Raw genomic sequence first — 57713 nt, forward strand, 5'->3', positions numbered from 1 at the left:
AAAGTTTTTGTGACTTTATGGAAATAATTGGTGACGAAAAAATCATAACTTTTAAAAGTTTTACAAGCTAGTCCTGAACTTTAATACCTAAAAAGGAGAGATTCGCATTTTGGCGATCCAGCTTTTGTTCAAGCTCAGCATTCGTCTGAACTCGGCCGATTCCGTACCCTACCGAGATTGCCGAATGAGATAGTAGTACACGCTGATGTTATGGCAGCGTAACTTTCTTAGTTATTATAGCCAAATATAGAATTGTCCGAAAGAATGTCCAATTGTTAATTTGTTTAAGAAAAGATGTTTCTATTATGTCCAAAGTTATATAATAAGTGTTGATCTTTTTGAGAGGGTGGTAAAGGGGGGCCCTCAACACGGAAACACGTAAAATAAAAATGGCAAAAACGTTGCACGGAAAATAAAAATCGGGAAAAACGAAGCACGAGAAATAAAATAGTAACTATTAATGTAAAAAGTAAAAATAATTTATGAAACAGCCGTTCTTGGAGATCATCCAGCCATTATAAATAATGGACAAGATGACCCTGCAGTCACATTTTAGCGTCCGCTAGTTGCAACTGATTTGAAAGAAAAATATTATTCATAATAATTAATATTATAGGCGGCTGAATTTCAAGTAGTCTGCATGGGAACACATAATTTAAACTGACAATCTCCTGAATGACCGGGCGGGGCTTTGAATTTCATCCCGGCCTTACTTTTAATCATATGCAGGACAAGCACGAGAAATTAAGAGTACCGACACGAAACACGGAAAATGAATAAAGGAGAACACGAGGCACGCACGTCGAGCCAAACACGAGAAAACGAGAAATAAAACTTCAAAACACGAAAACACGTGAATTAAAAAGGCAGAAAACGTTGCACGAAATTAACCCTTTACCACCCTCTTTTGAAGTTGATTTGATTCATATCTCATCAAAGATTTGTTCTATTAAAAAAAATTTAATGATTCATTTGCATTAATCTTGTTATGATAAAGATATGTCTAAGCAGATTTTTTAAATTAGTATTGACAATACCCAACTATAATTTGTAGTATTGATATTGATTCCACTTAGGCAGCAACCATTTGATTTTCGGGGGGGGGGGGGGGGGGGGGGCTATGTTTTTTTTTCTGGACAAACAATTTTTCGTGACGAGTTGAAAACAATTTTTTTCTTTCAATTTTAGCATTACATATAGTGGCAGCTGAGTGTGAAACAAACAATTTTTTTTTCTCAGAATCAAAAACAAATTATTTTTTTCTCCAAAAACTGGAAACAAACTTAAAAAAACATAGCCCCCCCCCCCCCCGAAAATCAAATGGTTGCTGCCTTATAGTGAAATACTAGTTTCCGAACTAGTTTGTTATACAGTTTTATCAAATATTTCGTCACAATATAAATGCACATTTTTTCACAGAGTTTTGTTTGATTATGATATTTATTAAATTCATTGCTATTTTCCACTTCTATCACATGTTTTGGAAATAATTCCAGAACGAAATTTCAACGAGACTAAAACGTCAGAAGAATACATCCTTAGGGTAGATCATAGGTACAAGTTTCCCCGAGATAGGTTTTTTTTTATACTTTGCTAAAATGAAGATTTTACCATGCTCTTTTCAAAAAAAGAATATAACATGAATCTCCTTTAATGTGATATACTCTGAGTGGCGTCACCTCCCAATCTACCAAACGATGCAAAACGAAGAAGACAGTCATTTTATTTTTACATTTTTCTAGCAAACTATCCGGTTTTTTTTTAAAACGAACCAGCTCATGTTTATGATGTGGAGTTATCCACTTATGATATAGTAACCCAACTAAAACCTTTACCAAACAATCTGGAAAGGAGATATTCAACCACATACTGGACAAAATGTTAAAAGTTAAAAAAAAATCATAAACTATAAATAAATTGCTATGAAAACTATTTAAATTTATGAAAGATCACAATTTCGAATTAGAACTAGGTCGATATAATTATTATGTTTTGCCATATTGTAAAATGTAAATGTGTATAGTATCATTTTTACCTGTTTAAGATTTTTTTCTATTATGCAATAAATTTTTGATATTATCAGAAACAGCTCTTTTGGTCTAGTTTTAGCATCCCTTCGTAAATTTTACGGACGCCATGACGAGTTGGTTGACAGTTATGACATAACCGATTCACAAATGATATCGGATATGTTCCTTACATCGTCGAAACTACAATCCCCTTCCCTTTCATGAATGTGACCTACCGAATTAGACTATTTACCGGATTTGTTATAACATGAGCAACACGACGGGTGCCACATGTGGAGCAGGATCTGCTTACCTTTCAGGAGCGTCTGAGATCACCCCTAGTTTTTGGTGGGGTTCGCGTTGCTTATTCTTTAGTCTTTTTTATGTTGGTTCATGTGTACTATTGTTTGTCTGTTTGTCTTTTTTCATTTTTAGCCATGGCGTTGTCAGTTTATCTCTGGTATCTTTCGTCCCTCTTTTAGTATGATCAATTGTACATTATTAAATGTGATTGAAAAATAATTTAAGTTCCAAGATATATGCGTTATTTTGCTTAGGCGGATCCAGGGGGGCCCCCCCTTTCGTGGGAAAAATTTGGTTGATTATATAGGGAATCACTGAAGCATGACTGGAGCGGGCCCCCCTTAGGTCAATCAGCGGGCACCCCCTTAGGAAAAGTTCTGGATCCGCCACTGTTAAGACTAAGGTATATTTATACTGTGTACGAACGACCTTAATTTGACCCCACAAGACAAGAAACCATCGTTCTTAATACATGTACCATTGAATACGATTGACGAAGATGAATATTGGCAGCAGAATTATATTTAAAAAAAATGTTATATCTTGGAATTTATGATATTTCTATTAATTGTGTTTGGCTTGGAACTACGTTAGATACGAGTACTCACAGATCGGTTCTTCGTGTCTTTGTTGCTTATGTTACTTGGTTATTTTGCTTTGCATCAATCTAAAAAGTCAAATATTTTTCAACTGATTTGTATTATATATTATATGGTTTGTTCCTCTTTGTTGTGTTGTTACACCACTGCCAAGGTTAAGACAAGAAGAGGATTGGGATCCCGCAAACATGTTTACATGCCACATGCTGCATGTGCAAGTGTCTGTCCAATGATGTCCAGAGTCCGCGTCGCCAGGTAAACTAAATTTGCGACAGTAAAACTACCGATGGACGTCCTTAAAGCTTCAAATACAATACAGTTATCTCTTAAAAGACGTACGGCGTTTGCTCTGTTATTAACTGTAAAAGTTATCACTTTGGTTCTTTAAATGTGACAGTCGTAAGTGATTTTCACACAATGCATCTTCATGATGATGATGATCTTGTTAACGAAAATAGAATATCGCTATCTGCATAAGAAACTGTTTTCCCGATTCACACTTTCCATACAGTGATTTTATGACCCGACTTAATTTTGTTTATTATTATAGTCCATGTTTGTTTATTCTTCCGAGTCATCACCGAGTTTAATTATTCAAAAGTTAATTGTCTTTCACGCTATTTAAAAGTTACTTGTACATTATAATTTAGATTAAACCTAAATAATATCGTTTAAATGGATCAAAGATTAATATCCGTCTTAATAATGTTACGCAACAATTGACCGTACGATGACCTGTCATAGTTCACTTCTATGTCATTTGCTTTTTGGTGGATAGTTGTACGTCTCATTGGCAATCATACATGTACCACATCTTATTCCTATCGTTATATTAACGACCGAAAAGACTCTTGACCAATTTTAGAACATGTGAAAAACGAGACATTTCTAATACTAGGTTAAATTACATTTCTACACGGCACCTCCAGCTATCTTATTTATCTGAACGATGTCTAATTTTAAATCATATATTTAAATTCACATCCCGGTATCTTTGGAACCGCCTGGTATCCAATCGTTAGAACCGTCGGGTACCGCCTGTAACTATGTATATGCGGGGATGCGAGAAAGACAAGACAGAGTGAATTGATAGATTATAGTTAGTTGTAACATAAATTGGATTTTTTCCTTTCATGTTTTTATGAAATAATTTGCTTAAAAAGTGTGGTGAGGGAAAACCATGGTATATTATATGCAAATTTATGTTGTACCATACTTTGCTAATTAAATATGCAACTCGACTAGAATCCAAAGGAAAAAAGGCGGAGCTTCAGCCATGGTATAACATATTCATTTTGATGTTATTCCATGGCTGAAGCTCCACCTTTTTTTTTTAAATGCATCCGCCTCTAAAATATTTAGGAAACTGTAAAACGTACTAAAAGGTCAAGATCTTCATTTGTTTTCATTTTATAAGAAAAAGCAATAAATTATGTGTACCACATTTCAAGAAACCCTTTTCAAACTACATAGTATTGTTACGAATTCCCTTAATTTTGGAAACAATTACTGAATGTTTCTTTTTTCAGTTTTGAAAAAAATAAAATGTAACACTATCATTTCCTTTGCGAAAATTCAATTTCAATTCGATTTAAAAAGGGGGGTACCTATACAAAAAGGAATAAATATCGGCTACAAATATCTGTGAAAAAACATGATTAGGTGACGTACACTATCTACGCCCCTGGATCCGCCACTGTTAAAATATTATTTTATCATTTAAATTGTGTTTTAATAAATAATCTAATAAAATAACGGAAGAGAAGCATTTTTCATTTAGATAAAAATTCTGTAAAATATGATTAATTTGTATGATACATTGAAAAAAAATAAAAAAAATTCTTACCTTCATTAGAATAATTATTTAATCCTTGTCGCTGGAATCTAACATTTGTGTTTACCTCAGTCTGATGACATTATGAAATTACCTGCGCCTACAATCATACACGGGGCGCAAAACTAAAAACAAATCAGGGAAAATCCGACATTTTCTTTACTTTCTGCAAATTCAGGGGTTCTATTACATGAAGTACACAGACGATCATACACGCAGCGCAAAAGTGACTTGCGCGAGCTTCCATTTCATTGGATAAAACTGTAACGTGATCAATTTCCAATATTAGTTGAAGGTCTTGAAGCTGTCAATCATTTTATTTATATTACAAATTTTATATACCATGTGTCTTACTCATTAACATATTTAAACAAACTCATCCTTCGGATTCGTTTGTTTAAATATGTTAACTCGTAAAAACCATGGTATATATAGTACTTAGAAGAATTGAGAGGATAGTTAGAGAACGAACGGACAAGATAAGCAGAAAACAGCCAAAGGCCACCAATGTGTCTTCAGCACAGCTTGAAAATACCGCACCCGGAGGCGAGCTTCGACTGGTCCCTCAAAAAAATAAACAGCTGCGCCATGAGCGCATGATACGCACGACGTCTTGTGCAATAATTATAAATAGTTTCTGAGAAAGTTTTAAGCAATATAAACCGTTTATTGCTTTTGAGACACGGCGGGACATGTGAACCACCCCTGTTTATTTTTTACAAATATCACTAAAATAAAATTTTGAATCAAACCAAAAAGTATACAGATCTTTAGATTAATATAACAAAGAAGTGAGTACAGTTTCAAGCAATAATCATAAATGTGTTTTTGAGATACGGCGCGACATGTTAAAAAAAACCTCCCCTTTTTTTATAAAATACTCAATAACTCAAAAATAAAATTTTGAGTCATCACCAAAAAGTAAACAGATCTTTAGATAAATATAACAAAGAAGTGTGTAAAGTTTTAAGCAATAATCATAAATCATTTTTGAGATACGGCACGACATGTAAAAAACCCCTCCCCCTTTTTTACAAAATACTCAATAACTCAAAAATGAAATTTTGAATCATCACCAAAAAGTATATAGATCTTTAGATTAATATAACAGAAAAGTGTGTAAAGTTTTAAGCAATAATCATAAATCGTTTTTGAGATACGGAGCGACATGTAAAAAAACCCTCCCCCTTTTTAAAAAAATACTCAATAACTCAAAAATGAAATTTGAATCATCAGCAAAAAGTATACAGATATTAAGATTAATATAACTAAGAAGTGTTTGAAGTTTTAAGCCATAGTCAAGAATTGTTTTTGAGATATGATGCGACATGTGAAAAAAACACACCCCTGTTTTAGTTACAAAGTGCCGTAACTCAAAAAGTTTTAATCTTATTTTCACCAAAAACTATACAGATTATTTGACCATCATAAGATAAGACTATATTAAGTTTCATGAAATTTGGATAAGTCGTTCTCAAGTTGCGGTGCGACATGTTTACGCCGGACAGACAGCCGGACAGACGGACGGGCGTACAGACGGACGGACACCGGACATTTGTATACCATAATACGTCCCGTCAAAATTTTGACGCGTCCCGTCAAAATTTTGACGGGCGTATAAAAATGAGTTCTAGTACAATGAGAATGGACGTCTTACTAAACTCCGAAATATATAAATGAACTTATATTGAAAATCATACAAGACTAATAAAGACCAGAGGCTCCTTACTTGGGCAGACGCAAAAGTGCGGCGGGGTAAAACATGTTTTGTGAGATCTCAACCCTCCCCCTATACCTCTAGCCAATATAGAAAAACAAACACACAGCAATACGTACAGTAAAACTAAATTTAAAAAAAGTCCGAGTTCGGTAAATATTATTTATTGAAAAGGTGTACTTTATGGTCTGTATCTTAAAAAGAATCTTACTTCAAAACGTATATATAAGGATTTTTTGGATATATAAAGGCTTCTATGTTGATGTTTGTGATCTTTCTGTCTCCAATAAAATCTTATTTAAAAGTTTTCGTTATCTTTTTAGGCGGAAAATCATTTCTAGTCAAATATTAAATTGATTTTACATATAAAAAAAAACAAGAACAGGGGCCTTTAATTTCTTCAGGTTTTTAATTTTTGTTATTTACAAACTATTGATATATATGACAGTTTTTTTGTTTTTTTTAAAAAGTTTGTTATTTTGAAACAGATGAGCGAACGAACATCCGTAAGTTGTATTTAAATCGTAAGACGTTGCATGGGGATGATTTACCTATTGATACAATTGGGATATATATGTGTGAAATGGAAAATTGGGATTGGGTGGTATGATTTTTCCACCCAAATCGTATTGCTCTTCATCACGAAGATCGATGCTGTTAACATAGTCATAGCTCATAATCTTTCCAGTTTAGAACAAACACTTGTGCCCATTTAAGTGCATGGAATTGTTTGATGCGTGATGATAAAGATTCATTCCTGCATTGTAGAACAAACACTCGAGGAAAAAGTTAAATTAGAATTACAGACCGTCTCTGGCAAACAATCTACCAAAAAACTTTTAGTTTATGCTCGACAGATTCATTGTTTAGTTGCATTAAGAAATTTTGAAGGCAATAACTGAACGTTTAAACGTCAAATATACCATTCAAACGTTATTTTTTAATGTTTTTTTTTTTGAAAGTTTGTTATTTTGAAACAGATGAACGAACGAACATCCGTAAGTTGTATTTAAATCGTAAGACGTTGCATGTGGATGATTTACCTATTGATACAATTGGGGTATATATGTGTGAAATGAAAAATTGGGATTGGGTGGTAATATTGTATTGCTGCTCTTCATCACGATGCAAAAAAATGAACTTTTTTAATAAAATTTTAAAATAAAATTTTAAAAATCTGCAATATAAAATTTAATGATTATCTGCAATATAACTTTTTTGTGTAATTTTGACGAATCAAGTTAACCGAACACATTAACTACCGTTGGTCGTTGTGCTCCATTGAACGTTGATAATAAATGACTAAACGCAAGTAATGATCATATCATGTCTGCTAATTTTGACATATACATTGACAAAAAAAGCATTTTTTGCCAGAATTTACATAATAGTATTCATTAAGTATACATTTGTTTGCAAGATATTCAACATAATATACCATACACATAACAATCATGCATGACGGACTCTGACTGTACAATTAAATTTTATTTGCACGATTTAGTAAAAAGTGATAATACATATATATTTATATTTATCCATTTTATTTTACATCCTGTATAGATCTTTATCAATCGCATGAGTTACATGTTTAACTAAGCAGATGTCTCAACCCATACAAAAGTTTTAAAAAATATATAAAAAAATTAAGAAAATTGAAAAAAGGCAGCAAAAAAAACCCCAAAAACAAACAAATCTTACGGTAATCTGTATATCTTGTTTAAATTGATTTCACAATCATGACAATGTCGCTTCAATTTGTGAATATATAATCGTTTTAAAAAATGAACCAAACCATTCGAATAGGAATATTAAAAAAAGGTGATTACGTATGATTGCAGCGGAGAAAACTTCCCAACACTACCGGTAGAACGAACTATTGGTCACCATTTGGTCCTCAACAATGAGCAAAACCATATGAGTTAACACAATGAAACCTTGTTAATTTAGTTTTTAAAACATATTATAGTGGGGGAACTCCAGAATATTTTGTTACCACAATAATGCCAGCAAGCACGTATGACAATTAACAGCTTAACTTTTCAACAAAATTCGGCAAAATTTTCAGACATACTGTATGGGTAGATTTCCATGTTTGACCAGATAATTTTTAAACAAGTTGAAACTTGCATATAAATATATTCATGTACAATGTTTGAAATATCCCTAGCTGATATATATGTAAGACTCAGATCGACGTCCGTTCCCCAAATCGACGGCCAGATATGTCGTAACTATAAGTTATATGGTTCGCTATTGACCCCCTACGGATCCATAGAGGATGAATAAAATCCATAGGGGGTGAGGCCGGAGTAGTGGAACAGCACAACATGAAACCTCATGCTAATTTCTTGCGTATATGTTTCACTTAAGATCAGAAATTTATCGAAAAATATCTTACAAATTAGGCTGTTCTTCTTTAGTTTGTCTTTTGTTGAAGACTGAATAATGCTCCTAGATGTCGTATGGGTTTCTTAGTCGTTGGGTTGCTTCCTCGTTTACCTACACTTACATGCAGGTCGTTTAGTAATATGAATAGGAATGACACACTATTATGTAGATAGATTGGATTAACTTTTATCAAGATATATATTAATTTGCATGTCACCTATTTCGAGTGGAACAAATCTATATGGAAAGTATGTGTAAATGTTTGAAAGTTTAATTGTCAATAGAACCCTACAAAACATGTTCATGTATAAGTGTAAGTGCAGTTATTTATTATTTATTGATATTGGACATCGTTTGGGCAATACATGACATCACATTGAAAGTCCATTCGAGTGTTTCAAAATATTGGACGTCGATTTGAGATTGTGACGTCAGATTTGGACGTCGATTTGAGGAACTGACGTCGATCTAAGTCTTACATATATATAAGATTTTTTTCGACTCTTATACCCCTTCTTAAAATTTACTCCCGTCATGCTAGTGATTCCTATATAATCAACCAATTTCCACACCAAACTCATTTAAGGTTGCATTTCGGTAAACATTGAAAGGGCGGGTTCTTTCATCAAAGGAAAGGGCACGGCGGCAATCGGCAAAAAACTCATACAGAATATTAACAGAAATAGAACTCAAATCTTTAAAGATATCTTTGTCGTCTTGGTCCATTATAAAAGAACCGCAATTATCTTTATCATTATAGACCATACTCACTTAAGTTTCCGTTTTATTGAAATTATCTTCAATACAGTAGAGAACAACGAGAACAAATTCGTAATGATTTATTATTGCATTAGAATGCAAATTGTAATTAATTCTTTACCAAACTTTTCCCGAGATTTTGTCATTCAGGATAGAAAATAGAGGCGGATTTAAGGGGGGCAGGGGGCCCGGGCCGACCCCCCTTATTGGGAAAAAATTTGGTTGCTTATATAGGGAATCACTGAAGCGTGACTGGAGCGGGCCCCCTCTTAGGTCAGTCAGTGGGCCCCCACTTATGAAAATTTCTGGATCCGCCACTGGAAAACTCACTGTTTGGATTTAAGAAAGATGAAAAAAAAACTGGTTTCTTGAGAAAAATAAGATACGGCGTAAACTAACATTTATCATGCATCTAGCTTTGCGTTGATGTCCTAATATACAGTATATACATATAGTAGATCTTTAAATGAATACGGCAATGTAAAACAAAAGATGACACTGTTATAAAAACAAAATTGAAATAGGAAAACATTGTAATATATACACTGACATACAAGTAGAAAATATCTGACGATTTCGATGTTTACTTATGTATGAAGAAACAAATATAATTTGGCAAAAAAAAAAAACAACGGTGTAGGTCTTAATGTTGGTTTTGAATAATTAGACCCGCTCTCATAAAATCAGCGGGTCCATAATAGGATAGGGAAAAACAGCCATCGAAATACCATAATTCAAAATTAGGGAAAAGGGAGCGGAGGGTTAGCATCTGCAATTAAAAGCACATGATATATCTAGTACATGTATAAACATAGGAAGCAGTTTTAAAAGTATCTTGATCAAATACTGGAAAATTGAAGATGGATAAAAAGTCATTTAATAAAACAATTGTTGACTTTTGATTTAAGTTGATGCTATGATTTATCAACGCTAGAGATATGACATTCTCCCTCGGCCTTTGGCCTCGGCGAATAACATATTTCTGGGCTTGCTAAATCATTGTATCAACATCATCAAAAGTCAATAATTATATAATAGAAGAACGCTGATTTGTAAGAAATGAAAACACCAAAACACCAAAACACTCATAAACCTAACCAAATTCACGATCTGTGTTGACAGGGATCAACTTTAGTTGAATATGTTGTTGAAGGTAGAACATATTGTTTTTATTTCCAGTCCCAATTTATCTACTTAGAAGACCTTTATATGCTGACCTCTAGATATTTTTTGAATTCCTTGTGTCGTTACCTTGGTGTATTATTTATCTGTACCCACGTTTTCTTTCTATCGTGAAGTTTTCTAAAGATAAAGAGGGAAACTTATCAAATCTAAATAATAGTGTCATTGATTATTTTAGCGTTCAAATTCGTCGGTTTAATGTACATTGAACTTGTTGCAGACATTACCAAGATGGCTGACGTTGCTGCAGACATTACCATGATGGCTCACGTTGCTGCCGACATTACCAAGATGGCTCACGTTTCTACAGACTTTACCAAGATGGCTCACGTTGCTGCAGACATTACCAAAATGGCTCACGTTGCTGCAGACATTACCAAGATGGCTCACGTTGCTGCAGACATTACCAAGATAGCTCACGTTGCTGCAGACATTACCAAGATGGATCACGTTGCTGCAGAATCAACCGCGGTGGAGCACTATTTGATGTGTTATTAAAAGCGAATCTGATTATTTAATGTTGTAGGTTATTGCACTGTGTTTTAAGATTTCCAGTTGTTTTTTTTGGCATAAATTTATATCCAAGCTGTTCAAAGATTTCTATCATACAATGGTACTATTGATATAACTTTTAGTGACAAACAAGCATTTTACAATTTAACATACACACACAAACAAAGTTTACATATTTGGACTGCAACGAATTTGTTTTATAAAATATATGCCATTTAATTAACTCTTTGTCATACATAGCTATTTTTATATCTTTCCATGTTCTGTATAATTCGAAACAAAAGAACCATACACTGTTTTGCAACGCATAACTATTTACAGCATAATTTCAAACACGACTCCGGATCGTCTTCTAGTTCCTTTGTCACTATTGACCATTTGTTCACATGATAAAAATCCTGTTTGTTTATCAGCAGCCATGTTGTCTTCGATTGACGTCATACTATTCCCGTCAAACGAAGTTGACCTATTACTTTCGAAGGAGGTCTGCCGACTGTCGTTCCCAAATTTCATTTGTCGAAAGGACGATGCATAACTGCAATTGTCTAAAGATGCCTTTCTAGAATTCGAAACAATACTATTATTATCTGAACTTGTGATTCCGGACAATATGCTCGTGGTATCATATGACGTAGATCCGGTATCTGGTATCACATTATCATCACTTGATATTTGTCTTGCTGTAGAATCAAGATTGTTCGTTTCTGTTGATAAATCCTTAGGTGATAGCAGTTCTATGTTTGGGCTTAGAATATTTTGACCACTAGATTGACTTGCAGAATTAGTATTACTCTTCTTATTTAATTTTTGCAAATCATTAGAAAAGTTATTTTTAGTTTCACTGTACTCGCAGCTTGATAAGTTGTTAGTACTATTTGGCCCCGACAATGTATCGCTATCACTTGAAAGTGTTAGCTCTGATTCCGTATGACAGATGTTAAAAACAGGTGACGAACATGTATGAGCCAGTTCATCAGAGCAATAGGTAGTAGGCGGAACAATAGTAGAATGTGATCTCGGTTCTACATGTTCGTGTAATGGTGGGGGTATAGCCTCTCCTGTTGAATGAGAACGTTTTGTGTATTGTAATTTTGGCTTCCGGTCAATGATGTTTAAACTTTTCATAATCCGTCGAAGAGTTTTAAGTCCCGGATTTTTCTTGTCTTTCTTTCCCGTCGCGAGACTCGCATATTGTTCTCTTGGACATATTCCTGAGGCACCACTTGGAAGGTCGCAGCAAGCAGCACTCGCTACAGATTTCTCGGATGGAAAATCATAAGTTAGAACACACGACATTTTTTCCGTAGAATTTGAATGATCCATTTGTTGCTGGACAGCATTATTCCGTTCCGACTTTTCCATTGGTTGATCTGCATCACTCTGTTTGTGTGAACAAAATTGATCGGTTTTGTCGAAACTGTTCATGTTGTAATTGTTGTCATTGTTTACATTTTCTTCATCATTTATAACTTTTTTAAGACGTAACGACGAACTCAGTAAATTCCAAAATGCATGCCCAAACTTTAGCCGCCGGGCTTTAATTGAGCTGATTCCACGTAAGACACGGGGATACGATACATCTTCATCTAGGAGTACAGGAATAATCTTTCTGCGTTTAGCATCTGAAAAATACCAAACATATATGCATATCTGATGTCCAGTAGTTTGTTGATGTGGTTCATAAGTGTTTCTCATTTTTTTAATATAGAATAGACCGTTGGTTTCCCCGTTCGAATGGTATTACACTAGTAATGTGCTGTGGTCCTTTATAGGCTCCGTGTGTTGAAGCGTGTACTTTGAACTATAATGGTTTACTTTCATGAACTGTGACTTGGATGGAGAGTTGCCTCATTGGCACTCATACCACATCTTCCTATATCTAGATATCGTTATGTTAATGTACAATCAAATTAACTGGCACATGTTTATTATAACGCATAACAATGGTTATTTGATAAGAAAAATGTTAAATAATAATACAAAAAAACGAAATACCACTGAAAAATCTTCTACTCTACAATGCACACACTGTCCTTTAAACTGATATTTTTTTATTAAGTTAACCTTTTGATAAAAAAAACTAATTTAATTTAATGTCATGGCGCCCTATAATTAATGTCCATAACCCCAGCTTTTAATGATCAGATTTTAGTATATAAATGTAAAGATATGAATAAAAGAAGGATATTGGTTTGCCTCAAGGTTAAAAACTACGAATTGAAGGCAATTTAGGACCAAACATTTTGTAGATCTTTGTATGCATTTAAACTATGCGTTTCAAGGGAGATAAGTAGTATACGATAATATATCACGATATAGGTATTTCTGTTTTTTTTTGTGTGTGTGTGGTTTTTTTAAAAATCATTTGATATATTCGAATGCTTTAAAAGTAAATTTGCCAAAATACCCGAGCCCCAACGGAAAGTCCTTTATCAAATAGCAAAATCAAAGCTCAAACACATTAAATAAACAACTGTTATATTCCAAAATGCATTCAAATCCTGACAAACATTTACACGAAATCAAGCATTTATCTTACACGTAGCCCTTCCTTAGACACTTTGTATATCAGTTTAAACATACTAACTTGATCAATCAATGCTGATTGGGTTAGTATATATGTGATACTAATATAAAGTAAGGAAATATGGTATGATTGCCAATGAGACAATTATCCAACTGATGCAGCAACAGGTTACTTTACAGCTTTACTTTACCAATAAGCAAAACCCATATTTATATTTTAAGTTGGTAAGTTCAAATGTGCCCCAGAAACTGTACCAGTGCAAGTTGACATACAAAAGGTCAGATAGCTTCGTTTGTATATATACACATTGTGGTAAAGAGCGTATTTCTAACTGTCAGTGATCCAGAAATTAATGTCCGAACGGAAGACAGGCTATGGTTGATCTAAAAATCCTAAGGTTCTTGCCAATAATTATCATCAACTTTAGCATTTGTGATTAACTTCTACGTTCCTAAAACAAAACTAACGCAAATGTTTTAAAACTGAATCAATCGATTTAAAAAATGTTTTTGCATTAAATTTTTCTCTGGCAGAAAAGCAAATAAAAGAATACTCAAAAGTAAAAACAGACATTAATGATATTCAACTTGGTTGAACAACGTTTTTGTCCAAGGTAAATTAACCATTTTAAGTGCAAGAGTTATTCATTATGAAATGATTATCTTTAACTTATTGAGGGCATGGCACAGAAACGCATAATATTACATTTTACAAATAGTTCAATAGTCTTTACAATTGTAAATCGTCTGCTTTTAGACATTTACAACCGGAAATGAAACTAATTATACTACATGTACTTTTGTTAATACCATGAATGTTTTACATACATTAGATACATATTATTGAACATCTAATTAATGTAAATTTGTAATTTTAAATCTGCACTTCTTATCAAACCCGAAACAGGACCGGTATACAATCTTTTATGCAGTTTCGTGTTTTTGTTTCTTTTTAAACGTACATTCGCAATGTTTCTTTTCATTGCTGGTACCCTATGGGTAATGGTTGGTTTACAATTCCAGAGGGTACCAACAGATACGGCTCTGATGTTTGCATTGATGGAAATCTTACAACTTTACTGCAATGTTCAATGTATATGATATTGCAATGTTTTGCTCCGTTAAAATCGAAGTCTTCAAATTCATAAAAAAGGGTTATCGACATCAAATAAAATAAGTTTAAGCCAACATAATCATGGTGTTCCCAGTACACCAGATGTGTTATTCTGATCTTAAATGATAAACTAACATAATTTTGAAAGGAAAGAAAGAAGTTTAATGTTTTTGAAATTTTTAGGAGCTGGTGCTCTAATAACGCGACCTCCACCAACCATTTTCTTTGAAGAACAGCAATAAAAGCTATGTTTCTTTGCTTTTGTGGGTTTTTTTTGCTGTGTACAAAAAATGTATGCATTGATTTTGTGACACGGTTGGATGCCCTATATCCTTGCTAATCTTTTAAAAAGGTACACAAATTCAAAATAGTCAATAAAACCTACGGTAGGAACAATTGAAGATAACACAACACAAATCTAAACTAAAAAATAGTCCACAAAAGCTAACGTCGGAACAATTTTAGATTAAACAACACAAATGAACAAAAAGACCGTATGACTAAGATATATAATAATATATGATAAAAACTGTATTGCATGGTTTCTATAAAAATCTTAAATATCTCATTGCCTTCATTTTAGTAAGGCGTTATGTTTTTTTTTTCAACTCTCTAAATTGTAAAGGCTTACCTGGGTCGAGCGTCTTGACAAACTGTGTTGCAAACACACAAGCAGGACTGGTAAGGTAATGTTTAGACAGAATAACTATAAGTCTGCTGTCACACCTATTAAATATATTATGAATCACTTACAGAATAATTGACAATTAAATGCAAATTGTCACCTTGTGTGATGTAAAATTGAAAGGTTTATGTCCGAATATGATAAATCATTGACAAGCAAACAAGAGAAGGCTTTATAAAATATGGAATCTATCAATTTGATAGGAAAGAAATGAAATTAAATTCATAAATCTAGACATTTTACTTTCTATGTAAAATTATTTTGTAATGAAATTAAACAGAAAATATTATTCGGGAAACCCCAAACGAAATAAGGAAATATTTGGTTTGGAGGAAGAAGGAATCTATCGATCCCGTGATCATTATTTAAATGCAGGATAGTTGTTCTCCATTGTTCATACGATGAATTCATTTTAAAAATATGTAACAATTTTTTCCAATATCTAAACGTTAATAAATGAAATTAAAATATATTGTTTTCAAATATTTAAAAATATTACAAAAGTGCATGACTTTATCTCTCATACATGTATGGACATACCAAAAGAAAAAATTGCATTCTTCTCAAATATTAAGATATATATTACAAAAGTGCATGTCAGTCTTTATCTCTCTCAAAAAAAAATGGAAGTAATAAGTCGAAATAGCCAACTCAATACGTTGACAAAATAGATAATAAATACAGTATATATAAAATGAGTATTCAAATTATGATTAATTTCCAATATTTTGGTGCTTGTAACATCTGTTTTTCTACGTGCTAGAGGAGCTTGGGGAAAACATAAAACACATTTCACTGTTTTGGAATAAGTAGGTAGTTTACCTTGTTTCTATGACTTCCGCTAAGGTTTCAAATTCATATTTTCCACTCAGCAATGCTTCCTGAGGCAGAAAGAAATCCGCATTCTGGTCTTTATACTTCAGGATGATATCATTAGCCAGATTTATATTTTCATCAGCACAACAAATGCAAGCAGAATATTTCTTAAGAAAGCCTTCCCCTAAAAATAAAGATTAAATCATGGATCACTTAATTTAGAAGTTTTTTTTATTCACTTGGTGGGTGCTGCATGCAAAGCAGGAGATTTTATCCTGTCGCTGTACACGGTCTTGATCCTTTGGGAGTTCGTGCAATTCCCTATATAAGGTTTGCATTTTTACCTAGATCAGTTTCTTCTAAGGGAGCTACCACTTTATTTATTTTTTATTAAAAAAAAAAAGCAGATTGAGCAAATGATACATATTTATATATATTTTTCTTTATAAAAAAACAGTTCATTGGTTTTTTTTCAAACTTTTTATTTCTTATTTTCATTCAGTTTTCTTTTTCGTAGAGATTAGCTCTTTTCCTGTACCAATTTTTGTATATTTCTTTTTTTACAACTTTTATCCATCCTCAGTCTATTCGTAGTAAAAAAAAGGACGTGGTTAAACCATCTAAATAATTTTGTTATTCCTGTTATTTTTTAAAAAGTTGATGTTGTTGGCAGATCTTAGAAATTTTCTATTAAAATCAAACTACATTTTTTAAGAATAGGGTAGGGGGAGGGGATCATGTGATAATCTGGATGTCTTTGCGTTTTTATTTTTACGGTTGCTGTCTCATTGATGTATGTCTTTTGTCTATATATATGTCTAAGTAAATAAAGTCAGTGATATTGTTTTCCTCAAATTACAGCCGAAATTAGACTTTGTCCCTTAGAGAAAATACCCAATTACTTAAAAAAATGGCTTAAAACTCCTCCCAAACAGTTTTACATTTTCCACAAACAGTGATGACATTGGTAGCAATGTTTGTAAATATCGTATTCATGTTATTATTTTGTCATTGCTTCTGTTACTTCCCCTTCTACGAAAAGTACCTTTCAGGTTGAAAATGTCTGATAACCAAAATATACGTTACATATCAATGTATCTACTGATTATGATAACTATTGAAGTATTAACTGTTCATATAACCTATCAGAGTGTCAACTGTTCATGTTACATATCAAAGTGTCAACTGTTCATGTTACACATAAAAGTGTCAACTGTTCATTTTATATATTAAAGTGTCAACTGTTCATGATACATATCAAAGTGTCAATTGTTCATTTTACATATTAAAGTGTCACCTGTTATTGTTACATATCAAAGTGTCAACTGTTATTGTTACATATCAAAGTGTCAACTGTTATTGTTACATATCAAAGTGTTTGCAATTCATATAACACATCAAAATGTCAACTGTTCATTTTACATATCAGAGTGTCAACTGTTCATTTTATATATCAAAGTGTCAACTGTTACTTTTACATATCAGAGTGTCAACTGTTCATTTAACATATCAAAGTGTCAACTGTTCAGTTTACATATCAAAGTGTCTGCTATTCATGTTACATCTCAAATTGTCAGCTGTTCATTTTACATGTCAAAGTGTCAACTATTCATCTTACATATAAAAGTGTTAGCTGTTAGTTCATGTAACATTTTTAAGTTTTAACTGGTCATGTTACATATCAAAGTGTCAATTGTCCGTGTTATCTGTGAAAAAAATCACTAATGTGTCACCGTGGAGTTGACTGAACAAGTATATGCCTTATTTCATAAGATCTGTAAGGTAGAAACTGAAAATATTTAGCAAATTGTACCAACATATCTTATATTTATTTTAATTTATAGTTAAGCTCTGTCATCATAATGCAATTATGATTATTGATTAATGTTATCGCCCTTTAATGTCTTTTAGCTGTGTTTGTTGTTCGGTTGCTATCTATCTCATTTAGTCATATCATATATTATAAATTAGAAAAAAAACTTCATATTCTGATGAATAATTCGTTATTCTGATACATTTTACTACATAAAGCATTAGTTTAACAATGATAAATAATACAGACACAACGAAAAGCATTAGTTTTTTCCAATGATAAATGATACAGAAACCACAAAAAGAATTAATATAAATTAACAATGATAAATGATAAATTGTGAATATAAATGTAACTTACTATCGTCCGTAGTTAGGAATCCATCATCTTCATAAACTGGACTGACTGGCCGTGGTTGCAGATAACGAATCCCATCATCTGCGCATATGCTTCTCATTGTGTCTTCAACGTTATCTAACTTTTTGAGTTTGTTATTTTCATCTGTTTCGCATTTTCTTTTTTCAACTGCACATCGAACATTTATCTCTATATCTTCTGTATTGGTAATCTTTGCAAGTTTAGATGTCTCATTCCTGTTGTGATCTGTAATGTGTGATGTGTTCTCGCTACTAACTATACTTATTGTGTTCTCACTACTAACTCTACTTATTGTATTCTCGCTACTAACTCTACTTATTGTATTCTCAAAATTTGGTTGAAGATTCACTGCCTCGTTTTCGTTCCCATTTATTAAGGATTGAAGTTCTTCATCGTTCAAAGAGCACGTTCTATAACCTTCATCTTCTTGTATCGAACAGTTATCGGACAAGTTGTTTTCACCAAAAACATTTTTATCTGTGTTTAACGATGGCAAGCAGTTATCGGAGAAGTTGTTTTCACCAATAACTTTTTTTTCTGTGTTTAGCAATGGCAAACCATTATCTGACAAATTGTTTTCACCAACAATTTTGAGATCTGTGTTTAACGATGTTACAGTTTTACATCCAGTAATTGAATCAAGATTGTTTTCATTATCAATATTACCTACAAAAAAATTATAACTGGTCAACAAATTATCTTATTTTATCATGTTTGCAATAGTATATTGTTTTGTGGCATTATATTATATGAAGAAACCTACCGATTTACAACTGAACACATCGTGTAGACCCCTAGACACCAATCGATTTACCACTTAACGCATTGTGTAGACAACTATACACAAATCGATTTACAACTTTACACATTGTGTAGACCACTAGACACCAATCGATTTACAACTTAACACATTGTGTAGACACCTAAGGGTATCGATTTACAACTTCACTCATTGTGTAGACAGTCATCGATTTACAACTTAACACATTGTGTAAACCCCTAGACACCAATCGATTTAAAACTTCACACATTGTGTAGACCACTATTATACACAAATCGATTTACAACTTAACACATTGAAACTTCAGAGATTCAAATACGAAAAAATGTAAGAAATATTAAAGCATTAAAACTATGTTTGCCTAATTTAATACGAAAAATAACAGGTGAAGGTTATTCCAAAAACCACGTGTAAAAGACTATTACAATGTCTTACAAATATCATTAAATAAAAATTATGTTCTCACCAATATTAAGCACCGTCTCACTATTTTGTGTTGTCCTTTTGATGTGACTTTTTATATCTCTCACTGCAAAGCAATGGTACAAAATTAAAATACAAGTTTATATATAAGCATCAATATTGCCTGATTTAATTTGGTCGTTGAATAGAAACCAAATAATGTCCCGTTTGTTGTTTACCAAGATGATTAATTCTTTTAAAAAAATACCCAAAGCGACACAAAATAGCAAAATGATTACAATGCACAAACGAATATGTGATAGAAAAATTGAAGGTGAGATTTAAATCTTCAACATATCCAGATTGGAAGGTTATCACGTTTTAAAACTTTTATGAAAGTTTTTTTTGCCTACATATTGTAATGATTATCGATGCTTTGCTTTTGCGCCAATTGGCATTTCATTTGCGCCAGTTAATATATTTCGATATCTTTTTTAATACCATATCATATGATAATATAACATACGTAGTATGCCTAATTTGGTACTTACATACGGAATCTTTTATTTCAGAAAGACAGTCAAATCGTTCCATGATAACCAAATTCTTGAGAAGATTCCCGAGGGTTCCCGAATGCTGCAGTCCCCATTCCTCTAAACAAGCAAACGTTCTGCTATACTTAGTTTCAAAATATCGAATATGACAAAACTCAAATCCAGCTAGTTCTGCCAAACCAGACATGTCACCTAGAACACCATTTGAAGACGGTATTACTGCTGGTGGATCTAGATGAATTGACATCAAACGTCTAGTTGAAGGGCTAAGTATTCTTATTGGTAAGTCATGATATTCTTCTGGAAGGTGCACTCCTTCGCCCATGACGTAACAATATATATATTGCTTAAATAATATAAACTTTTTCCCCTCTCACTGAAATAGAAAGAACATAAGTTTTATGAGAATAACTATTAGAGTATTTCAAAGATTCAATATTTAAAATTCAGGATTTTATTAACCAATCTACTCCAAATATAACAATTTTACAAAGATTATCATAGCATTATCAGAGGTTCGTATTTGGCTTGCTGCAGACAAAATGTATTAGGCCTACATTCAACTATTATATCTAGTTGTAATATTTAAGACTTGATCCTTGTCCAGTCAACATAGACCTTGTATTCGTCCTTAATATTCATGAAATACTTGTCGCTGAACACAAACCAAATATCAATCATATGGTGTAATACAAAGATGCAAATTAAATAATATTTGTGAAACGTTTTCACAAAGAGTGGTCTTAGTCCATTAAGTTCTCATTCTAAACTTGACAGCATATAACTTTCTATGACCTCTATCAACTTTACAGTTCGTTTGTTGAACTCTATCAAATTAAGGTCGTATTGTGACATAGTCCTGAATATGCCTGAAATATTTGCCACTGGAAGTTAAGGAAACAGCAATTAATCACTTTTAGGACGTTTGCCTGAAATATTTGCCACTGGAAGTTAAGGAAACAGCAATTAATCACTTTTAGGACGTTTGCTCAAGTGACTGGATTCCTTTACATACTTTGTAAGTAATAAACTTTCCACGGGCTGTGAATAGAAATCATGTGACAGGTTTCAACTTAGTTTTTGAGTACCCCAACCCCAATCCCTGTCTCTCACGATGCCATCGAATACATTTCCATGGGATAAATCCCCATTTAGAGTAATCGACTCCAATCTTATTTCAAACTTATTTCGCATAGCTCCTGTTTTCTGATATGTCGCACAGAAGCTCCACGTGACATATCAGAAAACGGGAGAGATTCGAAAACGGTTTTAAATAGACTGCGACCTACCAGAAAAAGTTAACAATGAGAGATAGGGTTTAAATTACCCCCCCCCCCCTTTTCAGGCCTGTGCATATCCAGTAAGGGATTTGTATAGTAACGTACTAAGACTATTCAAATCCTTGCAGTAACTTAAGCTATGTTTGAAAGATAGAGAAATCGGGACTACATGTATTGAAATCTGTCACTGTAAACCGAAAAGATACATGACGACAATGTTGAAACTATATAAAAATGATAAAGTAACAAGTGAAATCTATTTTATTTATTTTATTTACTGATTTCATTGTTGCATATTTTTGCATTAATTTATTAGAACAAAAAAGTCCTTGAGAAGTAAATGTAAATCTCCGCTGTCCCATGTAATGGATTGGATGTATACAAATAACGTATATACAGCTAAGAGAATGTAACTTTATTATTAATGAAGAATGTTTGTATTTATATAAATGTCTTCCTGGTTCAATCTATCTTTAAAACTGACAAAATATTATCTGTCAAGATGTCAAATATTGTCAAAAATTATTGAAAACTCCAAGTCAATCAATGTTTTACACCTACGCAGGTGTCAATGGCAGTTTTAAATTAAAAGATTATATGTTCGTCAGAATTCATCATGTCCAAATTAAAACTAGAGGCCCTCAAGAGCATGTGTCGCTCACCTTCATTTACTGTTGTTTTTGAAATCATGTAAAATTACCAATTCAAGCGCACCAAACCAAAACAGGTTGTCTGAAACATTCAGGGCAACTAAATCTAAACCTGATGAAAATTTTGACACCATGTCCGATATTGTAAACCAATGATTGCAATTTACCCCATTATTCCATTTTTAGCCATGTCGGCCATGTTGGTTGACAGGCGGCTTCAACGGACACATTTTTGTCGAGCCTTCGACTTTAGTCGAAGAAGCGAGACTAAGCGATCCTACATTCCGTCGTCGTCGGCGTCGTCGGCGTCGTCCACAAATATTCACTCTGTGGTTAAAGTTTTTGAAATTTAAATAACTTTCTTAAACTATACTGAATTTCTACCAAACTTGGACAGAAGCTTGTTTATAATCATAAGAAAGTATCCAGAAGTAAATTTTTTAAAAATAAAATTCCATTTTTTCCGTATTTTACTTATAAATGGACTAAGTTTTTCTGCGAGGAAACATTACATTCACTCTGTGGTTAAAGTTTTTAAAATTTTAATTACTTTCATAAACTATCCTTGATTTGTACCAAACTTGGACAGAAGCTTGTTTATGATCATAAGATAGTATCAAGAAGAAAATTTTATAGAAATAAATTTCCACTTTTCCGTATTTTACTTATAAATGGACTTAGTTTTTCTGCGAGGAAACATTACATTCACTCTGTGGTTAAAGTTTTTAAAATTTTAATTACTTTCATAAACTATCCTTGATTTGTACCAAACTTGGACAGAAGCTTGTTTATGATCATATTAAGATAGTATCAAGAAGAAAATTTTGTAAAAATAAATTTCCACTTTTCCGTATTTTACTTATAAATGGACTTAGTTTTTTTGCCAGAAACAAAACATTCACTCTGTGGTTTAAGTTTTTAAATTTTTATAATTTTCTTAAACTATCCTGGATTTCTATCAAACTTAGACAAAAGCTTGTTTCTGATCATAAGATATTATTCAGAAGTAAATTTTGTAAAAAAAAAAATCACTTTTTTCCGTATTTTACTTATAAATGGACTTAGTTTTTCTTCCAGTTAACATTACATACAGTCTGCAGTTAAAGTTTATAAAACATTTATTAGATATATAAACTATCCTGGATTTTTTTACCAAACTTGGAAGCTTCTTTCAATCAAAAGACACTATCGAGAGGGAAATTTTTATTCATGTTTTTTCTCATTTTTGTTGAATCTGCGATTAACAGCAAAAGTAGGCGAGACACTGGGTTCCGCGGAACCCTTACAAATTTTTAATGAATATGGTCAAGTTTGGTTAAATTTGTCTAAGTAGTTTCAGAAAAGATTTTATGTAAAGATTACAAAAATTTATGAAAATTGATCAAATTGACTATAAAGGACAATTACTCCTTAAGAGGTCAGTTGACAATTTTGGTCATGTTGAGTTATTTGTAGATCTTTCTTTGCAGAACATTATTGCTGTTTTTAGTTTATTATTATCTTTAATAATATTCAAGATAAAATGATAACCAGAAACTGACAAAGTTTCGATCTTAAGATTACCATTTCAGGGTCAACAATCGAACAAAGGATCGTCTGATTCGTCTTAAAATTTCAGAGCGGATAGACCCCACCAGATAAACATTTTTACTCCAGGTCAGATTTGCTCTAAATGACTTAGTTTCAGAGACATCAGCCAAAAACTGCATTTTACCCCATTGTTATATTTTTAGCCATGTCGGCCATCTTGGTTGGCGAGAGGAAGCTTCGGACACGTTTCTAAACAAGATACTTTAATGATGAATATGGCAAAGTTTTGGTTAAAATTGGCCCAGTAGTTTCAAAGAAGATTTTTGTAAAAGTTGACAACGACAAACGACGGAAGCCAAGTGATGAGAAAAGCTCACTTGGCCCTTTCAGGTGAGCAAAGAATCATAATGATCTTTCCAGCCATTTCCGTAACTGATGTATTGTGGATTAAGGAGAACCACCCGCTACCCCAGAGTTTGATTCTATCTATACTTTTCTGTTATTCTTGAAAATCTGACAACAAATCTATGACATTGCAAATAATCAGATCTTGCGGAAGACTAGTTTGTGGGAGTTATATATCGTAGCAGTTTGTTTAAATTTTTAATTTAATACCTTGTTGTGAACGAATAGCATATCTCTGTAATATACATTTACAATTTTTTGGTCTTAATGATAAAAAAGCGGCTTTGTTTAAAACTCGATTAATTAGGCAATAACTGTCATCATTTTTTAACCGAGTTAAAACCTTAAAATACCACACAATACAAATATGTTTTTATACTTGACCTAGTATTTATAAATACAAATGATCGTTCTTCTTGTTCGATTTTTGAGACTTGAACAGCGATAAACTACTATACAACTGGTCCCAATCTAATTAAAAACCGATCTCTCATCGCTCCTGTTTCTGATATGTCGCGTGGGAGATCTAACGAAACCGGCTTTGAGGTCACATGTGAGTGAACTAAAAGTCATGAATTTATAAAGATATGCAAATGAGTTGACGACCTATTAATAAGCCAATCAAAAAAGTTTATGAATTATTTTGACTGACGATTTCGTCGTAAATAAAATGAGTTACATCCCTTTGCCTTACGTTAAACTTCCAAGATCATGGAAGACTCAATTTCATTGGTCGAAAAAGACACACCTACGAGGTCACTCACATATGACCTCAAAGCGGGTTTCGTTAGATCTCCCACGCGACATATCAGAAACGGGAGCGATGAGAGATCGGTTTTTATTTGGATTGAACTGGTCCATATCTAAAACATCTATTTGCATCCTCCGTTTCTTTTAGTAAAATTATCAGTCAGTATTTTCCTCTTTCGGTAATTCAGTATCATTTAGGGAACGCCTTTTAACTTTATAGAATTCAAACTAAAGTTATTTTGCAACACATATGTCTCTATATAGATGTCTAGTTTATATATAAGAGAACAAATGGGAAATACATTATCTTAGGTTTGAACGACATAATTATTAATCTTTTTCCTAGATTTGCTTTTAATTGCGTAAAAGTTGGCACAGCATATGCCTGTCAGGAACATTGGTTTCTGCCGAAAACTGTAATAAAATATTATCCTTTTATTTAACTTTGAAAACAAAGATATAGGTCATTTCGTAACAATCATTTCTTTATTTTACAGTTGTGATAATAGACAAAAACAACATTGATAGTATGACTTATCCATCTTTGCTTTGTCATTAAACTTATTATTACATGTATGACCTTTCATTCCATCTGTTGAAGTGAGGCCAGAGATTTGTCAAATCATTCTACAGGTTTTTATTGATGTATGCATGCTCTGCATGTACATAATCATATGTTAGAAATCTATGAATTAATTAAATGAAAAGTTGAGTAAAAAGTCCTAATTATTTTCCTCCTGTGGTTACTTTTCAAAAATAAGAATGGATGATTGGTGAATTGAGATAATAAAATAGACGTTTTGTTCCTGTACATAAGGAAATAACATAACGATTGTAACCTTTACAGAAAGTGCAAGGTAAACACGATAGTATGAAAGGAAATTGTTGTTAAATAGTGTACACCTGTACCAGGAGTATATAGTAGAAAAAAACTAGTTAAAATTCTGCTTCGTCAAGATCTAACCCGAGGCCGCTTGTGACTTCTGCAAAAAATCTACTTTTTGTCTAATAAAAATGAGCAGAAGTTTAAACAAGTCTACATACATATATATATATATCAGACTTGCTATATGTCCCTTCCTACTACTTGTATAATTTCTTTTTCTTCAAGTTTACCCTTCACCAATTTTACTGCTGAAAAAGGGATATTTTCATATCATTCTACTGATATCTGCAGAGGAAGGACAATCAGTATACTTGTTGCAGTTTTCAGTAGAAATATAAATTAGGAAGAAAGATCTAAACGAAAAGGAATTATAGCAAGTCTATATATTTATATATAAGATTATACTTCTGTGTCATGTATTAGAATAGAATAAAACAATTCTATGAATAAACAAGCATTTCTTTAAAACCTTCCGCGTTCCAAAAGCTGCATGCCATAAAGTATTATAACATACAGAACTGTATTTAAACAAAAACCTAGTTAACAAAGATGAACTAAGATTTTCCGATTAACAAAAAATTGATATGTTATAGTTATTGACCAAGCAAGTCGGTATATAGAATTTAATCTGCACAGCTCAGGTGACCCTTATTAACCCGAACGACGTAGGAGTTCTGGTTAAAGGGTCATCCTGAGCGCGTGCAGATTAAATTCTATATACCGATTTGATTGGCCAATAACTGTTTTAACACATGACGTCATTAATTTACGTGAACGTTTTACATGTGGACGATATTCCGCAATCCACGGATCCTAGGAAAGTTTATTGTAGGGTAAAGAAAGGGGAAAATACGACTTGCATTGGTAAGTTTTAAATTGATAACTTTTTTTTAGGTTTAGACTTATTGTAAAATTGCAATTTAATGGTAGATTTTTTTTTAATGTTTCAATTCAATCTATTACCATTTTTTTTAATAGAGAAAGATAAACCGAGGAAGAATTAGATGTTATATTTTAAATTTTAAATGTTTAATAAACAGAAAATACTTTTCTCTTTCCATCTTTTACTCCCCCTCCCCCAAATTCTTTGTATCTACTGACAAGTCCATCTAAATGATGTCTGATTGATCTCTAGCTAATCTTCTCTAGCTAATCTCCCTGTTTTAAAACAAACTTAAATATGACCCCCTTCAAATTCGATCCAAAAATATGGGGAATAGATATTCAAGAAGTCGTTATAAATTCCATTGAATCTTAAACTAGTCCAAATCAGATTTCTTTTATTCGGATATTCTTAGATACATTTCTTTTTTGGCGGAAGTTACCAAAAATTGTTTTAACTTTCTTTCTGACTTTAAAACACTAAGTTTTATGTTGTACGCAAAATATAATACTGAAACATTTTATGTTCAAGCTAAGATGAAAAAAAGGAATGAGAAACCTTTCTTTTTTCCTATTCTGAAACTACGATGTTTGTACAAAGTTCAGTTTTGTCGTAATTTCAAGGCAGATGGTGGATTCGGGGATGGGGACGAACATGTCGTTCACCCAAGGATTGGACAAATTATCGTGTTTTGCCTTAAAATCGTCAATATTGTTTTTAGTCTCGCTACGCTCGGTGATATATTTTTTTAATTTGATAGAATAACGCCCCTTTTAAAATCTAGGAACCGCACCTAAAGGTAAAAATAGATCTGAACTGTGCAGTATATCTGAGGTAGTTAATGCACACCTTTGCTGTGCATTATCCAGATTATAGCACAGTAAGAACAAAGAGATTTTACCCATACCATGTGTTAATATACAATCAAGGAAGTCTGATTTTATCTACACTATATAATATTTGTCAATAATCAATAATCCTGCATTCTTTAAAGGTGCATTATACATATGCATGTTATATCTGATTTATAAACACAAATTAAACAAAATTGAGAATGGAAACAGGGAATGTGTCAAATAGACAACCCAACCAAAGAGCAGATAACAGCCCATTGTTTGTTTTAAAACATTAAAAAAAACGAAACTTGCATTGAAATAACATTTCACTATACGCAGTTAGTTTGGTTTGTTAAGATACGCCCTAAAAAAATCTCTGTTATTATATGTTTTGGTCCGTTTGCATACAATCTTTAATTTGACTGTAAGTTGGTTGAGGGCTGTGCATGTGCTAAGCATGGTCAGTTATTAAAAAGGAAAGGATGTCAAAATTAAACAGTAAAACAAAGAAGCAACCGCAATCATTTTGCTGACCGATTTGGCCAACAAAATATCATTCTGATATATTTTAAATGTTGATTTGATTATTTATGAAACTTCGACACGAAATCAAGTATTTTTTTTCTATTGATTAATATTTCCATTTATGCATGGTCATCAATATTCTTCAAAGATCATTGCAGCGGTAATGCAGATTGCGTTCAGGCTTAAAATACGCTCAAAATGCAAACTCCTTAAACTATGCATAGCCATTAAAAGGTAGCCGGATAAAACTACCAGATTATTAAGGTTAACAAATACTTATACTTTGTTATACTGAACAGAGTTCTTGAAATCTTTTTTCTTTTGGTGGTCCATGAGGGAAATATGCTGGTTTTCAATATCATTTCTATTGCAAAATGCTGAAATTGTGCTGGTCCTTTGTAAATTTCGTTGGTTAAAACCTTAGGACCACTACTTTTCGAGAACTCGGTTCTAGCCGTACACTCTTTTGAATCTGGTAAATATTTTAGTATGTAATGAATTGTGTTGAATTTTTTTTCAGATATTTTATTACATATAGTTTAAAAATCTATGTTTGAAAAATTAAATTCTTGCTACTTTTTTTTAAAGAAAAAGGCGTCAATGTTAAATGAAATAAAAAAAACTGGGAAGAACCATTTCCCGCCAATTTTCTAATGCCCCCCCCCCCCCCCAATTCCCAGGGTGACTGGGGAGTAGAAATATGGTCACTTGGTCTGATTCCGACCGGCAGTAAAACGCTTGCTAAAGTGGGGTGTCCGTTTGGCTGTGCGGGATGTATCAAGTTTGCAACCACGTCCTGTCAGAATGGGGACGTTAAATCCGATGCATCGTGTAAAGAGAGTGCCACGCTTTTTGCACGTTCAGAACCCTTGCAACAACTCTTTGAGGGGTCTGTTGCAAGGCAAAATTCCTGTCCCTATCAAATATACCCTCATTTTCTAGTGGTAGTCCAAATTTCCCCCACCATCAACAAGGATGGCCTCTATTACAAGACCTACCTATTGTTTTTATTGTTAACTTGTTCTCGTCCTAAACATGCATGACATATTCGCCACTCGACGTTAAGAATTCAACAATCAATCTAATGGTTTTTATTTCGAAAACAAGCACATAGACCCTTATTTTTTCTGCTTTTTTATTGTTCCTTTAAATATATACCTTCGACCAATGACAGTCCTTTAAAGAGGTTGTTATTTTGAAACAGTCTTAAAATGACATCCAATGTGTAATTAGTTATGTTAATTTAAATTGAAAACAAATCAATTGGGATTATGATTTACAATATCGCCTACAGATGAAACATGTAGTTATAAGTCTGTTCGTCATTTTCGCATGTCAGTTAAACAAAAATTACTTCATCATTCTCAAATCACATTGAGTGGACATCCGTTGGGAATTTTCATGTGATGGTATGCATATTGTCATGTTTATTTTTTACAACCTGATATTACACAACATGTATATATATAAAAAAAGAAGATGTGGTATGATTATATGTATATATTGTAGCTGCATGTAGTAACGAAATATGCATTCTTTCAGCCTATACAAATGACCTTGTTCACTGATAAGTAAAAAGACAGTCCTATGAGTTGTTTGACATCAAATGACTATTTCTTTCTGTAACCCAAATGTGTGGAATCATATTTGAATAAATATTAAGATAAATATATACAAGGAGATGTAACAAGTTTTTACTTCATTTAAGATCTGCAGACACTTTCTTTACTTTTAGATTGTTTTTTTGCAGGTCACATCTATTATATTTCACAGAATGAATTCTGGTGTATATTCTTTTAATATCATCAAATATAAATTAATAATTGAGGTTATTTGTAAAGCGTGATAGAATGCCGTAATTTATAAGATAATAAGAAATATTTAGAGATAGAATAGTGAAAGATATTTGAAAAATGTAGATAAAAAGTGTTTAGTTCCAACAATAACCCAAACCTTGTTTTCAATAATGATGTCATATTGCTTTTACAATAAAATCGGCTAAAAATAGATTTAGAAAAATGATAAAAAGTTATTTAGCAATTTTTCCAGTCTCTCTAGAGCAACTCTGATTTCACAATATGACAGTTCTTGTCCATTCGTTTTTGATGAGTTTTGTTACTTGATTTTGCCATGTGATTATGGACTTGATTTTCCTCTAGTTTCAGTATTTTTGTGATTTTACTTTTCACAGGCACATATATATCTGTGACAAATTTCAGTGCCTGTGCCTGTTCTATGGCGTGACGTAACCCAAGACGCAAATATCCCCTCATCTTTGAATAATATGAACATGTTTACAACTTTGCTACAACAATTGGTTAATAATATTATTGTTACCTGTTACTGTACCATAAATAAAATGTATGACAATGTATGACTTGACGAAATTTTCCTGTCCATTTCAAGGTGTGTTAAAAAAAGACATTTACACCAAATTCCCAACAAAATAATCAAAAATATTTATATTTATATATCAAAGCACTCGAATACTCTCGAAATTTCATGTCTATTTATTTGAATTTCAAGTTTTCAGCGGAAGTTGGCTCATCATCAAGTTGTAATCACATGATGATAAAATGACGTCAAAACACGAAGAAATGATATTTTCAAATGTTTCAGTTAATATAAATGAATAAGTTAAATTTAAGACATATACTTACAGAAACTTTAAATCAGTTAAATCTTATAAATACATTATTCCTATTTCACTAGTATGGAAGAAGCCATTTTGTTTAGATTTGAAATGTATATTTCCAGTCACTGTACGGATTTAACGTTAAGTGAAATCAAGCATGAATGACGGATTAGGGACATCATTTTTATGTTGACATCTTACAACGTAACAACATGTTAGGTACGATGAGGGGATACTATTTTATTTGTAAATCATTTTATCTAGGCAATATACAATTATTTACTTGTAAATGCCTTTCGTCCACTCGAAACATGATTGTCAATTCTTTTTCGCTTGCAAATCTGTAATTTAATTTGAATACGAACAAACGATCGTTTATTTCTTTTTTTCCAAAAAAGATAAATATTTTAGGTCTAAGCCGTATTTGGAATACATTTTGGGATTTTTTTTGCTTTCAATGCGGTTTACGTTCTTATTTGAAAACTGGTTTGATTCGAGTCCTACCTGTGAGTCGGGTTGTGCAGACACACACAAATTTCGCTAGCCAAGGGTTACGATCCAGTCCGTGGAATAGAGGGCACTAGATCGTAACCCTTGACTAGCGGAGAAAGACAAAATTTGCGTCTGACGAAACAACTATAAGCCTAGTATCTGTGATATTTTAGCTTCTCCTAACATGCCTAACTCTGTCACATACAAATGTAACTATTTATTTTAACAAACTTTACTCTCTGTTTCAATACCTGGCTATTGTTAAATATTCAGGTCGCATCTATAAAGCATTTAACTGTGTTTTATGTATTTGATGTTCCATTTAAAAGAAAGTTTATTTGTTGTTGTCATAGGTAACCGTTTCTACTGTAAAGAAAATATATAAATAAGTATATATATATAATGGATTGACATGATTCGGACACGACCTTCTATTGTACGATCGTAAGATATCCGACACACATTTCAAAAACCCATTTAAACATAAATCCATAGAAAATTCACACAAGTCGAGTTTATAAACCAGTTAATGAGATATTTCAACATATGTTGGGCAGGCTTAATTTGTATTCGTAACATTTGGAAATGTGGCGGTCACCTTTTTTGCCCCTCAATTCAATGTTATGTAAGTCTATGAAATACCATCCTTTTAACATACGCACATTTGTAGTAAACATTTTCTACTACATGTATATGTAAATTGCATATTGAAGTCGATCACGCATCTATATATAGGCAGAGACATATGATTCAATTTTATTATATGTCTCTGATATACATGTAGGCCAGTCCATTGGTACATAGTGGAAACTTTTATCTGTTTTCCGTGAACTAGCTTCCATTAGCCAGACCTCGAGACCAAACGCGCGTTGGAGAACTCTTAACTCAGAAGTCTTTTAAAGAGGTTAACTGTTAATGTGTAAAAAGATCAAGAAAATTAAAAACATGTTGAACCCGATAGAGATATACAATGGTCTATACATCAATGATAAAACTAGCTATAATTTATGTATTTGTGTGTTGTTGTCTTTACATCAGACCAACCGACGGGCAACAATTCAAATCTGCAATATGTCTATATTAATACTTAGAAGCATAAACGTAAATGGTATCATAAGATTCCGATTAAAAAAATACGAAACGAATTTTTAGTTATATGAAAGCAAAACAATGCAGTTGTAAACAGTAAAAGATAGTTCTGTGTACATACGTCATTGACAAGATCAACTACCGGAAGTCTTCTCGACCAATTATATCAACGTATTCCTTAATATTCAAATCATATAAGAATTATTATAGGATTAAACGCCTTTTTAAAGGAATTCATTGGTGTATAAACTCGACCAATTCACTCACAAGCAAATAAAAGTCCGAAATAACAGACTTTAAAAAAACGACATTGTGTGCATGGCAAGAAAAGTTCGGCGATGCGCATCATTAATTTTGATGATATCGCAATATCAGAAACAGGACGGGATTTTGATCGTCAAATTTATTGCAATTAAATACCCATAAATGTGTACTAAATCTTCATATATTTAGTACATTTTAGTTGTGACCTTAATTTCAAAGCACATCGGTCCTGATTAAGATTCTGTTGTTGTTTATATATTTTCTACAAAAACCTAATGCTGATTATTTTTATCTTGAGGAAAAAGCAGATTTAAGTTTAAGATGGTAGTAATACTTTCTATTAGGCAAGTTCAAATTATTTACTTAAAAATCTTGCAATTGGTCCGGAACATATACATGATATTTTTGTAAATCTGGTACCAATGATTTTAAAGATAAACGACGAATGATAGTAGCAAGGCTCATTCAATTAATAGCAATAAGCCACAAGTAATGTGCAAAATTAGTAATCGTTGTTTTTTTTAATAATTGATGACAAGATCATAAAATTATCCAGTCTGTATAAATCGGGCTAAATCCATGTTCACCGATTTGACCAAAAATCTCATATTTGATGTATAACCATGTAAAATATTTATCCAGATTATGATAAAGTCTTTAATAAACCATTTACAGGACATGGGCTCGATATTATGTAGCTTCATTTACGTGTATTTCCATGTCTGTTTAATGATATATTTTAGGTGAAAATTATATGTTATTCATAGTTTTATCTGTATAAGAATGTTTTTTTGTTGATCGAATCAATCAATCAAATGATTTGCCTTTGTTTCACTTTCAATGTTGACATTCTTTTCCTTTAAATAACCGAACATTGCATGCGTTATCCATCTCTAGGTAAGAGTTTGAATTTCACATGCATACGGATTCAATGAGGTCGAAATATTCACTTGCAAGTGAATAATTCGTCATCGATGTTTCTTAGCTTATTTCGACAAACTTGAACCAAACTGCTGCTAGCGCTAATTATTATTTCATTATTTCCCTTTCATAAATAAAATAAATCAATGGTATATTCGTAGTTATTTTATTTTCAACCTGTTTTATTAAAACAAATTCTAGATCTGCAGATATAAACAACACAGATACGTCATTGCTATAAATAACCATGTTGTCTTATCCACAATCATTAAAGTACAAACCATAATCATGGTTTCTTAATCACACACACAATCATTAACGTACAAACTTATTCCATGATGTCTAAACCATACACACACAAGCATTAATGTTCACAAGAAGACCATACTTTTCAACAACATACAGCCAATAACGTAAACACTTAAATCATGGTTTCTTAAGCATACTCACAATCAGGTTTCTTAAGCATACTCACAATCAGTAATGTATAAGCTAAAATCATGATTTCTTAACCACATACCCAATAACTATGTATAAAGAAAGAACATACCTCTTAACGACAATCAATATAAATGTACAAACTGAAATCATGCACGCTTTCTTAACCACACATACAATCATTAATGTACACACTTATACATGTAACTCAGACAATCATTAATTAACCAACTTAAACCATGCTTGCTAAAATATTCAATCATTTATACAAATTAATTTCGGTCATATATCTAAGTAAGTATCCGTGTGGCATACATTATTGTCTCATTTGCTTTTACTGAGTGCGTTTTGTATACGACAAAGTAATTTCATCGCTTTTGACTTGTGCTCCGGTCGCTGTTGTATATTTTGAGAGTTAGGTAAAATTTTATCAAATGATTCATATGATGATGATATTTCGAATTTTCGTTTTGGTGATGACCCATCACTGCCCATACTGTTTTGATTGTCATTCAACTTGCAAACAGACATTTCGTCGGGTAGGGACTCAGCTGATATCATAGAAAATCTACTTGAGCTCGACGACTCGGTTGATGATCTTTTTGACGAAAGGAAAGTCCAAGAACTTGTTTTTTTCTCGATCCGTTCATGGGTACTCTTTTTCAACTCTGGTGAACTTTTACTTAGTGGAATTCTTGAATTATTCTTTCCTTGTCCCGATGATGTATTTAATTTCTCCATTGATGACGAATCTGATAATTCTTTACGTTCAGGAATTTTTCTAGGAACAAAACTCAATTCCTGTTCAGGATCTAAAGGAGCCCTGATTGAAGAGGCTAAGCGATCCCAAAACCATTCCATTAAATCAGGTTTAGTATAGTCACAAATAGTAACATGTCTTAAAATGTCGGGTATTTTAAGTCTATCTTCTAATAAAACAGGAATCAATCTTTTCTTTCGTGCACCTTAAAACGTACAAAAGAGGAAACAATGAATGTAAAATTCTGACGGACACATTAGTTTTCAGTTATTTACGCGGGTTATTCAGTGTGCGTCACATTTGTTAGGCTATCTCGTATAGACAGAAAAAATATCAGTTATTCCGCATCATTGAATTCTTAATTCAATTTTGAATAGTAAATATAAAAAAAATTGACGAGGTCATGGTCATATAAGAAAATTATGTGTATGAGCTGACAAACAAACAAAAATAACCAAACACTCGGACAATCAGAAAACGTTTTACACCATCAATAAAGTTATTATTAAAAAGTCATTGAACATGGAAATGAATGATATGAATTGTTTTCCTTAAAACCCAGGTCAAAGTCGTCACTATAACTTATACTGTAATTTGTTTTGAAGACTCATAAGTTATATGTTATTAAATCGGTATTCCAGTAGTATAACAATCTGATTAAAACATAGAACACTGATAAAGAAATCAGAGTTCTATATTTAAGTGAAATTGGTAGTATAAGTTTGTACTTATTCTTCTGTTTATCGTAAAACTTTCATTTTCTTTTTTTCAGTTTTCTGTGTAGAGGTGGGCTATTGTTGTTTGTCATTTTGTAGTTTTACTTTTAGTTAGTGGTGAAATTTAACTTTTATCCCTTACACTGCCTACCTTCATGGGTAATACATGTACGGAGCTCGGTCAAAGAGTTAATTAGTTTTCATCATTTTTTTAGGTAAAGCATATTTATTTTTGCTGATTATAGAATCATATTCAAAACAGTGTGGCTGTGACCATTGATTGACGACCTAAATTGTCCCATTGACTGGGACAGATTAAGTGAACATTTGTCTGTAACGATCACTGCTCACTACTTACTTATTATAGAATTTAAACTGTAGGGCCACCAAAGGTTCTTAACGCCTTTAATAATTAAAAAAATCGAAAAATTAATCAGGAATAACCTTTAGGTTTTGATTTATATTATTTATATAAATCAAAACATCGTGTTATTCCTAATTAATTTTTCGAATTACTTTATTTAAGTTTTGAGAACCTTTGGTGACCCCACAGTTTCAGTGTCTTTAACAAGTACATAGTGAGCAGTGATCTTACAGACAAACCTTCACCTAATTTGTCCCAATCAATGGGATGATTTAGGTCGTCAATCAATGGCCACAGCCACACTGTTTTGAATATGATGCTATATAATGTTATATTGCATATTTGAATAACATTACCTGGTGCTAATGATTGTGCAAATTTAACTTGGAAATCGCAATCTTGGCTGAGAAGAAATTCATGGCTTATTACTATGACCATTCGTCTACATCTGCGAAAAAGAAAGACAACATAATTACGATCACTTATGCAAAAACCTTCATCATGAAAATATCTGTAAGTATCAGCTTTTACAAATGTTCATTACATCTTGATCATGATATATATCACACAGTTATAAAAAATAATAAGAGAGTAGATCTGAAATTTAATTTCCATAATTTGTCAATAATTTTTAAATCAATATGTTCATGGAATTTATATGCATATAAGTGTTTTTGGAAATTAAAATGTAGTTAATTTCCTAATTATAGATCGTCTTTTATTTCCTTGTTCAAGATAAATGTAATGAAGATGCAGAATGTTTTCATTTACTGCTTTTACGACATGTGTTAAGATAGGCTAATGCTAAGGATTTCGCGCCCGTTCAACTGGTTCATCACCAAGCAATTTTGTGCCAGTACTAAATCAGACTATAGTGAACCATTTTATTCGTTATTTTCGTTTTTATTTTTGAAGGTATTGTCTTTTGTCCAATATTTATGGTACTATTTGTTATTCTTTTTTTTTATTATGTTACGTTTTAATACTGAAAATCCAAAATCCTTAGATGCATGATTTGGCTTTTTTAACGGTCTTTTCAGTTAAATAGCATTTCAGCTGTTTAGGTTCTTATACATCGCGTTCTTGGCTTCAAATATTCAGCTTTGAGGATTCCAGATGAAGGTAAATCCAGAAAAGAGCTTCGGAATCATGCAATTTATAACATGTTGTTTTCATTAATTGTAGGATGACAAAGTAGAAAGCTTGAATACCGCAGGTTGAATGTTAGTGGGGACATCTAATACAGCGATTAAGATTAATGTTCATGCATTGATGACTTTACTTTAAAAAATTGACACATAGGATAAACTTTATTAAACAAAAACATAAATTAGACCTACCACATTCAAACTGCCCTCTACCCGATCAAAAAGTGCATGTTTTGCTTGGAAAAATGGTTACATTGAATATATCATAAAAAGAAAAAAAATACTAATATTACCAATCTCATTGGGTATTGAAGCTATTGGAAACAAGTTACTAGTATTGAAATCTAGTGTGTCGGTTAAATGAAGTTACAACACGATTCATTAAAAACTAGGTAAATGGTTTAAAAATACAAAGGTCAAGCCACCAAACCCCTAAATGATAAATAACAACATTTAATTAGTGAGAGGTGTAATAGAAGATCAAAGTACATTTGAATATATGAAAAAGGTCAAAAAGTGAACGTTCATGCTTATTCTTAAATATCTACGCATACTATATATTGTACTTCAAATGCATTTAATTCCCTCACTCGAAATAAGTATTGTCAAATAAAGGCAACAGCAGTATACCACTGTTCAATAGTCATAAATCGATTTAAGTTAAACAAATCCGGATCACATACCAAAACTGAGGGAAACAAATCAACTATAAAAGGAAAAAAGAACACGGAACAAATAGAAAAACACTGACCTGCTTGTTAAATTTTATCACAAAACAACAAAGTATAAACCTCAATTACCTTGCTTTGATCAATTCAGCATCCATCATGTATTTTGCCCCTCCAGCAAGACAATCTCTAATAGGAATACAAAGTTTCAAACCATGTTTATGTTCAAGCTGTTTGATACATTGTTGTACAAAGTAACCGTCCTTGCCCTCTGCATCTGGGTTGTAGCAAACAAAAGCATCATATATAATCGGATTATCTGAAAAAAATATCCCTTTAGACATTTTAAACAATTCTTGCTTATTCATTTTATGTTCTGGCATATAAAGATTCTGACCGGCGTTACATATATATATACTAGTAATTATTGTTTTTCTTTCCATATATTCATTTATCATATGACGTATTGGTGCATGCATTTTCATCACTAAGAGTTTATTTTTTTTGTCAAGCTAAATTAACTTATGAATGGTTGCTGTTTCAAGGAGAAATTCAGTCTTTAGTTTTCTATGTAGTTTCTTGTGTACTATTATTTTTCTGTTTGTCTTTTTCATTTTTAGCCATGGCGTTGTCAGTTTATCAAGTCGATTAATGAACTGGAATGTTCCCCTGGTATCTTTCGCCCCTCTTTTAAAGGTTCCAACGAATAAGTTCATACGAGAACATAAGCTATTGTAATTGGACAGTTACACATGGAAACATCTAAATATCCAGACAAGGAGGAACTCTCCATTCTCGGGAAAGGTTTCGTTTCTTTCGCAACAGTTTTTTTTTATTTTAATCGTATAACTTGTGACGTATACAAACTTAAGCAGTACCTGGATTTTCAGAATCATGGATTGTCAGGTATCTGGTTTCATCGCATAAATGGTCTCTGTTAGCTGGAACGGTTGTTGAAGATACTAAAATATAAATTCATTTTACAGACAATTAATTAAAATAAGCTCCTAATACAATGTATCAGAAGAAAGTAAAATCATAAAATAAAATACTGAACTCTGAGGAAAATTCAAAACGGAAAGTATATTGTATACATGATAAATGTAAACACGTGTTTAGTATTTCTTTACCTGTATCTGAAGTTACCCGATTTTTTGCTCACAACGAACTTAATTTTTGTGGTACCTATGGTTGCATAATAAAACCCAAAAAAGTAACAAAAACATCTAATTATTTCTTAACATTGTCTTTAGCGAAACATAAAGATAAAAAATAGCTATTCCATGTGATGGCTGTTTTGTGTATTATCATTTGCAAGGAGAAATGTCTGATATACTTATATATTGCAATATGCACTGGTAAATCAACTTTGAAATTTTAAAATTGTTCCAGTTGATTTTGCACATAACTATTCTCATTTGAAGCATATCTATGCAGTAACTGTAGTAAATAGCTATATAACCAACCTCATTTTTGATAGTTTAGAATGGTACCAGAGTTTTCGTGTTCGGTTTTAATTGTTTTAATTGTATAAATTTCAAGATTATTATAGTTAAATCAGAATATATTGATATGATTAATTTACATGATAATCATACTGATTAAGGGTATTTGTTATTCGAAATTTTAATAGGTTTTTACTTTTTACATTTAATGTTTGCTTTTGTTCATATTGGTGTTGTTTTGTACACTTCTTTAGGCGTTAATATATATATAATTTATATAAATATATACTCAATATCACATTGTTATAATATCGTTGTGAAAACATTTCAGTAAAATGAAGCGACAATTGGTATAAGGGAGATAATAAAAACTTACTGGTTGGTTCTTGTAATGGACAATAATCGTTTTTTAGTCTTTCTTGTTGTTCGATAAAAGTTTGTGCATCTCGTTCTGCAAAATAAACATGCATACATTTTGTATTTAGTGTTATTAAATTTTCAACATAATAGTTTGGGAAGAATTGAATAATAAAACAAATTGAGGGAGGCATTTAAAATAAAATTATGTTGATAGATTTTTTTCTGAAATATAGAGTTGTGTTTTTATTGAATTTCGCAGATTAACAAATCACTTTATTGACAATGTGAGATTTATTTTTGATCATCACTTCTCCATGGCAAAATCAAAGAAAAATTAGATTTGTTAAAACGTATTTCTGAATTGTATACTCAAACATTATGAAAAGGTAAATTGAAAGTGCCAAAAGAAATTTTCCAGAATACTATAACGCGATAGAAATTACTAATTCGGCAAGCGGCATAAACATTTGTCTGATTCATATTAACCATCGCTTGTTATAAAAATGAAATACTTCAGGAAAACTCAACTGTTCAATAAGATGCAGTTAACTTCTAAATTTTTAATACTTGTATCGTTCTATCTATAAATCGTAAGGCATTCGGATGTATAGTACATAGTAGTTTTTATGCTTGTGTCTGTCATTGAGTGTTTATATATATATATATATATTTCAATCTCGTGCCATGTTTCAGAAGATAGAAAAAAGACACACTTAATATATGATGTTCGTCTCTTACCTACGTACGATTTGCTGTCAGATAAAACGTCTTTCCTATCTAATTGTTGTAAACAAGACCACAAATGTCCCAAAGTAGAATCAGAATTTGAATTTGTTTCCCATTCATACAGAAGTTCCTCAGTCGGTTTCCCTGTTCTTTCCATTTTTGATATTTCAAGATTGCTGAATCCCACTATTTCAGCTAGTCCTCTCCAATCACAAAGCATTCCATTATCTACATTAATAGTAGTCAACTCTTTATCCATGTGCATTGCTATTTGACGACGGGCACTTGGGCGTAAAGCCTGGAGAGAAATAGACCTGAATCTCGGCTCCAACATTGTGATTCTATCGTCTTCCTCCATGTCACAGTCTGTTATCGTTTGCATAATTGCAGTTAATTGTAATTGTCCTCAAGTGTGTCAAATAAGTGAATGGTGCTATAATTATTGTGCTATATAAATTATACACAGAATTTATAATAAATACTAAAATTTGTGTAAGTGCATTTTCCTGGTAGTCCTTTACTAGTTGGTAATCATATGCATTTTGAACAACCACGATTACACCTGCAACGGAAGATTTCAATTAATCTCAAAATTGTGAATCAAGTTTTAAAGTAGTTACGTAAATGACCTAAAATGTGCAAGGTCTTACAATAGATACTTGGCTAAATTTAAATACTTCCGCGAAAAGCCCCTTTTAAATACGTCCAAATATGGCAGTAAGGTAGAAATTTCCAATTCATGTAAACAGGAAGATAATATACTGTCATGTATACTTTTTCAATATTGTTTAACTTGGGAAAACCCCAAAGTTGTAAGGCATTTAATTTCTATTACCTATTTAAAAAAAAAATACTTTACATATAGACTAAATTGTAAGTTATATAAATAAAGTTATTGCGGGTTATAGAAAATGGCAGGCAAACGTCTCTCCTTTTTTAAAAGTACTAGTATGGTTGAATGAATTTTCTTAAAATCGGTGCATACTTGCACAGAACACTGCATATACAATTAATATAGAAGTCAATCAAAGAATTTCTTAAATCAATTGTTTGTTCATTACAAATCAATTTTGTAAGATCAACACATTTGGTATGTATACCATAAGATAATATATCGATTTTTAAGGTAGCACAATACAAAGATGTTTTTACTTCCAATCACTAACCTTTGAAATGCTGTAACTTTCTTATGAATGCATAGAAAATAATAAAAGAGGTATATATAGATAGATAAAAGATTTATCTTTTAAATGAATGCAATATTTTTATTATGCAATCATTATGTAATCAATTATTATGTAATTAGTGGCAAAATCTGGGTAAGTTCACTTGAAAGAATTTAGCTCTATCATCTCTTTAACTATATACAGAAAATTTTAACGAAATCTCAATCAACACATCATGTGCTTCAAAAGGGTGTCTCAGATTGTCTCTATTGTATTCCATTCTCTCATAAATCTCTAATTAATGTAAACATCCTAACCACATAAAAGAAGATAATGTTCAATTAGGTGTAAAATTTGTTCTATACATTCTATCTGAAATCTGAGACACACTTTTGTAGATAATGGCCATAGGAACAACATATAATAAAATCAACCCTCTAGGGATACCTATGCAGAAGCTAATTTCATTTGAAAGTGGAAATTTGGTGAAAAATATTTTAGAAACAGTTAACATTATAATTGCTTACATAATTGTTGCATAATACTAACATTGCATTTATTTGAAAGAGTAATCTGTTAGCTATCCAAAACTACCACTTTTATAAATTTTCAAGCATTATTAAGAAAGTTACAGCATTTTAAAACTTGGGAGTAGGAGTTATAAAATCTTTGTATTGTGCTACCTTAAGTCAGCAAACACGTGTTAATTTTTACCCCTTTTGGAATGGTGTCTTTAACAAAATTTCAAGTGCAATCAAATCAAAACAGTTACACAAAATGTAGATGTACGACTGTGTATATATACCTAAGTAATAACTTAGTCTTCACAGTTCCAATTTGATTGTGCGTTGCGTTTAATGAATAGCAAAAAGGATATAATTAAAAAACAGAGTTTAATTTCCCTTTATAATATACGACCAAAAATCGGTATACCTGTTGAAAAATGATTTTACTTTAATTTAAGGCTAGTCGTCAGAAAAGTCGTACGGTGCAGTGTTTTTTATTTTTTATTTGACGTTTTGTAAGCAAAACTGACATGACATATGTGGATTCTACGAGGCATGCAACTTTGCAAATCTTCGTGCTGAGTCACTTCAATTAACGATTAAGCGTTCCCTAAATTCAAAACTTCATGTTTGTGCTTATTTTTAATTTATATCTATATTACAAAAGACTCGTTTAGTTCAATTATCGATAAATGGATTAATTGCCTATATTCAAACACGAAACTACGCTGGGAAAGTCTGCAGATTTTCTATAAAATTTCATATGCTCATAATTGAATCAACAAAGGGGTTCACAATCCATGCCTTTTTATCCCGTTGTCTTTTTATTTCAGTTCTAGCTTTAATGAAAATATATCTGCATAAATAAGGTCTGTCTTATCTTAGCTAAACTAAGTTGAAAAGTCAGTGTGGGCTTTTACTCAATCAGATACGTGCTACGGAAATAACTCGAGATTCCATGCTCTTGTGATATGGTTGTTTTGGTTCTACTGACACAGCTTCATGTTTGGGAGGTATGCATTCGAACTTAAGCTACGTGGGTTCCAGGCTCTAAAGTAGTTGTGAAGCCAGTTTTGTTACATTTCGTAGTTTTAATTACACCATAAAAGAAAAGGCAAAGGCAAAGGCGCTCCGTCTGATTTTTTTCTTATCTGACTTAAACATTTGAATCAGTTCGACAATCGTGAAAACATGCTTGGGTTTCATGGCGTCTGTATTCGTTATGCAAGACGTTCAAGTCAGGAAGATGGCCATTGTTATATTTTACTTCGTTTACGTGTGTTTTACATTTTAGTGTTGTATTTCTTTTGTGTCGTTGTTCTCCTCTTATATTTGATGTGTTTCCCTCAGTTATAGTTTGTAACGCGGATTTTTTTTCTCTTTTTTTCAATCGATTTATGAATTTCGAACAGCGGTATACTACTGTTGCCTTTATTTCTTAACATATTGATAGTTTAAGATAGACACACGAAAGAGTCTTAATCAAATGTCATGAATCGTTGAGAAAATATGATAACAGAATTTACTAAAGATGGAGAGGACAAGCATCCTAGCCATCAGGATCATGTGATGTGGTATACAAATAACATGCATCAAACTTTAAATCAATCTGATTTTTAATTAGATTGACTTAGAACAAAATTGGTTTTATTGATGGACAGGTTCATGTTTGAAATTAACATTAAAAAACGTAATGGTGCTCAAAGTTAAGAATGAATACGCATGCCAGAGCCTCGAAAAATGAATACTCAACTTTTTTAACATCTAGAAAAATTCTCATGCTTATAAGTACTGTTTGCAAAAGTATGAATCATTCGAAATACTAAGGATTTTCTTATCCCAGACATATATATTATCTTATCCGTATTTAGCACAACTTTATTTTTGTTTGACTTTCTATATATTTGATCAGAGCGTCACTGATGATCTTATGTAGACGAAACGCGCGTCTGGCGTATCAAATTATAAGCCTGGGGTACCTTTGATAACTATTTGAATAAAAACTCCTTAAATCGAGTTTTGTTGTGACATTTTCATATTGAATGATTTAGAGTTCATTTGATAAATCTTATATTAGTTATTTTTTTAATAATACTAATGACACTAATAGTCAGTTTTTTTAATTGAACAAAATGGTATTTTCGAACAAATCATTCTTCGTTTGTGTTTAAGTAAGACTGTAAGATCAGTCAGGAAACTAGAATTGTCAAAATGTGGTTACAGAAGCTATTTATAGACATTTTTTTCTTGAAATAAAAAAGGAATATGAATTACATAAAAGGAGTGTTCTGGAGGATTTCCGATTACGTTATATGTTTTATCAAAGTTGTGATGTGTATACGTAATATATGATAAATATATTTATTACAAAGTCAAGCCTAGTATCTTGGATAAGGGTTTTCCCTAAGGATTAAGGATGTTGTCGGCTTAAACTCGATACTAGTTAGAAAAAAGTAAAATCACAAAAATACTGAACTCCGAGGAAAATTAAAAGCGAAAAGTTCCTAATAAAATGGAAAAATCAAATGATAAAATATATCAAACGAATGGAGAACAACTGTAATATTCCTGACTTGGGACAGGCATTTTCAAATGTAGAAAAGTGATAATTTCAAAATAAAAATCGTCTCGGTTCTGAGATGATTATGTATGTCAAATTCGAGGTATAAGTCTAATAAAGAGGCGGAGGAAGCCGTGTCTGTTGTTTCTTTAATTACTAGTTCTGGGAGATATATTTATGGAACCCAATCAGAAAATTTCGGATTTTTAATGGAAAGAACACAAACACAATATCTGAAAGTGAAATTAAATATTTTGGCTTCTTTGATCTTTTTACAAGTGTCTGAAGGGACTCCGATATCGACAGGAGAGGTACACAGTTCGTTCCCATAGGAATGCCGACAATTTGTTAAAAAGTTTACCTCAAAATTCAACAAATATGTTGTTGATAAGACTATCAGTACCTTGGTATGTCCCTAAGGATGTTATCCTGTGAGACTCGATACAAATCTAAGTGTTCTGTCGGTCGCTTTTGATGTAAAACGTTGAGACTCAATTTGAGGTCTACTGCAAGACCCTTTGTCTGTTCCTAATGATGTCTTAGTGGACTGTCGGCCACAAATGCAGTTATTAGCTGATACTCGACTTTAGGGGAACTGCAAGAACCGCGGTATATCACTCAGGATGTTATCCTCTGAGGCTCTATACAAATGTGGCTAGACTGTCGGTCACAAATGGTATTCGATTAAGAGTCAGCACCTCTGTCTGTCCCCACTGAGGCTCTATACACATGCATGTTAGTGGAGCGTCGGTCACCAATGGTATTCGATTGAGAGTCACTAGTCAGTCCCTCCATCCGTCCCAACTTATGCTCTATACACATGTTAGTGGAGTGTTGGTCACAAATTGTATTCGATTGAGAGTTGCTGCTTGGTAGACTGTCAGCCCCTCCGTCTGTCCCCATTGAGGCTCCATACAAACTTTAATGCAATTTCAATGTCGAAAATGTACTTCATGCATAGACGCTTAGCGTTGATAAAAAAAATATCAATCGGGTAGGTTCTGCAAATAGGTAGATATGGAATAAGGACGGGGAATTTGAACAGTGACTGAAAACGTGTTTATGTTGAATAACTTTCCATGGGCAAATGATTGCCTTGAAACAATCGACAGCTTAAAGAACTTTTGTGAAAGTTCTACATACATATATGTGGGTATTAATGTTACGTACAGTGTATTTTAATAATTCAAACATTTATTAATATGATGATCGTCATTATATGCATAGAAACGATTCCTATACTGGTTACGTGTCAGTCACTTTGATTAGATTTTTAACTTGTTAGACCTGGAAGGTATTTCATTTCAATTTTGTATTACTTTGTTGATGGATAAGTTTCAATATGTTTAATTATCAAACGTGCTTTACTTGTTTTTTGTGTCTTTTTAGAGGGAACGTGGGCGGAGGATCATTAGTTAATCTTATTCTATCAATTTATCAGTTAGTTCTTAGTCTTCTGTTTCACTAATACACTTTTTAAAATCATGTTTGGAAATTCTAGAATATTGATGCTTTATGTAATGACATTTCACAATAGTATTTCATTTTGAAATATTTCCTAATATTGTATTGATATGTTAGTGTTTCCGTTCACAAGTGCGTACTTTTATAATTGTATGGACGTGTACATAAATAGTCCTATATAAGTATTCGATCAACAATTATTTTCATGAAAAATAGAGTATAAATACATTTTCAAATTAGGGCAAAACGTGCACACTCTGTGACGTCAGTGGGTTAACGATGCATTAATAGTACATACTTAAATCTATTTTCATATATCATGGTTATCATATCATGTCTAGACGATGACATAATATATCTTTGGAGACGACTTTTTAAAAATGAGTGCTTTATGTAAATAGATGAAAACAACAAACCAGAATAAAGTCAACTAAATATGTCACAATAACAATATTTAATTCGAGATTAGAACAGAAGACGTAATACAATGGTTTTGGCAGAAAGGACTGGTTATAATCTGCCACTCGTTCACAAGACAATGGTTTGGACAAAAGGGACGGATAAGAATCCGTCACTCGTTCAGAAGACAAAGGCTTATACACAAAAGACGGGTTATGAATCCGCCACTTGTTCATAAGACAATGGTTTGTAAAAAAAGACATGTTATAATTTGCCACTTGTTCATCTTCATATGAAAGCTCAAAGTCCGAAGATCATTCTAATGTTATATTAAATAAATTACTTTGGTTTATTTAATAGAAATTGCGTGTGAAACCAAAAAGTCCCTAAATTTAAATACTGGAACTTTTATCATATTATTTTAAGACACTGTGATGAATATATTGTGTATGCAATCTGCATTGTTAAAACAATTACTTGATGTAAGAAATACACATGACCCATATCATGTCATAACTATATAAATCTGGGAGTCTTAAAATATATATGGCTATTCAAATTATATCACACGATATAATATAGAAATAATTTTATGGGTATAAAACATTAGATCGCTTCCTTGTTCCCAGATATGATTTTTTGTTAAATAATATAGAAACTATAGGGCAATTCTTAATTCATTTAATCTACATGAACATTTGTATATCAAGTAAGAAATTTACATAATTTTAGTGAAAACAGACGACCAATGTAACAGTTTTTATATATACCCGTAATACAATACAGTAATGCTTATAAACAAAACTATTTAATATATCAAATGCTATAAATGTCATTATATATTGATTCCTGTTGCACACAGTTCCCGAAAATTTATTTTCAGGACGATGAAATGTTGACAACATGTGAAAATACCATGTTTAATACAAAATCAACACATTTAAAATCGAATGTCCGTCACGGCGGGTTAGAAGGTTATAATCCAAAAAGAAGACACTGCAAAAATTGACCCCAAGCCGACCAGTTTATTTTATTTACATTTATTTCATAAATGTGTGTAAGATTTATAAAGATACAAAAACACCAATGTTAACGTCTGTGGTTTGAACTTGTTACCTCCGGTATCCGAAGAGAGTTCCTCAGTATGTCCATACGGATGTTATCCTCTGAAGCTCGATACAAATAACAGTTGACTGCCGGTCACTGCGGAAGTTAATCAATGAGATGCCAGTTCACCAATTTGGTCTTTATGATGATGTACTATCAGACTCGATCCACATGTTAGTGGACTGTCGGTCACTAATGATGGTATTTGCTTAGTCTCGATTAAACGAGAACTGTCATTCTCTCCGTCTGTCCCTAATGATGTTCAAGAAGCTCGATACAACTATAAGGGGACTGTCAGTCATTTATGATGTTGTCGCCTGATGCTTGATGCTAGATGGACTGTCAGTTCCTCCATTTTTACGGCTAGATACAAATGTTATTGGCGTGTCGGTAACTAATAATGTCATTCGCGTACTAAATAGGTTTTGTGGAAGTTGTCTTGTCAGTCCCTTGATTTGTCCCAACAGATATTATCCAGGCTCAATACAAATATAGGTGTACTGTCAGTCACTCATGATGTAATTCACTGAGACTTGAGGATATTTGGATTGTCTCTTAGAATTTCTTCATCTGAAGCAAGATGCTCGATTCAAATGATGGTGGACTTTCAGTTTCTCCAAAATTACAAGAAGTTGAGAAGTCGGGAGTTCTGCATTCGACATGCATTTTTTATTTAAAATTTTTATGAAAATGAATACAAAACAAAGTTTCAACTCCCTCTGACAGCTTTCCTAACGTTATCACAATGTTGGTCACTCTTAAAACGCATTTAATGTGTTTTGCCTCCAAGTTATGTCTGTAAAGGTCAATACAAATCTTTGTACGTATGTATAGGATGTTTCGTCCGATATAGTTTTTACGGCCATGTTTTGATGGCATTTCATCAATAATTTATGACATTATAGTCAGAAACGTATTTGCTATCATTTCTTATCACAATATAATAATAGAAACATTATGATTCGATACAAAATAACCGATATATGACTGATTTAGGTCGTATTGGAGTATAAATAAAATAGGATAAAACTTTGTTCATACTTTGTGCAAAAACGTAGTATATATTGTGATATGTACAAAAATATAATTAAAATGATAGGTCACCGAGAATTTTCTCCAGCTTCTCCAGGTTGTGAGAAAATGACACATTTTGTATGGATTATACAGGAAAAACCATCATTATGTGATTATAGAAGCTCAACTAAATGATAGAATAGTAAAAAAAAAAAAAAAAACGAGAAGTAAGCTTTTAGAGAATGCTTTGGGAATATCTAATAAAAGATAAGGTCCCCGTACGTTTTTCCCCGGCTAAAATATAAAATAGCAAAAATGTAATGTAGATTCCTTCAAAAAATGCACTGTTTTAGAGTTATTTCCCTTAAAATGAAAATTTAAAAAACATTAGAAATAAAGCAAAAATAATCTACGCTTGAAAAAAAATTAATATTAATAAAAAGTTAAAATTTTATAAATCTAATTGTTCTTTTAAATTCAAATTCTCATAGATATCTGTCCTAATCATCAACTTTTGCCAATTCGATTGAATTTCTGGATCTTATGTTCCCTGATATTTACAATACAAGATGGCAACAGATTCTAACTTAATATGGCATTACTCAACGTTCAGTCGCGATTATTACAAAAAGTATTCATGACGATAATAAAAAATTATCAATATATCAAACATTTTGGTTCTGCAAGTGAGTCAACATGAATATAGGGCAAGAAATTAAATCCGTCACCGGAAAGCGTAAGAGAGGTATGATGGCTTATCGTGTCAATCAACGAATTTCCCTTGATCTTTGAGCTTTTAGCAATGACTCTGTATATCAAATCATGTTTAGAAAACAAAGAAGTATTGGTATATTATATAATGACATTTCACAATAATCAATATTTTGAAATATTTCCTAATTTTGTGTAGATGATTAAGTGTTTCCGTGTACAAGTGTGTACTTTTATACTTGAATTTTATGTGTCAAGGACGTACATATATATTGTAAGGATATATATGGTATTCGATCAATAATCAGTTTATGGAAACAATGATAAGAATATTTAATTATGTTCAAACTAGGGTAAATATATAGTGAGCACTCTTACTTAAGTTCTTTCAAATCTATCATATCGAGACAATGACATCACATGTATATAGACAGTACTTACTTCAAGTTCTTTTTATTCATAATCAATATCATGTCTAGACATGCCATCCTATATATGTATGACTTACTTCTAGTTCTTTTTATCTATTATTAGTAACATGTCTTGACAATGACATCCTGTGTATAAAGTCAGAACTCACCTCGGGGATCTACTCTTTTTCTCTCTCAGCTTTGAATTATCTATACATTGGTTTTGTTCTAGACTTTTTATCTATACAAACTGGATTTTAAATAAAGCAGTAAATCTATCTGAAGCAATATCAACTCTGACTGTGATCTCCAGGAGACTTGCGAAGATACCAAAAGGTCATTCAATCTTATAAGTCGAAAATAAACTGACAACGTAATAGCTAAAAAGGAAAAGACAAACAGACATACAAGAGTCCACACAACACAACTACAAAACCAAAGACCAAATAACACAATCCCCATAAAAAGAACTGGTTAGTGCTTGAGAAGGTAGGTCTATCCTGCTCCACGTGTGGCACCCGTCGTTTTGCTCATGTAAATAAAGGCAACAGTAGTATACCGCTGTTTAAAACTCATAAATCCATGGACAAAAAACTAAATCGGGGTAACAAACTAAAAACCAAGGGAAACACATTAAATATAAGAGGAGAACAACGACACAACACTAAAATGTAACACACACAGAAACAGACCAAGCATCAGACAAAATCCCACGAGAATAACAAATGTAAGTTCAACCCCGGTAATAAGTCTAATTCGTAAGTCACCTTCGGAGACATGGTTAAAGTTACGACTATTTGGAAATATCCGTTGACATCTGTGAAAAAGATACTCGATAACAGTGGCGTCCGAAAAATATAACGACGGGATGATTTCAACTTCAGCACTTGACACTTTTATTTTAATAGCTTCCTTATGACAATATGACCCCTTTTCGCCATGCAATGTTGACATATCAAAATGATCTTATTGCATTAGATTTTTAATAACTTTTTTCATATATCGATATATATCGGTTTTTAAATACAGACAATACATCACATCGGTACAAAAAAAAAAAACCTGTTCAATAAATATAATGTAAACATATGATGCGAGAGGCACAATAAAATAAATAACATAAGATATAACAAAGCTTAGCAAGCAGGGTAACAAACGACTTTTTTAAACAAATTTTGATTCGACAAATACATTTGCAGAAGAGTCAAGTCTCCCAAGAAAATCTTATATTTTATTTTTTAATCTTGAATATAAATTGTAACATGTTGGTTGAGGAATTTTTCTTTTTAAAAATTCAGAAAGTAAGCATTGATTTATATATCAAGTACTGATAATTCATTTTGTTGATTAATTATGACTAGAGAGGGTGGTTACGTAACATCCAGGAACAAAGATTCATGGATTTCGGCACTACACAGTCTTAAGGTTAAAAGGAATATACACTTTTTCGAACTTAACCCGATAGAAAAATCATCTGAAAAAATATGTTACCTCACACACCCACAAGTATATACAGTATCAAGCCACTTGCTGTTGATTGTGTTGTTGACGTGTTATGATGGTCCTCATTAACATGATTAAGGAGTATAAATATGACCTTCAAAATGGACACGAGATGAAACAATAGAGCAAACTCTTCATGCTAATGACTTCAGGGAAGTGATTATGATATTTGAATTAAATAGTCCATGATTAACATGCTGTATGGATATATAGATAAATTAAAAATGAACGAAGAAGCAATTGGTTAAGCTAGTATTTATTCTTAGTTGTTTATATTCCCAAATTTACTTAAATGGTGATTCTTTGGTCAATTTGATAACATATTTAGTATGACACCAGACATTGTCTATGTAAACATATAGATTTTCACATACTATTGTTCAATTGAGATAAGAAGAAACTTTATTTGAAGGCCAAGCCTGTGCACAATATGCATCGTCAAACTATTTCAAGTTGTAAGAAATGCACGTTTATCACTTATTTGATGTCGTAAATATATAAATCTGAGCGTCTAAAAATAATATGGCAATTCAAATTATATCACAAGATTTAATTTACGATACAAAATTATTTTCGTAGCTATCTGACTTCAAAACCCTTCCTTGTTCCAGGTATGTTTTAAGTCGTCCCATTGTTAATACACATTATTGGCCATCTTTTGTTACATTTTTAGTTTTATTGAATTTGTATGATATAAGATAAGGAGTTGAATCAGTGTTACTAGAATAGAAGTTATATAATATTTGGTATTTCTTCCCCACATGAACAACTGTATTTAAAGAAAGAATTTTAAGTAATCTTAGTGCGAAAACGACCATTGATTTATCAAAGTAATACATACAATTTAAATTGTTGTATCTTTTGTATTTTCAAGAAAACTGCACCTTTTGTGTACGGTCTGAAGCACTACAACGAATGCGACAAAATCAATTTGAGTATCCTTATTAAAGAATATTCGAATAGCTAAAGAAAGGTATACAGCCAGCTGGAGACATTAAATATACGAAATTAAAAACCAGGCATTTGTTGTTGATATGGCGAATATTGAACAAAAATCATCTTCCTATACGGGAATTAATCTGGTTTAAATAAGTTAGTGGCAGTATACCTACACTCAACTGTTGTAGGGGTAGCCTGGGTCAAACAATACTGCGATACGTCGACATTTGCCATACACCAGTAGCGTGTGTTGTGTGGTGTCAAACAACAATTGTTATATCTTGACTATTGACGAGTAGTTTTTATCGATTTACAACTGTGTTGTCTCGGCTATTACATGAAGTGTTTCCAGAACAAAAATGTTGACTATTACCGGGTATTATTGGACATAACAACAGTTGTGATGTCGTGAAGTGTGGGCCTGGCAATCTTGAAACAGGTGATTTCTGAAAGAGAGGCGAAAGATACCAAAGTGATATTCAAACCGATAAGTCGATAACAAACTGACAATGCCAAGGCAAAAAACAAAAACGACGAAGGTACAAACAGTTTATAAATACACAACAAATACTGAACCGCTTCATAAAATATCGCATAACCATAAACATCATTGCCATTGTCAAGTTTTCAAAACCATTTCGTTCACCAAATGGGAACCCGTTTTCCTCGTTCAAGAATTTGATCTTTCAAATTGTATTGTAAATACCCCAATTCTTATTTGTATTTATAATTAAATAAAATGTACTTCCTTGCTAATCTATTTTTACCTGCACCTAACATATAAATTAAAAGACCATCATACAATTCATTTTCTTTCAAACGTAAAAGAATTTTCTGTTTCAATTCTTTTTGAATTATAAAATCGCTTCCTCGATACGTTGAACTAGTTTTTACATAGAAAAATTAGGGAAACTCTTAAGATTTTTAATCTTTCGGTTTAAACCATTAGGATTTTCTCTCACTTTACTGCCTTAGTTCGCCATTTTCTATTAGGTATACTCCCTCTTTTAAAGAAAAAGGGAGGTGTGGTATGATTTCAACGAGAGAACAATTTCGACGTATCTTTTAAGATAAACAAGATATATTTAAACATTTTTATAAGTTATAAGTAATACTATAAGAAGTCACCATCACACATCGGTCAGTGGCTCGAATCACACGGGAATTGTACGCGTAACTAGTCTATGATTAAGAGATGTACCAGAATGGTAATTTGATAAATAAATCTGTGGATTGACATGACGAGTGGTCTATGCACAGCAAGACACGTTAATCCTCTAAACACACCATACTTCGTCATTGGTGGAATTTGTGTGACTCACTTTCTTGTTGTTTTTTTTTTTGGGGGGGGGGGGGTTACACAAAATGTATATTCAAAAGGAACTTCGGTAAACTACTATTGGCTTTTATTGCGCACGTAGGGATTAGAAACAGAAAATTATCTTACAATGCAGGAATGGGTATACAATGTAATAGTGTATACCATTCTCCGTAATAAACACCATCTAGACAGCAACCTATATATACACTTCGGAATATCATAACGTTATTTTTTTACACTTTAATTGCCGAGTTAATATACAGGTTGAAAAGATATATAAATACCACACAAAATAACTGCAATCAAAATGAAACAATTTATTACATATGATATCTCATAATAAAACAAATGCGATGGTACCCCATAACTATAGGAACTAAAGAGTCTTTCTCGCTAACCTTTTCAACAAGTAACACCCTCAAACATTGTAGGCTATAATACAACTCTGCTAAATTTTCTTTTTCACTGAAATTGTACTGCTGATATTTTATTTCTGTATAGTTTCTTTATTGTGTCTAATTGTTTTAACATTGCCATAAAGGCGGTAGGTTTGGCTAGTCATAAATAACGGCAACAATAGTATACCTGTGTAAAAGTCATAAATCGGTTGAGAGAAAACAAATTCGGGTTACAAACTAAAAACATAAAATTAGGATCAGCCCACTAGTTTGTCTTAAAATGTCCTGTACCTGTATGGCAGTTATTATCAAACAAAGTATCTATCAATTTAAGTTTTCAAGATAATAGGTGTATCGCCAAATAAAAATGGAAACAATTGTAAATAAAGGCAACAGTAGTTTACCGCTGTTCAAAACTCATAAATCCATGGACAAAAAACAAAATTGGGGTAACAAACTAAAACCGAAGGTAACGCATTAAATATAAGAGGAGAACAACGACACAACACTAAAATGTAACACACACAGAAACTCGTCATTTTTGTCCAATAACTCCCTTTGGGAAGTTGTTTGACAAGTTTAGATGTAAAAGAACAGTAGGTTGATACTAAACATCTTGAACAATTTTACCTCAGTCAAATTCTACCTATAGGGGTTTTCAAGACAAATGACAAAACTTGCATTTTACCCATGTGTCTATAGTCCAGGTGAGCAAAAACACATTATGTGATGGCACCTTTTAATTGAAATGTATGAAATATTTCTTCTAAATAGACAAATCTGTAATGATGCTTCTTTATGAATCAATCAATGATGGTGCATCTTAGTTTTATAATGTGTGGGTTCTTATATTTATGGTGCCCTCAATAAACAAATAACTAAAAATATGATCCGACAATAAAAAAGAATAAAAAACAAAATATTGTGAATGTCTTTATTGCATTTAGTTTTAAAAAAATCAGCAATTCAAAATGACATAACTTAACAACCAAAACTAACAAATTATTTATTACAAATCTAAACAATTAAAGCATGGTTTTATTACTTGGTGACCTATTAAAAGTGTTACCAATTATTTCCTTCCTATGTACAATTTTTTTAAGTATACACGTGTGCCAACAATTAAAAATATCATCAAGTCAATTAGGTTCATTTAGAAAAGACATTGACATGTAAAATGCATGAAGCATTTATTTCCTTTTAACAAAGGGTAACATTATCACTGAATATCATGAAATATGCAGTGTTAAGTGGACAATTGTTATATTCTAAATCTCATCATGGTCTACTTCAGATAGTTTTTCCTTGTAGTTATAAATTTCAGCCATATAGACAATATTAACATATTCTGATAAACTATTACTAATACATATCTTTCAGAATGCATCAAACACCTTATACATAATCAGACCATTGATTCTGCTGCTCAGCTTGAGGCATGAAAGATTTTCATACATTTTTTTCTGTATTGGGTGCTTCAAACATAATAAAAAAAAATCACCACAAACTATTATTTTTGTATGAACACTTTTTATTCGATACTTAATACCTTCTCTGGATATTATTTTGTTAATCAATATATTTGAAGAATGAGGTGTAATCTGGATCTTCAAATTAAAACTGCGTCATGCTCAATTCTGCATTGAAAGTTTATAAATTATTATGAAGTTATGATTGTTCTCCTTAATAAAAATATGTGATATTGTTTAGGTTGATTATTTACAATTTGACATTTAAAATTTTAATTCTTTATATTATATTTCATTAAGAAAACTATCACAGAGGCTTATAAATAATTACTAACTTTTGCACTCCAGTAAAAAAAATAATTGTTTAAATGCATGTGTTGATATTCAAATGTACTGATGGATAATAAAAAATATATAGTCTTACAATTTCTAACTGTATATAAAAAAACATGATAGAACATTTCTTCTGTGTGTTATTTTTTGAGCATCCATGTATGTTTCTTGGGTGACCAATATTAGTTTTCAACACTTATAATCACAAGCAGAGTTCTTGAAAAGTTGTGGTATGAAAGTTTTGACCAGCAAAGGACTTATAAAATTTTTGTATTTAACAATAAAAAAAAAGCAAGGACAAAACAAAATTTCATGGATCAACAAGGAAAATGATTTTGAGAACTCTATCAAAAAGGTGACAATGAAAACTTGAAAAAATGTGCATATTTTATGTACAAGATATGCATATTTTATATACAAGATATCAATAGTTCAGTTATTTCAATCACTTTGGCCAGTCCAGGAGTTTATAAGACCCTATTGAATGATACACTCAGCAATTAGCTCTTGAAAACACTTGTTTTATAATGCCTTTTAAATACCTATATTCTAAATGAAAAATAAATATTAGTAGGTAATAATTCTTATAATTATGTACACCATGAACATCTCATTCAAAGACTCAGATACACTACTGACAAAATTAAGTGCAATAAAGGTTCCAAATACAGTGAAACCTGGCTAAACCGAATCATGCATAAACCGAAAACCTGTATAAACCAAACATGTTCTTAAGCACTATCATATCAAATTGTATGCGTTGTGAACCTGATATAACCGGACATTGGCCAAAACCGAACAAAATCTTAAGTCCCGAAGAGGTTCAGTTAAGCCAGATTTCACTGTATATGGAATGTGAGTATGAAGGGACTTAGGGCCAAGTCAAAGAAAGATGATAATAATGATGGATGGTTGTTTAACAACCAGCAGCAAATTAATGCATATTCAGAATGAGCAAATGTGAATATTAACCCTGTTTTAATTTGTACTTAACTGACACGCTGAGCTACATTTTTAATGTGCAAAGGAATGTAGAAAGATTTCAGTTTATCATAAAATTGAGAATGGAAATGGGGAATGTGCCAAAGAAACAACAACCCGACCATAGAAAAAAACAACAGCAGAAGGTCACCAACAGGTCTTCAATGTAGTGAGAAATTCCCGCACCCGGAGGCGTCCTTCAGCTGGCCCCTAAACAAATATATACTAGTTCAGTGATAATGAACGCCATACTAATTTCCAAATTGTACACAAGAAACTAAAATTAAAATAACACAAGACTAACAAAGGCCAGAGGCTCCTGACTTGGGACAGGCACAAAAATGCAGCGGGGTTAAACATGTTTGTGAGATCTCAACCCTCCCCCTATACCTTTAGCCAATGTAGAAAAGTAAACGCATAACAATACGCACATTAAAATTCAGTTCAAGAGAAGTCCAAGTCTGATGTCAGTTTATCATACCTGTTAACAATACATAAATGTTGATAATAAGAATTTTAGAGTCAGTCCGGTTTAAACTTGACTACCTTTTCAATAATGTATTATGTGGTTTGTTAAAAATGAAGGATGTTTTAAAAAGTGCTTCATTTTGTCAATTCAAAGGTTCCATTTAAAATACCCCTTTTCTTAATCTACAAGATGAAAATATAAACTGTGAATTAAAAATCCATTTAAAAACCCAACTTATAAAATTAAAATATGATGTTTACCAAATATGATCAGATGTTGACCATAATGTTAATATTCATGGACATGTGGCCTACTTCTAACAGTCACAAGATCTACTTGACCCAGTCCTGAGATTTATAGAAAATATAAATATATACATATACATGTTTTTATGAAGGAGGAAGTAATTATATAAACAAAACTTGATAGCTATGAATAATAAACCAAAATGACATAAACATTTGAAATATACATCATATGATAATTGATTTTTAAATATCTAATTTCTACAGATTTAATATAAAATAGTGACGCAGTGAGTTGAATTCTTTTCACAACCACTTACTAAACTGACATGTAAAATTAGATATGAAATTGTAATGTGTTTAAAAATTAAATTGTTAGGGTTTTATCAATATTTAGTTCAATAATGAAATCAATAAAGAAAGTACATTATTAAAACAACCAAATAACAAATGTTCTTTCTTTTATATAACCATTTAGACCACTAAACATTTTAAAATTCCATTTCTTTTTTGTTAGCCTACTTTTACATGTACATGCCATTGAAAACTGTCAGAGTGAAAATTAAGGAAG

At 32.0% G+C, this 57713-nt stretch overlaps 2 protein-coding genes across 3 annotated transcripts; both read right to left on the minus strand.

Annotated features, from left to right (window-relative positions):
- Positions 1-11408: 11408 nt before the first annotated feature.
- LOC139512009 (serine-rich adhesin for platelets-like) lies at positions 11409-30982 on the minus strand. Of its 2 annotated transcripts, none has more exons than XM_071299312.1 (7): positions 30782-30982; positions 20374-20752; positions 19887-19949; positions 18622-19305; positions 16455-16632; positions 15579-15673; positions 11409-12929 (listed from the first exon to the last, which is right to left on the minus strand). In XM_071299312.1, the coding sequence occupies exons 2-7, from the start codon at positions 20699-20701 to the stop codon at positions 11623-11625; spliced, it is 2655 nt and encodes an 884-aa protein (XP_071155413.1). In that variant the 5' UTR covers positions 20702-20752; positions 30782-30982; the 3' UTR covers positions 11409-11622. The 2 variants fall into 2 exon arrangements, with proteins under 2 accessions (XP_071155413.1, XP_071155414.1); XM_071299313.1 differs by lacking the exon at positions 30782-30982 and adding an exon at positions 30459-30625.
- Positions 30983-33672: 2690 nt separating this feature from the next.
- LOC139512011 (myeloid differentiation primary response protein MyD88-like) lies at positions 33673-40804 on the minus strand. Its single transcript, XM_071299314.1, has 6 exons — positions 40160-40804; positions 39438-39512; positions 38495-38578; positions 37749-37935; positions 36157-36248; positions 33673-34925 (listed from the first exon to the last, which is right to left on the minus strand). Exons 1-6 carry the CDS (start codon positions 40527-40529, stop codon positions 34285-34287), a joined length of 1449 nt encoding a protein of 482 aa, XP_071155415.1. The 5' UTR covers positions 40530-40804; the 3' UTR covers positions 33673-34284.
- Positions 40805-57713: the final 16909 nt, after the last annotated feature.

The sequence above is a fragment of the Mytilus edulis genome, chromosome 2 (genome assembly GCF_963676685.1).
Source record: "Mytilus edulis chromosome 2, xbMytEdul2.2, whole genome shotgun sequence".
Classification (NCBI taxonomy): domain Eukaryota; kingdom Metazoa; phylum Mollusca; class Bivalvia; order Mytilida; family Mytilidae; genus Mytilus; species Mytilus edulis.

Excerpts from the sequence above, each read along its gene's own strand:
- LOC139512009 (XM_071299312.1), bottom strand. The coding sequence starts at position 20,701 with ATGGGCGAAGGAGTGCACCTTCCAGAAGAATATCATGACTTACCAATA. Across the intron at positions 16,633-18,621 it reads ATTCCTAACTACGGACGATA|GGGAAGGCTTTCTTAAGAAA; the intron begins GTAAGTTACATT and ends CTTTATTTTTAG. Across the intron at positions 15,674-16,454 it reads GCGGAAGTCATAGAAACAAG|GTGTGACAGCAGACTTATAG; the intron begins GTAAACTACCTA and ends TATATTTAATAG.
- LOC139512011 (XM_071299314.1), bottom strand. The coding sequence starts at position 40,529 with ATGCAAACGATAACAGACTGTGACATGGAGGAAGACGATAGAATCACA. Across the intron at positions 39,513-40,159 it reads TGACAGCAAATCGTACGTAG|AACGAGATGCACAAACTTTT; the intron begins GTAAGAGACGAA and ends TTTATTTTGCAG. Across the intron at positions 36,249-37,748 it reads GCTGAATTGATCAAAGCAAG|ATGTAGACGAATGGTCATAG; the intron begins GTAATTGAGGTT and ends TCTTTTTCGCAG.